Source organism: Gymnoscopelus microlampas, assembly GCF_963454915.1.
Source record: "Gymnoscopelus microlampas genome assembly, chromosome: 9".
Lineage (NCBI taxonomy): Eukaryota > Metazoa > Chordata > Actinopteri > Myctophiformes > Myctophidae > Gymnoscopelus > Gymnoscopelus microlampas.
The window spans coordinates 52,627,332-52,699,420 of NC_139946.1; the positions used below are offsets into that span (position 1 = coordinate 52,627,332).

General features: G+C 39.5%; 4 protein-coding genes across 4 annotated transcripts; 1 reads left to right on the plus strand and 3 right to left on the minus strand.

Moving 5' to 3' along the window:
- Positions 1-9,051: 9,051 nt before the first annotated feature.
- Positions 9,052-14,794, minus strand: LOC311051645 (uncharacterized protein; the record flags this gene model as incomplete). Its single annotated transcript, XM_084066229.1, has 9 exons — positions 9,052-9,259; positions 9,511-9,602; positions 11,245-11,502; positions 11,740-11,767; positions 11,959-12,040; positions 12,318-12,608; positions 13,898-14,122; positions 14,389-14,526; positions 14,785-14,794. The coding sequence occupies 9 exons, from the start codon at positions 14,792-14,794 to the stop codon at positions 9,178-9,180; spliced, it is 1,206 nt and encodes a 401-aa protein (XP_083922355.1). The 3' UTR covers positions 9,052-9,177.
- Positions 14,795-24,365: 9,571 nt separating this feature from the next.
- Positions 24,366-42,796, minus strand: LOC311051646 (B-cell receptor CD22-like; the record flags this gene model as incomplete). The annotated part of the gene is made up of 17 exons (XM_084066230.1): positions 24,366-25,227; positions 25,480-25,571; positions 26,933-27,253; positions 27,421-27,448; positions 27,755-27,836; positions 28,247-28,447; positions 28,565-28,828; positions 29,555-29,788; positions 30,022-30,201; positions 30,536-30,621; positions 40,027-40,108; positions 40,586-40,882; positions 41,000-41,260; positions 41,745-42,005; positions 42,381-42,614; positions 42,716-42,733; positions 42,775-42,796. 17 exons carry the CDS (start codon positions 42,794-42,796, stop codon positions 25,095-25,097), a joined length of 2,796 nt encoding a protein of 931 aa, XP_083922356.1. The 3' UTR covers positions 24,366-25,094.
- LOC311051318 (uncharacterized protein) lies at positions 37,195-39,724 on the minus strand. The gene is made up of 4 exons (XM_084065871.1): positions 39,636-39,724; positions 39,107-39,412; positions 37,744-37,835; positions 37,195-37,485 (listed from the first exon to the last, which is right to left on the minus strand). The coding sequence occupies exons 2-4, from the start codon at positions 39,395-39,397 to the stop codon at positions 37,374-37,376; spliced, it is 495 nt and encodes a 164-aa protein (XP_083921997.1). The 5' UTR covers positions 39,398-39,412; positions 39,636-39,724; the 3' UTR covers positions 37,195-37,373.
- Positions 42,797-52,291: 9,495 nt separating the features above from the next.
- On the plus strand, positions 52,292-63,465 carry LOC311051647 (uncharacterized protein; the record flags this gene model as incomplete). The annotated part of the gene is made up of 5 exons (XM_084066231.1): positions 52,292-52,504; positions 55,759-55,854; positions 59,857-60,036; positions 61,369-61,666; positions 63,438-63,465. Exons 1-5 carry the CDS (start codon positions 52,465-52,467, stop codon positions 63,463-63,465), a joined length of 642 nt encoding a protein of 213 aa, XP_083922357.1. The 5' UTR covers positions 52,292-52,464.
- Between the last annotated feature and the right edge of the window lie 8,624 nt (positions 63,466-72,089).

Consider the following 72,089-nt stretch of genomic DNA (forward strand, 5'->3'; position numbering starts at 1 on the left):
TCGTTGTCCATCTTTAAACCAGACAATGTTGGGTCTTGGTTTACAAGATGTTTTACAGGTGAGTGTCACCCATGTCTCCTCTGACACAGTGGAAGGAGTCACCTGTACAGACAGTTCTGATCAGAAGAATAAAAACAAGATGGACGTCAGTTGGTGAGATTGTCAGGAAAGATTTGACTTTGATTACATGAAAGGTTAAAAAACTACTCTTGTTTACCTGTTACAGACAAAGATACTGGTTGTTTACTGGTCCACTTATCACCTGTTGTCACAAACCTGAAGTAATAATCTCTCTCATCACTGTCTTGTATGTTATTGATCCTCAGGGTACATGCCTTTTGTTTATTACCAATGTATTGAATACGACCTTGATATTGCAGTTGTTCAGTGGCTTTAGTTTTAGGGTCCTGGGAGTACCAGAATGTATCAGTGACAGTGTCCCACACCGGGTAGTCATATGAACAACCTATATCTACTGATGAGCCTCTCGTGACACATGGAGATCGATTGGTGAAGGTCACTCCATACCACCAACTACAAACACCTGTAAGAGACAAAACATAAATAGCTGTCAACAAAAATGTTATGTTATATTTAGGTTTTCTGGCCACATTCTATCTATCAAGTAGATTGTGACTCAACATGATGAAACCATTATAAACTGTCCTTACCAGGTACCAAGATCAGAATGTCCAGGATCACACTGATTGTCTTTAGAAACCTCATGGTATCTTGAGGTGAAAACTGACCCCAGCATCAAGTAACTGCAATGAAAGACACACTTCACAACCAACACATGTACTGTACTCTCTGTTCTACAATAGGCTGTCAATAAATCTATGTCTTTACTGACTCTCAACAATGTTAATGTTACATTTTCATATTTATGCTGTGTTAGTGATATAATATCACATGGATTTATTAAATATTTTTTAGTTTTATTTGGACCACTTCTTAACTAACCTTTAAATAGTGTGAATGTATCAGTATAAGATACAATCACCTCAGTGAATATATAAAGTATCATTGTTACTAAGTTAAAATGAAGTAATTCAGACGTACTGTACTCACCCGTCTCCAAAGCGTGTCTGTCTAGTCAATAGATGTCAGCTCCTTAAACACGGCCACTTGGTCAAGTGACGTACGTGTGAGGGTCAGTGTGAATTCACCCTAGTGTCATATTTAGACATCCATGGCAGTTAGATACATTTAGAAATACCACATCACACATTTACATGAACGTCATCTAGACATACTGATAACCATCAACTCCTTAACCCATTAAGACCTGAGGCCCATTCTACAAATGCCTTCTAAACCAGTAGTTATTTTTTGTGCCAAGGTAGTACCCCCAAAATGATGTAATTGGCCGCGGACCCCCATCTGAAAATGTTTTGTGCCAGGGACCCCCATAAGAGAAGATTTGTGTAAAAAAAAAAGGCAAAATGATTAAACATTGTTCGAACACTTTCAAGATAAAGATCAAAAATAGCAGAAGTACAAGCTGGCAGCACGGCACAAAGTAACGCACTGTAAATACCACAGCATCACACATGACACATCTACATTAATAGTCATCTACGGTTTAGACATACTAGTAACCCCGTCAACAACTAACAGGTAAGTCAAGGTTAAAACCGTGAGAATGTTTTCTCTCCTCTCTTCCTACACAGAACGGTTGACTTATTTTTGTGTTTAATAATAGTGTGTTAGAAAAAGCATGCTGTAAAATACAAGGTTATGAATGGTCACAAACAACTGTATAGCTACAAACGGCCGCCTCTTGAGTAATGACTATATGTTTTAAAACAAACACCACATGCTTTGGCATTAGACGTGCACACTTAACTGGGATCGTCTTGAGTACGATGACCTTCAGATTGTTGAGTGTGTCATGATGACAGGAAGGCCACCTCCGCCCCGGACGAGGGAGGGAGGTGTTGAAATTAACAGTGGTGGAAAAAGTACTGCATTTTTTTACTTAAGTAAAAGTATCAATACTGCAATGTCTGTTACTAAGTAAAAGTCCGGAATTCAAAATTTACTTGAGTAAAAGCTACAAGAGTATTGGTATCAAAATGTACTTAAAGTGCCAAAAGTAGTACTCGTTAGAACCCGAGGTAGGGAGAGACTCAGGGTGGGGCCGCAGTCTGAGGAGCTGACGGACATCGTTGTGTAACCCCGTTGGGTATTATATACGTTTTGGTTTCATGTTTACTGGTTGAAAAAAGAAAAACAAAGAAATGTATACTCACCTTTTATTTATCTGTAAAGTTTTATCTTACCTACCTGTTACTGTAAAGGGTTTTATTTTACTTACCTGAAGGAAGGGAAGGGTGTGTGTGTGTGTGTGTGTGTGTGTGTGCGTGTGCGTGTGCGTGTGCGTGTGCGTGTGCGTGTGCATGTGCATGTGCATGTGCATGTGCATGTGCATGTGCATGTGCAGGCCGGATGAGAGAGCAATGAGGAAACCAGTGACATGTCAAAACAGTTTGATGTCAGGTGCCACTATATGGGAGGAGTTTAGGACAAAACTATTTAACAATGCTGATCAGGTCAGTGAAATGAAGACACAAACATGGCCCTCCACAAGCAGCTGTGTGGGATATCTCTCATGCTCGTCCTGCAGCTTAAAGGTAAGAAAAGACATATTCTCTGATGTTTCTACACACGGCTAAAACGGAGCAAATACAACTTTCTTTTGTTACTAGGATGGCCTGCTCAGTTGCACTCTTATTTGATTTTTTTTTAATATAGCCTTTAAGTGATACAGGATATAATTATTGCTGCCATCATTTTCCCAATTTTTTATTATATATATGTTGTTTATAATAATCTGAGGATAATTCTAAGTTTTGACTTTAACATGAAAAATTACAAAATGAACGTGCTTTGTTCTGCCATTGTGAGCCACTGTACGTTCTATCAGCATTTGATCCCCCCCCCCCCCCTTTGATGTAGAACTTACTATTTGAATTTGCTATTCAGACTTTGTTCCATTTTGTGGAATCGAGCCCAAAGAACTTGCATAAATATTTGACAGCAACATTACAAAGAAGATAAACGAGGCTATACATATGTGTATCTTTTGCTGCTGTTCATTCCTTGACCTACAGTACAATTCCCCAGTGATTTGATCTAATCAATGTCATTTATCAGTGAACTAAAGTCAAGTGTATTTGTATTGGCCTTAATCACTGTTACAGTCTCAAAGAGGTTTACAGGCCCACATTTAACAAAGACAAATTTAACCTCAGGAAGGACAAATGCAAAAGAACAAAAGTGTTAGATGTCAGTGCTGGTAAAGACACAGCACCTGCCACAAATTATACGATATTGTGCATAATTTGTATGATTAGGTCACTAGGGTTCTCCGTTAAAAAGATAGGTAGGCTCCACAGGTTTTGGGATTAGGTGTGGGACCTTAATTGGGATTGTCTTGAGTACAATGACCTTCAAATTGTTGAGTGCAAATGACAGACTTTATAGTTCACCCCCAAAATGACTTTCTTTCTATCAATTAGTCACCCCATGGTGACTGGAATTCATGGACCGGCAGCGGTTCCGGTAGGAGACACAAAGAGTCTCCCCTCTGTGTCTCCTACCGGAACCGCTGCCTACCGGTCCGCTGGTCATCAAATTATTGGCTTAGGAATACGAAAAAAACAATAGAATATCCATGAATTCAAGTCTCCATGGGGTGACTAATCAATGTTTTTTTGGGTGAACTATCCCTTTAACTATTGTGTATAAATTTGTGACAGGTGTGTCACAAATTATACAAGTATTATAGCCTAATTGCATAGCACTGTTAATAGTACTGATAGTATCATATAACCCCATAGGTAGGGCGAGACTCAGGGTGGGGCTGCAGTCTGAGGAGCTGACGGTCATCGTTGTGTAACCCCGTTGGGTATTATATACGTTTTGGTTTCATGTTTACTGGTTGAAAAAAGAAAAAAAAGAAATGTATACTCTCTCTCTACCCTGAGCCACCCCACCATAGCATAATGAGCAGGGGTTAGGTGAGGCCTAGGTGTGAAGTCTAGTGGGGGGGGGGGGGGGGGGTCACATTTCTGCAACAAACAATGACATTTGTAGTATTCGTGGCAGGCCCTACGGGTGAATGTGAAGTTGTTTTGGCTCAGCATTGTTTAGAGGCCCCTCAATGTCTGACAACAATATGACACTGCGTTCATGACTTTTGTCAATGGAAGCCAATCATAGCCAATCGTAATGTAATATGAAAACTCTGAAAACGAATGATACATGTGGATCACATTAATCCAGAGACATGTGTACCAATTTGTGTGAGGTCTGTGACAAAATATGTAGGAGTAGTAGCATAAAGTGTGTTTGTTTTGAAGAAAACTAAATGAGGAGTGGCCTATATGGCATCATAAAACATAAACATAATCTCTGCCTGCCTTTTGGCTTGGTGGAGATAATGAAGAATTCATTTATAGCACATAATTACTTCAAGGTTGAAAAAAGTTATTCCATTATATAATGGGCAGAACTTTCAATCAATTATCATAATTGTTTCGTTTTTTTCCCTAATCGGAGGACACAACATGATGGCTCTACAAAGACATAGTAAATGGATTACTGTTTTGATCACTAGAGGAACGATGGGAGAGACAGCTTTACTCATGCTTTTGTATATTATATTTTCAGAGTTTAATTTATGATTATCTCCGTCTGCTTCCTCTAGCCTTCCAAGGCACCAGTGACGATGACTTTGGAACAACAGAGAGGATTCCCACCACACCACCAATCATTGATGGTAGGCCTTGAACCTTCAATGATAATTAACTGTCAATTTTGGTCCCTTCAATAAAGGTCCAACAGCTTTCTTGTAGAAACTATAGCATTATTTCTAGATCATGATCTCATCTGTGTACAAAGACAACAATACAGGGGAGAGAACGCATCCGTGCGGGACTCCTGTACTTTGGATAAAAGCGTCTGCTAAATGACTGTAATGTAATGTAACGTAATGTAATGTAGGTTAATCAGACATAATATGTCTGATTACCAACCACGACAGATTTGACGTGGTCGGTTGGAGAGGGTCTATTATCCAAAGAACGAGGCCACTGTTAACCAGTGTTGATTTCATCGACTAAAACTATGACGAAAAATGTTCGTTGACTACCTTTTTTCACTGCTTAAAACTAAATAAAAACTAAATAAAAACTAAGCTATGATGGCTAAAACTAAGACTAAATATATTGACAATTTCGTCAACAAATAAAAACTAGACAAAAATGTTAGAGAGAGACTAGTGGAGAAGAGATCCAGTAGAACTAAAAGACAAGTCATTTTATGGTTGGTTGCGCTAGGGTGTGCATGCTGAAAATAGCAGATCTACAAGCTGTAACAGAGAGAGGTTCTCTGTTACTGATGTTTTGCACAGTTGTATTTTGCACAATGATTTTAAGTATTTATTGAATTATAATCATGAAGGGCAAGTGCAATGTGTAATGGGTATGAGTGTGATAAGAGACCAAGAGCAATATGTTTGAGTAGTGCAATATAGGGAATGATGGGTGATTCATGAAAGCTTAACATGTCCCTGTAAGTTGTTTATGTGGCCAGAGTAATTGGGCTGGACCAAGTCAGAAGGGCAGAGGGGGGGTTGTAATGTGTAGTTGGAATTGCTATGGATATTGTTGTGTAATGTAGTATGAGAATCATTGGTGTAGTTCATGGAGTTTTAGTGGATGTCATTTATGTATGTATTATTCAGTAATCTACCCCTTGACATGGTTGAGTCCAAACTAATTGCCTCCAGCTGAGTATAAAAGGCTGCCAGCCACAAACACACTCAGTTGGTTGTAGGTTGAGAGCTGGACACCACCATGTCACCTGTGTGGAGAGCTTCCTGTGTTCGTGTATTGTTTGTATTGTCGGTGAACAATCAAAATAAATACACCGTTTTGGTTGCACCCTATCAAGGCCTCTGTACGAACTCCAACCGCAAGTCGAGCATTCTAACACAAGCTCACAACGCGTCGCCCTGCGACGCGTTGTGAGCTTGTAGATCCGCTATTTTCAGCATGCAACCGAGTGTAAAATCATTAATCATCCATTAATCATCAACTGTAGATTTAGTCGACTATAATCTTATATTTTGTTGACTGAAACTAGACAAAAACTAAAACATTTCAGATGACTAAAATATGACTGAAACTAAATGGAATTTTATTCAAAAGACTATGACTAAAACTAAATTAAAATGTCCTGTCAAAATCAACACTGCTGTTAACCCCAAGTTCAAAAAGTTTTTTCAAAAGAATGTTTTCATTGAATTAAAGGCAGATCTCAAAATAAAAATAGAAACTAAGACGTACAGTATTCATTGAGTTGCACCATAAGTGAACGTAAATATCTGTTGTTTCTAAATGTGCGTATAGGATCAGTGAGACTAGTGGGTGGCCAGCATCCCTGTGAGGGCCGGGTGGAGATCCTCTCTGGGAACGAATGGGGAACGGTGTGCGATGACGCCTGGGACCTCCCAGATGCAGAGGTCGTATGTCGCAAAGTGGGCTGTGGAGAGGCTACAGACGCCTGGCAAGAGGCCAGCTTTGGCCCGGGCACAGGAACCATCCTCATGGACAATCTCAAGTGTAGCGGTGAAGAGGCCTCACTTGAGGAGTGTTCCCATGTATCCAGGGATGATCACAACTGTGACCATTCAGAAGACGCTGGTGTCACCTGCTCCGTGATTCAGCAGGAAGACACTCCCACCTCCACTACAAACTGAAAGTGGGGGTATACTCTACACAGTGATGTAAAGTAACTAAGTACATTTACTCAAGTACTGTACTTAAATACATTTTGAAGATTTTGTTTTTTACTGTAATGGAGTACTTCCCATTTTCTGTACTTTTACTTCTACTTTTACTCCACTACAATTATTTGAAAACTTTAGTTACTAGTTACTTTTCAGATATAAATTATGATATGAAACATACATTAACCACCAACAGAGTATTTCTATATTGCAGTATTGGTACTTTTACTTAAGTAAAGAATTTGGGTACTTTTTCTACCACTGGGTATACAGTATATGATGGTAATAATACAATGTACACTTTTTTATTAGAGTACAATGGAAACCCCACTGTCTCTCTGTCTCTCGTTTCTTTTTAAATTGCTAAAAATATTTACCATTCATGCCAGCCATGATGTGAAAGTGAGTTTTTTGATGATTAAATAAGGTATGCTGGAGGAAGCTTATCAATTATTCATTCTTTAGATAAAAGGACTAAAGAGTCATCACCACTAGCCTCTGTACACCATGCAGCACAAACTGCAATTCTATGACAACGTCAGTCCTCTTTGCAACTATAAGCAAATGGATGGTCAGTGTGAGTCATGTTCGAGTTTGCAAACTGAATCATTTTTTCTTTCTTGTTTTTATTTATTACTTAATAAAACTACGAGTGGTTCTAGTCACACAGACCTCCCCAGACGCCAGAACAATGGTTATGTTGAAAAAACATCATAAACTTCATCATTTTATCTTGCATATATTGTTCCATTCATGGAGCACCTGATACAAATTTCTATATGTTTAACCTTCTAATAATGTAAAACATTATCTTAATAATCAGTGGGATTCTTCTTCCACATTGCAGTTTCCAAAGTAGATTAAACAATCTAAATGTACAAGTTGTTTAAATGTCAAATATAGTTATTTTCAATCTGTCCTAATATCTCCAAAACCATTAATCCCATCAGTATACAATTGGGTTCTGAGTAAAAGGAGGATTTGCAGAACAGTTTAAAGTGTAGTATGTGTTGTGTATGTATTATAAACATTGTTGGAGTTCTGGAAATTTAATTAAGAGCTAAAATGTCTTCAAGTTACAGTGGTGATTCAATGTGTGTGTATGTGAAAGAGCAAGTTCAAAATGAATGACCATGATCCTAAAAGCAAAAGGATTAAAACGGTGAGTCCAGTTCAACAAAGCTCATTTAATGAAAACTCTATCTGTCTGTACATTCATTATATGACACTGTCTTCACCTTAAAATTCTCAGTGTCAATTTAAATTGGAGAGTGTTTCTACACTCTCAGTAAAGCGGCCCAAATGGGTTGGATCCACTAGTACACGCTCAGACAGAGTTTTTAACAGTTAGGATATTACTGCAGCTGAATGAAACCAAAGAACTGGGGTTATTACACAAGCACAACATAATGTTAAAGACATCTTCCTGAAGTCACAAGTTTAACCAATAATTACTAACTTAATTTCTTTCATAATTTGCTTTCATAACAGATATATATATCAAAGCAAAGCAATATATTTACACGCATCTTCTATAAATTGATTGATTGATTGACATTTAATAGGCAAAAGAATGTAAAACAACACAGTTACATTTATAATACTTTTGTCTAAAAGGACCGACCAAAAAAGTCCTTGCGGACTTGTTTCCGTTGGGGTCCTTGAATTAATTTCATAGACATTTATAGTAGCAACCAAACAGTTCAAAAATCAACATAAAAATACAGAGAAAAAATACCACAATGTACAGAAAAAAGCATGAAAAATAAAAAATATATACAAAAAAGGGGAGGGGGGGGTCGTCTGTCGACAGGGAAACTGATACTAGCTCCACTTTTGACCTCCAGAAAGATGAGTTTTTAGGGCTGTTTTGAATGGGCCCAGCGAACTGCATTTTTTGAGGGATGGGGTTAGACTATTCCATACCTTGGTGTGCTGTAAATCTATACTATAAATGCTGTCAAAGAATAAAACATTCTTTTAGTTAAAAAAATACAACATTTCAGAGGAGTTTGTCAATATGCTCCCATCCCTTAGAAGCAGGTTGTGATTTGCTGGTGGGATCTTCCCCTCTGGTCAATACATCAATGGTTTTGGTTATTTATTTTTATCCCTGGTCTCCCCCCTTCCCCACACATACATATTGAACATATTTACATAATAAATGATCAAGTAATGTTGACAAACCTTTAAAGAATCCTCTGTCCTGTTTCATAAGCAAGCAGAACGATACATTTACTGTAGATGATGAAGTTTTGCCCCTTAAACTTAAGATGGCAGCAGAATATAATCCAATAATTAGATTCAGCATCACATATTGTGAGTTGCAGACAGAATAAGAAAGACATTTACTTTGTTTTTTGCTTTGCCTTTTTAGTTTAATCCACATTGGAATAGATTGCAGAGACGTCTTCCTTCACAGTGGAATAGATCGTATCTTCAATTCCTGCTTCTCCAGACCTGAGAAGAACAATACACATCCATTCATACTAATGTAGAGAAGAACTACACATGTAACCCTAATTGGCTCTTCAGCAGCACAGGAAACATACTTCTGTAAAACACAACTTCTCTGTGTGGTCTTATTTAAAATATGTCTAATTAAAATATTGGAAATGCATCTGAATTTGTGCATTTGTTTTTCTGACTCTCAGTGCATAGTTGATCTGACGTAATTCAATTGTAATTACAATCAAATTGTTATAACTTACAGTATGTGTTGCAGGGCTGTGTTGTTGTGATCTGCTTGAGTCCTGGTCCCTGGGTTGAATGTCACTGAACAACAGTCAACATCCTCCTCTTGCTGAGCAATACAACATACAAATAATGACAAAAGTGTAATTAGTAATTAAATGGAATGGAATGATGAAACCCAGAATTCTTGAAATTATTATAATTATAATAATTATTATTTTATTGCATGTGAGGACAGTGCAGAAAGACACAGGTTTTGAGAGAGGAACTCTAAGGGTGTGTTCACACTGCCTGTCTGTTATGAAGAAGAAATGCTGCCTAGAGCACTTTTTATGCTGAAAATGAAAATATATATATATTTTTTAGGCAAAAGAGGGTTATGGTAGTCGGTTGTGGCTGCATAACCTCACGTAAACATGTCACTCATGGCTGACAACACTACGGTTAATATCATAACTTCGTCCAGGAGCGCCGTCTGGTTGAAGCTCGTTTTAAACCCTTTAACCCCATCATCCGTATTCTGGTCGACTATAAAGTCTCACAACACGTCGCTTTTGTGAGACTATAGAGCCCTGAGGGCTCAACAACGTATGGGGTTTAATTGCTAAAGTGGAGCTGACATGTAAAATGTCTCTAGGGCCATTCACACTGAGCACTATAACTATAACTATAACAAATATAGTTTTAAAAATCGTTCTAAGTCAAGTGGATGAGAGAGTTCACACCAACTATAAAAAAAATACAATGGAGAACGATGTAGTTATAGTTATCGTTATAGTTACTAGACATACCCGGTCGACGCATCCGTGGGGGGATATGCGCACATGATCTGGGAACGCGGGAGGCGACATTGTTTGACACATAAACGCTAATAAGAAGCTGAGCTTTGATGAAATTGAAAAACGGGCTTCAAAGTTAAGTTCAGATGGTAATGGTCAATGGATGTGTGCAAAATCAGAGCAATTGCTCCAGCCACTGAGGTGAACCGGGTAGTGACACCACTACAGAGTGACACCACTACAGACAGACAAACAGAGGTTACTAGAATTATAGTAGGATAGTGCTCAGTGTGAATGGCCCTTTAGACTAGAGGACATGTCCAGTTATATTTGGCACCTATTGATTAACAATATGTTCTAAAAAACATATGTTTGGGTGTTTTTATATCAAAATTAAATCTTAATTATTTGTGTAAAAGCAAACATAAGGCGTGCTTATATCAGCAGGTACCAATCAATTTAAAAATCAATTATATCATGCCAATCAATCAATCTTCCACACAGAGCTAAGCTTCATTATGCTAGAGTGCAGTGCTGTATGTTGTTACTAGGCAACTGTATCCAACATGTAGAAATGTTGGATCATACTTCATGCTAAACAAGGGCTAATTTGAAGATTTATTGCAGAGGGTTGTGCCAGCAATATATCAAGACAACAGACACAATTTATCATGATTGGCTAAAGTTGATAAAACCCGCCCTATACGTCACTCTGACAGGACGGGAGCTTCAACATTGAAAATAAAATAAAAGAGACGTATAGTTAGCTTGATATGAGTCAAGAGCGTGTGGTGTAATGTAAATAAATATTATGTTAATAAGAAAGGAGAATGGATCTCCTTTCTGTGTGAGAAAAGTGAAGAACCACACATTTTTGGAGAAAGGAATTGTAATTAAAATGTGTTCTGGTGGGTCTCTTGGGTAAAGGATTCAAGTGTAAATCAAAGACCATGTGACCTTTAGACACAGTACCTGTCCAGGGGGGTGTGAAGCAGACTGAGGGGACGGGAGCTTCAACATGGAGTAAAGAGGGATCTCCTCAGTAGGAGGATGAGGAGAGGACAGAGAGTGGTGCTGGACTGTGGAGTAGTAGTCTGAGCTCCTCCCACTGACCACTGGGACAGATGCCAAGCTCCTCCCACTGACCACAGGGACAGACGCCAAGCCCCTCCCACTGACCATAGGGACAGACGCCAAGCCCCTCCCACTGACCATAGGGACAGCTGCAGGCTGGTGTGGGACAAAACAGAAAATAAAAAAGATGGTTTCAGTGAAATTTTATGTCTGTATTCTATATAGTGTTAACATTTAAGATACAGAAAACATTTTTTGCTATAAGATTGTTGCCAAGTTTCCAATGATCAATTTCATTTGTAGGTTTAAAAATAATAGAGGAGATATATAAATGATATCTAAATATTATGAAACATCTCAAATTAAAACAACAAAATCGAAACAAATAAATACCTCTTGGTCTGAATTTGTCCTTTTCTTCCTGTCAAATCAAAAGACTTAACTTATTATTTGAATAATTTAGTGATGAATGACATTGCAATAATCTTAGTCTAAATTGAAAAGTTCACGTTTGTTATAAAAGTGGGTGTAACATTTAACTTCACAGTACTGCTTCATCAAAATTAGTACATGCACACACACGCACGCACGCATGCACGCACGCATACTCACCTGACCCAGAAAACAATGGCGAAAACCAGAATCAGCACAAACAGCGAAACTGCAACTCCAGATAATACAGCAACTTTGTTGGCTTTGGAGAAACAATAGATATGAGGAGAAAAGTTAGAATATGCATTTCTGATGGTTGTTTTCTAAAGTTATTTGTGATTAACACTGTGTGTGGTGTCTAATAATACACTTTGGCTTAATCATTTCAAACTCCTTCGGACAACACTGGACAAAAGGTACTCCATTTCATGTGTTCTTCCTAATTTTAAGACTTTAGAATGAATTAATCTAAGACTAATTTTATACTCTTTAGTAGTTATTCCAATCATTCCTTCCAACATCTTCCTCTGTCTACTCACTGTCTATTGTGTCCATGTGCAGCAGCACCTCAGTAGAGTTGTTTTCTCCCAGTGAGTTCCTGGTGTGACAGAAGTACAGTCCAGTGTGGGAGGGCTGCAGAGAGGCCAGAACCAGCACCTGTCCTGACCCTACCTGGACCAGGGAGCTGGAACCAGGAGGCCCAGTCCTCTTGTACCAGGTGTAGTTGTGTACTGGTGGGTTAGCATCACTGCTGCAGGTCAAGTTCACACTGCTGCCCTCTGCTGGACTGTCTGGTGGACTGACCTCCACCGATACATTCACTGGTGCATCTTGATATGAACATAAAAAGACAAATTACTTTTGATATATACTATATCATATACTAGATATTCTTACATAAATTCATATTTACATTGGACTATGACGTTATTTATTTATTCACTTACAGAGAACGTTAATGGAATGAGGTGGTGACATTTGGGATCCATGTTTGTTGGTCACCTGACAAGTGTACTGTCCAGAGTCTGCAGGAGACACATTGTCCTTTACCAGCTGACGACTACACCTGGTACAGAGACAGAGGAAGCTGCTTCCTCTGTCTCTGTACCAGGTGTAGTTGTCTACTGGTGGGTTGGCATCACTGCTGCAGGTCAGAGTCACTTTACTGCCCTCAACTACTTCTCCTGGTGGATTTACTGATATTTTGGTCATTACTGGAGGGTCTGTGGAGGAATAATGGATATTGATACAATAAAATAATTGACATTATTTGCTGTGTTTGCAAATGATAGTTACAATATTTTTTCCCCCCTTAGTATGAACAATGGCAATAATTACTGCTTTCGAATATTGTGCCAGTGTTGGTCAAAATCATACAGCAAGAGCCATATCATTTTATTTAAATTAAATTAAAAACTCACACTGAACATGAAGAGTGACAGCTGAAGTGACTGTAGCAACGTAGTTCTTTGCCTGACAGGAGTATCTTCCACTGTGACTGGGTTGGATGTTAGAGATGGTCATTATCTTTTCCTGTGTCACTTCAGTGTTGTCTTTGAGAAGGAAGAGGCTCTCGATTGGTGGATTTGAACCACTGCTGCTGCAGGTCAAAGTGACTGAGCTTCCTTTGACAACATCTCCTGGTGGACTTACTGACAAAACAACATTCTTGGGACCATCTGTTGGAGAAAGAAATTATTTAAAAGTACTTTATAGATGGAGTGCCATGGTCTTATTTCCCAGTAAATCTTGTAGATCAGCTTTTTTCGATGCGCGACACCGTCGTAGGACAGGGCATAAGCTTGTAGACTTGATTTGAATTTGATATACATTTTCACCTGTATAAAATATTCAAGCAGAATTTACAGTGAAATGTTTCTAGCTCAGCCCATGGTGGTGATATGTTTGTCCTGAAGTGACTCATCTCCCCTCCCCTCTTGCTAAATATAACTTTCTGGGAATATTGTTCACTAGTGGATGCTATATCAATGCAGTATGATTCTTATCTGAATGTAAGTAGTAAGCTTGTATTAATGGAATGCATGAGAGAATGAAACACAGAGAAAAAACGTTCAGACAAAGAGAGAGAAAGACGTCAGATGAACTCATATAAACTCACACTTCACATCCAACATCACAGCTTTAGACTTCCATGTCTCTTGTCCTTCAACAGCACACTGGTAACTCCCAGCATCCTCTATTTTAGCCTGGAATTTGGGCACGGGTACTCGTTGTCCATCTTTAAACCAGACAATGTTGGGTCTTGGTTTACAAGATAACTGACAATAGAGTGTCACCCATGTCCCCTCTGACACAGTGGGAGGAGTCACCTGTGCAGTCAGTTCTGATCAGAAGAATAAAAACAAGATAGACGTCAGTTGGTGAGACTGACAGGAAAGATTTGACTTTGATTACATGAAAGGTTAAAAAAGTACTATTGTTTACCTGTTACAGACAAAGATACTGGATGACTGCTAAATGCATCTCTTGTTGTGATAAACCTGAAGCAATAATCTTTCTTATCTTTTATGTTATTGATCCTCAGGGTACAATCATGGAGTTTATTACCAATGTATTTAAAACGATCCCCTAGTCGTGAATTGACATTACGGTTCTTGTACCAGAATGTATGAGTGACAGTTTGACCCACTGGGTAGTCATATGAACAGCCAATATCTACTGATGAGCCTCTCATGACACATGGAGATGGATTGGTGAAGGTCACTCCCCACTCTCCACTACAAACACCTGTAAAATACACACATAAACAGCTGTCAACAAAAATTGTCAATCTTCAGATTGTTTTTTTTTTTATCATGTGAGATAATAATTCAGATATTCTGGCCACATTCTATCTATCTAGTAGATTGTGACTCAACATGATGTCACATAGTTGAGAGTAGGTATTTTCCTCAATATGAGAGTAGAATAGAATATTTACCTCAATATTTACATTAATGTATCTGTACATTGCCCACAACATTTAACTATGTGTTGGACACATACATGGGCACATACCTGGGCAATTTGGAAGTAATTTAGTAAATCTATAACAGGTGAACACACTGTGAATATGAAACCATTATAAACGGTCCTTACCAGGTACCAAGATCAGAATGTCCAGGATCACACTGATTGTCTTTAGAAACCTCATGGTATCTTGAGGTGAAAACTGACCCCAGCATCAAGTAACTGCAATGAAAGACACACTTCACAACCAACACATGTACTGTACTCTCTGTTATACAATAAGCTGTCAATACATCTATGGCTATGCTGAGTCTCACCAATGTTAATGTTACATTTTCATATTTATGCTGTATTAGTGATATAATATCACATGGATTTATTAAAGGTTTGTTAGTTTTATTTGGACCACTTCTTCACTAACATTTCTGAATAATGTGAATGCCAATCACCTCAGTGAATATATAAAGTATCATTGTTACTAAGTTACAATGAGGTAATTCAGACATACTGTACTCACCCGTCTCCAAAGCGTGTCTGTCTAGTCAATAGATTCTCATGTCAGCTCCTTAAACACGACCACTTGGTCAAGTGACAGTTTGTGAATTCACCTTCGTGTCATATTTCCATGGTAGTTAAATACACTTAGAAATACCGCAGCATCACACATTTACATGAACGTCATCTAGACATACTGATTAACATCAACTCCTTAAACACGATCACTTGGTCAAGTGACGTGTGTGAGTGGGTCAGTGTGAATTCCCCTTAGTGTCATATTTAGACATCCATATAGTTAAATACACTCATAGAGAAATACCACAGCATCACACATTTACATTAACGTCATCTAGACATACTGATAACCATCAACTCCTTAACCCATTAAGACCTGAGGCCCATTCTACAAATGCCTTCTAAACCAATAGTTATTTTTTGTGCCAAGGTAGTACCCCCAAAATGATGTAATTGGCCGCGGACCCCCACCTGAAAATGTTTTGTGCCAGGGACCCCCATAAGAGAAGATTTGTGTAAAAAAAAAGTTGAAATGATTAAACATTGTTCAAACACTTTCAAGATCAAGATCAAAAATAGCAGAAGTACAAGCTGGCAGCGCGGCACAAAGTGACGCACTGTAAATACCACAGCATTACACATCTACATTAATACATACTGGTAACCACGTCAACAACCTACAACGAGCAAACTAACAGGGAAGTCAAGGTTAAAACCGTGAGAATGTTTTCTCTCCTCTCTTCCTACACAGAACGGTTGACTTTTATTTTTCTGTTTTATAATAGAGTGTTAAAGAAAGCATGTTGTAAAGTTAAAGGTTATGAATGGTCACAAACAACTGTATACTGTAGCTACAAACAGCCTCCTCTTGAGTTATGATGACTATATGTTTTAAAACAAACACCACATGCTTTGGCATTAGACGTGCTGCATGCACACTTCATTGGGATCGTCTTGAGTACGATTCAGATTGTTGAGTGTGTCATGATGACAGGAAGGCCACCTCCGCCCCGGACGAGGGAGGGAGGTGTTGTAATTAACAGGGGTGGAAAAAGTACTCACATTTTTTACTTAAGTAAAAGTATCAATACTGCAATGTCTGTTACTAAGTAAAAGTCCGGAATTCAAAATTTACTTGAGTAAAAGTACAAGAGTACTGGTATCAAAATGTACTTAAAGTGCCAAAAGTAGTACTCGTTAGAACCCCAGGTAGGGAGAGACTCAGGGTGGGGCCGCAGTCTGAGGAGCTGACGGCCATCGTTGTATAACCCCGTTGGGTATTATATACGTTTTGGTTTCATGTTTACTGGTTGAAAAAAGACAACAAAAAGAAATGTATACTCACCTTTTATTTATCTGTAAAGCTTTATCTTACCTACCTGTTACTGTAAAGGGTTTTATTTTACTTACCTGAAGGGTGCGTGTGCGTGTGCGTGTGCGTGTGCGTGTGCGTGTGCGTGTGCGTGTGCATGTGCATGTGCATGTGCATGTGCATGTGCATGTGCATGTGCATGTGCATGTGCATGTGCAGGCCGGATGAGGGAGCAATGAGGAAACCAGTGACATGTCAAAACAGTTTGATGTCAGGTGCCACTATCTCACTATATGGGAGGAGTTTAGGACAAAACTATTTAACAATGCTGATCAGGTCAGTGAAATGGAGACACAAACATGGCCCTCCACAAGCAGCTGTGTGGGATATCTCTCATTCTCGTCCTGCAGCTTAAAGGTAAGAAAAGACATATTCTCTTATGTTTCTACCCAAAGCTAAAACCCCACTGGTTGTGATGTAGAACTTACATTTACTATTCAGATTTTCTTCGATGTTGTGGAATCGAGCCCAAAGAACTGTTCATTCCTTGACCTACAGTACAATTCCCCAGTGATTTGATCTAATCAATGTAATGTATCAGTGAACTAAAGTCAAGTGTATTTGTATTGGCCTTAATCACTGTTACAGTCTCAAAGAGGTTTACAGGCCCACATCTAACAAAGACAAATTTAACCTCAGGAAGGATCACAAAAGGATGGACAGGCATGCGGGCAATAATCAAATGCAAAAGAACAAAACTGTTAGATGTCAGTGCTGGTAAGACTCAGCACCTGATTACCACTAGGGTTCTCCGTTAAAATATACTTTAAGATATTTACTAACAAACCAGTTATGAATGACTATATACTGTATTATGATATAAAACTAACTCCACAGGCTTTGGGATTAGGTGTGGGACCTTAATTGGAATTGTCTTGAGTACATCGATATTCAAATTGTTGTGTGTGTCATAATGACAGACTCAAAAGGGATAGTTCACCCCCAAAATGACTTTTTTTCTATCGATTAGTCACCCCATGGAGATCCATGAATTCAAGTCTCCATGGGGTGACTAATCGATAGAAAAAAATGATTTATTGTGGGTGAACTATCCCTTTAACTATTGTATATAAATTTGTAACACGTGTGTCACAATTTATCCAAGTATTATAGCCTAATAGCATAGCACTGTTAATAGTAGTACTGATAATATCATATAACTCTGAGCTCAAGCTTCCTGGAATCTTAGATTTGGTCTTGTAGAAATGTAGCTTTAGTTTTGTCTCTTGTCTACTTTTATTTGAGGAAAACTATAGAAGTGTCAGTGGAAATTGTAGTCCAGATATGTATCTTTTATTTTTCTGTCAAATACAATATTTTTTAAATATATTTTGGCACACAATGAAGAAATAGGGGACAAAGTTCACACATGGACACAACTGTTGTTGACTGAACCTAATCTCTTCCTTTATTTTTAATTCTAGGCTCTTATTCTCAACTGTCTGGTAAGCATCCATGTGAAACTGTTTTTATTTGTTTGTATGTTTGACAGTATGTTTGTTTCATTAAATGTCCTATTTCTGCTGCCACATTAAGGATGTATTTAAAATATCAACAGCCTGCGATACCCTGAAAAGGGGTAAAAGTGTAAAATTGATGTTGAATCAAAGTTGCTTCATAAGTAATAGCCTCCTTAATGGAGTGAAGAGGAAAAAAGGGGGGGAAAAGTCTATTTGTGGAGGTAAAATCCATCATTTTAGTTGGCTTCACAGGCTATATTTGGTGGTCAATAAATGTGATGAATGTCTGTATTATTGTACCTTTTTTATACTTACCTTGTTGTATGTATTCTCTCTCTCTCTCTCTCCATCTCTCTCTCGTCTCTCTCTCTCTCTGTCTCTCTCTCTCTCTCTCTTACTTGGCAGTTCCCTAACTTCTCTTTCTTACATTAATCGGTAGAATATACGTACATAGAATATGCAGGGTTCTTCTATTGGTACTGTACCAGCTCAGTGGCCTTAATGGTTAGAGTGTCCTCTCAGAGATTGGGAGGGTCGGGGTTCGGTACCGCATGCCTCCCTGCTTGGCACTCAGCGTCAAGGGTTGGATTGGGGTAAGTCCCTGTGAAATACTAACGTCATGTCCAGGGGGTGTACTTGTTCATCAAGCTGCCTCACGCTACAGAAACAGGAGATAGGCTCCTGCCCCATAGGCCTCATGGTTTAGCAAGGCTTACTTATTGTTAATACTGTAAAATACTAAGGTTAAGGTGTCTATCTATCTATAATAAAAACTGCTATTGATCCGGATGGAGAAATAGGTTGTTTGTGCACCTTGTTTTATAAATGAGCTATATAGAACAAGGAGATAAATGCAGGAGAGAATGCAGTTTCATTAGTAAGAGACCACACCTATACTCAAGTTTAAGGATTTATTGAAACGTATTGAGATGAATGTGGAACGGAGGAACCCCAGGTAGGGAGAGACTCAGGGTGGGGCGGCAGTCTGAGGAGCTGACGGCCATCGTTGTGTAACCCCGTTGGGTATTATATACGTTTTGGTTTCATGCTTACTGGTTGAAAAAAAGACAAAAAATAAATGTATACTCTGTCTATCTCTACCTTGAGCCATCCCACCATAGCATAATGAGCAGGGGTTAGGTGAGGCCTAGGTGTGAGGTCTAGTGGGGGTGGGGGGAGTTCACGTTTCTGCAACAAACAATGACATTTGTAGTATTTGTGGCAGGCCCTACGGGTGGATGTGAAGTTGCTTTTAGCTCAGCATTGTTTAGAGGCCCCTCAATGTCTGACAACAATATGACACTGCGTTCATGACTTTTGTCAATGGAAGCCAATCATAGCCAATCGTAATGTAATATGAAAACTCTGAAAACGAATGATACATGTGGATCAGGAGTGGCCTATATGGCGTCATAAAACATAAACATAATCATTGCCTGCTGGCCTTTTGGCTTGGTGGAGATAATGAAGAATTAATTTATAGCACACAATTACTTCAAGGTTGAAAGGAAAATATAACTGTATTCCAAAAAAAATATTCCATTATATAATGGGCAGAACTTTCAATCAATTATCACCATTCTTTTTTCTTCGGAGAGGGAGTACGCAAATGGGGACAATTGAAATTGCACAGACGAGCAAAACCGTTGGAAATGTTGCATATTACAAGTTTGGCTCTACAAAATGATGGCTCTTCAATTATGAATTTTGGTCCCTTCAATAAAGGTCCAACTAAGCCCATGTCATCAGCATACTTGTACAAACTATAGCATTATTTCTAGATCATGATCTCATCTGTGTACAAAGAAAACAATACAGGGGAGAGAACGCATCCGTGCGGGACTCCTGCACTAATAGTAAGTTAATCAGACATAATTCCACTGACAGATTTGACGTGGTCGGTTGGAGAGGGTCTATTATCCAAACAATGAGGCCACTGTTAACCAGTGTTGATTTCGTCGACTAAAACTATGACGAAAAATGTTGGTCGACTGCCGAAAACTAAATAAAAACGTAGCTATGATGACTAAAACTAAGACTAAATATATTGACAATTTCGTCAACAAATAAAAACTAGACAAAAATGTTAGAGAGAGAGACGAGTGGAGAAGAGATCCAGTAGAACTAAAAGACAAGTCATTTATGGTTGGTTGCGCTATAGGGTGTGCATGCTGAAAATAGCAGATCTACAAGCTGTAACAGAGAGAGGTTCTCTGTTACTGATGTTTTGCACAGTTGTATTTTGCACAATGATTTTAAGTATTTATTGAATTATAATCATAATGGGCAAGTGCAATGTGTAATGGGTATGAGTGTGATAAGAGACCAAGAGCAATATGTTTGAGTAGTGCAATATAGGGAATGCTGGGTGATTAATGAAAGCTTAACATGTCCCTGTAAGTTCTGCATGTGGCCATGTAATTGGGCTGGACCAAGTCAGAAGGGCAGAGGGGGGGTTGTAATGTGTAGTTGGAATTGCTATGGATATTGTTGTGTAATGTAGTATGAGAATCATTGGTGTAGTTCATGGAGTTTTAATGGATGTCATGAGAGTTAATGTTATCTGTATTTATGTATGTATTATTCGGTAATCTACCCCTTGACATGGTTGAGTCCAAACTAATTGACTCCAGCTGAGTATAAAAGGCTGCCAGCCACAAACACACTCAGTTGGATGTAGGATGAGAGCTGGACACCACCATGTCACCTGTGTGGAGAGCTTCCTGTGTTCATGTATTGTTTGTATTGTCGGTGAACAATCAAAAATAAATACACCTTTTTGGTTGCACCCTATCAAGGCCTCTGTACTAACTCCAACCGCAAGTCGGGCATTCTAACACAAGCTCACAACGCGTCGCCCTGCGACGCGTTGTGAGCTTGTAGATCGTCTATTTTCAGCATGCAACCGAGTGTAAAATCAGCCATTACAACGCCATCAAGGCACCGGCAAAATACATTTTAGTCGACGAAATCAACTGTAGATTTAGTCGACTATAATCTTATGATATTTTGTTGACTGAAACTAGAGAAAAACTAAAACATTTTAGATGACTAAAATATGACTGAAATTAAATGGAATTTTATTCAAAAGACTATGACTAAAACTAAATAAAAATGTGCTGTCAAAATCAACACTGCTGTTAACCCCAAGTTCAAAAAGTATTTTCAAAAGAATGTTTTCATTGAATTAAAGACAGAACTAAAAATAAAAATAGAAACTAAGATGTACAGTATTCATTGAGTTGCACCACAGGTGAACGTAAATATCTGTTGTTTCTAAATTTGCATATAGGATCGATGAGACTAGTGGGTGGCCAGCATCCCTGTGAGGGCCGGGTGGAGATCTTCTCTGGGAACGAATGGGGAACGGTGTGCGATGACGCCTGGGACCTCCCAGATGCAGAGGTCGTGTGTCGCAAAGTCGGCTGTGGAGAGGCTACAGACGCCTGGCAAGAGGCCAGCTTTGGCCCGGGCACAGGAACCATCCTCATGGACAATCTCAAGTGTAGCGGTGAAGAGGCCTCACTTGAGGAGTGTTCCCATGTATCCAGGGATGATCACAACTGTGACCATTCAGAAGACGCCGGTGTTTCCTGCTCCGTGATTCAGCAGGAAGACACTCCCACCTCCACTACAAACTGAATGTGGGGTATACTTTACACAGTGGTGTAAAGTAACTAAGTACATTTACTCAAGTACTGTACTTAAGTACACTTTTGAAGATATTTTTTTTACTGTACTGGAGTATTACCCATTTTCTGTACTTTTTATTCTACTCCACTACATCTCAGAGGCAAATATTGTACTTTTACTCCACTACAATTATTTGAAAACTTTCTAATATTTTGAAAAATTCTGGACTTTTACTTGTAACAGAGTATTTCTATATTGCAGTATTGGTACTTTTACTTAAGTAAAGAATTTGGATACTTTTTCCACCACTGGGTATACAGTATATGATGGTAATAATACAATGTACACTTTTTTATTTGATAAACAATGGAAACCCCACTGTCTCTCTGTCTCTCGTTTTTTTTTAAATTGCTAAAAATATTTACCGTTCATGCCAGCCATGATGTGAAAGTGAGTTCTTTGATGATTAAGTAAGGTATTGATTGATTGATTGAAATTTTTATTAGGCAAAAGAATGTAAAACAACACAGTTACATTTATAATGCTTTTGTCTAAAAGGTCCGGCCAAAAAAGTCCTTGCGGGCTTGTTTCCATTGGGGTCCTTGAATTAATTTCATAGACATATATAGTAGCAACCAAACAGTTCAAAAATCAACATAAGAATACAGAGGGAAAAAATATATACCATTATGTACAAAAAAGGTCATGGGAAAATAATGAAATATATACAAAACAAAACATGATCAAAATAAAAATAAAAAGTGTGTACAAAAAAGGGGGAGGGGGGGGGGCCGTCTGTCTACAGGGAAACTGGTACTAGCTCCTCTTTAGGCCTCCAGAAAGATGAGTTTTTAGGGCTGTTTTGAATGAGCCCAGCGAACTGCATTTTTTGAGGGATGGGGTTAGACTATTCCATTCCTTGGTGGCAGTGCTATAGAAGGAGAATTTGCCCATGTTTGTTTTATGGGTGGGTGTTACCAGATTGTTGTTTACGCTCCCTCTAGTTTTGTGACTGTGGGTGTCACTAACTTTTTCGAGGTACTTATACAGATATGCAGGTATACAGTAGGGGGCATTTCGGGCAAATCTGCATTTACAATTTTGAAGACCAGTCCCATTTTTAATTGTATAACCCTGTCTTCCACCCTGAGCCAGCCTAGGCTGGCAAAGTGAGTGGGAGAGACGTGGGTCATGGGCCCCAGTCCGAGAAGTAGTCGAATCAGTTTGTTTTGGGAGGTTTGAAGCTTAGTCTTCAGTGACACTGAGGTGTTGGAGTACCAAGAGGAGCTAGCATAGTCAAAAAGGGGCTGAATCAGGGCCCCAGAGAGGGTCCTGAGTGCCTGAGGGTTGACAAAAGAGGAAACTCTGCCCATAAATCTGGTTCTCTGGTTTACTCCTTTGAACACCTTTGTTGCCATGCTTTCACCTGTCAGGTGTTTGTCAAGAATACATCCCAAATAGGTAATCTCTTCTTTGCTAGTGATGATTGTGTCATCGACTTTGACCTTGAAGTCATTTATGCTGGAGGAAGCTTATCAATTATTCATTCTTTAGATTAAAGGACTAAAGAGTCATCCCCACTAGCCTCTGTACACCATGCAGCACAAACTGCAATGCTATGACAACGTCAGTCCTCTTTGCAACTATAAGCAAATGGATGGTCAGTGTGAGTCATGTTCGAGTTTGCAAACTGAATTAATTTTTCTTTCTTGTTTTTATGTATTACTTAATAAAACTACGTGTGGTTCTAGTCACACAGACCTCCCCAGACGCCACAAAAATGGTTATGTTGAAAGACATAATAAACATCATACATCAACAAACATCAACATCATAAACTTCATAATTTTATCTTGCATATATTGTTCCATTCATGGAGCACCTGATACAAATTTCTATAGGTTTAACCTTTTAATAATGTAAAACATTATCTTAATAATCAGTGGGTTTCTTCTTCCCCATTGCAACTTACAAAAGTAGCTTAAACACTCTAAATTTAACAATCTTTACGCTTAAAAGTTTTTTTTACAGCGTAACTATAAAATCCGTACTTGCTATGTGGGCCTCATATTTCTAGGATGTGTACTGTACCTCTAGGTAGGTTTCATTTGATCTTTGCATGAGAAAAATATTGTGTTTAAATACATATTTTAGTTCTTGGATTATTACATTAACATTTCAAGCTATAGCAGATTAGTGATAATAATAGGTGTTTAATATTCAATAGAATGTGTGAGGAACTACTATGTAATTCGGTAACAATGTAATTCGGGGGTGCCGTGGAAGGTTATTTACAGGGGTTCCGTGAGCCAAAAACATTTGAGAACCATTGTGAGTGAGCTGAAGGGATTCCAAAAAGTGCTGTGAAAACACCACAGACTACTGATGGCAATTTAATTAAGAGATAAAATGTCTTCAAGTTACAGTGGTGATTCAATGTGTGTGTATGTGAAAGAGCAAGTTAATATGAATGACCATGATCCTAAAAGCAAAAGGATTAAAACGGTGAGTCCAGTTCAACAAAGCTCATTTAATGAAAACTCTATCTGTCTGTACATTCATTATATGACACTGTCTTCACAGTAAAATTCTCAGTGTCAATTTAAGTTTGAGTGTTTCTACATTCTCAGTAAAGCGGCTCAAATGGGTTGGATCCACTGGTACACGCTCAGACAGAGTTTTTAACAGTTAGGATATTACTGCAGCTGAATGAAACCAAAGAACTGGGATTATTACACAAGCACAACATAATTAAATAATAATAGTAATAATATAATATTAGTTAAAGACATCTTACTGAAGTCACAAGTTTAACAAATTATTACATCATTATTAACTTCATTTCCTGAGCTTTCATAACAGATGTATAGCATAGCAAAGCAAAGCAATATATTTACATACATCTTCTATAAATCTATACTATAAATGCTGTCGATGAATAAAACATTCCTTTAGTTAAAGAAATACAACATTTCAGTGGAGCTTGTCAATATGCTCCCATCCCTTAGAAGCAGGTTGTGATTTGCTGGTGGGATTTTCCCCTCTCTGGTCAATAAATCAATGGTTTTGGTTATTTATTTTTTATCCCTGGTTCCCCGCCTCCCTTGCCCCACACATACATATTGAACATAATTACATAATAAATGATCTAGTAATGTTAATTGTAAAGTTAATACAGTCATTGTCTCACAAACCTTTAAACAATCCTCCGTCCTGTTTCATATGCAAGCAGAATAATTCGCAATACATTAGATGATGAAGTTCTGCCTCTTAAACTCTAGATGGCAGCAGAATATAATCCAATAATTAGGTTCAGCATCACATATTGTGAGTTGCAGACAGAATAAGAAAGACTATTACTTTGTTTTTTACTTTGCCTTTTTGGTTTTATCCACATTGGAATAGATTGCAGAGACGTCTTCCTTCACAGTGGAATAGATTGCAGAGACGTCTTCCTTCACTGTGGAATAGATCACATCTTCATTTCCTGCTTCACCAGACCTGAGAAGAACAATACACATCCATTTATACTAATGTAGAGAAGAACTACACATGTAACCCTAATGGCTCTTCAGCAGCACAGGAAACATACTTCTGTAAAACACAACTTATCTATGTGGTCTAAAATAATTATGTCTAATTAAAATATTGGAAATGCATCTGGATTTGTGCATTTCTTTTTCTGACTCTTAGTTTATAGTTGATCTGATGTAATTCAATTGAATTACAATCAAATCATTTTTTATAACTTACAGTGTGTGTTGCAGGGCTGTGTTGTGGTGATCTGCTTGGGTGCTGGTCCCTGGTTTGAATGTCACTGAAGAATAGTCAACATCCTCCTCTTCCTGAGCAAAAAGATAAAAAATAATGACAAAAGTGTAATTAGTAATGAAATGGAATGGAATGATGAAACCCAGAATTCTTGAAATTATTATAATTGTTTATTACATTGTTTCCAACTGCTATACAGTGCAGTTGTTTGACAATCACCCTATCAACTTATCATCATTTGTATAACTAACAGATTATAGTAGATAGGATATAACCCTAACCCTAACCCTAGGATATACAAAGAAACTGTCTATTTGCTTGTAGAGAAGAGAAGAAAAGAGAAGAGGGGGGGTGGAGGGGGGAGAGAGACACAGTTTGCATGACGGTTAGAAGAGTGTAGGAGTTTCCTTCTCCTTTCTCATGCTGTGAGGACAGTGCAGAAAGACGGTTTTGAGAGAGGAAATACAAGGGTGTGTTCACACTGTCTGTTTGTTATGAAGAAAAAATGCTGCCTAGAGCGCTTTTTATGCTGAAAATGGGGGGGAAAAAAGTTTGTTTGTTTGTTTTTAGGCAAAAGAGGAGGAGGGTGTCGGGTGTGGGTGTATAACCTCAGGAACATGTCACCCATGGCTGACAACACTACTGTTAATATCAAAACTTCGTCTAGCAGCTATGTCTTGTTGAAGCTAGTTTTAAACCCTTTAACCCCATTATCCATATTCTGGGAAAACTTTTGCAGTATGGGGTTTATTTGTTAAAGTGGAGATGATGTAAAATGTCTCTTAGACTGGAGGACATGCTCAGTTATATTTGGCACCTATTTATTAACAATATGTTATATAAATATATATGTTTAGGTATTTTTATATTAAAATCCAATCTTGATTACTTTGAATAATAGAAAACATAAGGCGTGCTTATATCAGCAGCTACAAACCAATTGCAAAATCAATTAACATGACATCCACTAATCAATCAATCTTCCACACAGAGCTAAGATTCATCATGCTAGAGGGACAGTGCTGTATGTAGTTACCACTGTATCCAACATGGAGTAACATGTTGGAACATACTCTATGCTAAACAAGGGGTCATTTGATGACTTATTGCAGAGGGTTGTGCCAGCAATATCAAGCAGACACAATTTATCATGATTAGCCAGTTAATAAAACCCTCCCACGTCACTCTGAGTGGAGGGGAGCTTCAACATGGAAAAGAAAAGAGACGTACAGTAGTTTGCGTGACTGTTATGAGTCAAGAGCGTATGTTGTAAAGTAGTTAAATATTATGTAAATAAGAAAGGAGAAGGGATCTCCTTTCTGTGTGAGAAAAGTGCAGAATCACACATTTTTGGAGAAAGAAATAATGTAATTAATCTGTGTTCTGGTGGGTTTCAAGTGTAAATCAAAGACCATGTGACCTTTAGACACAGTACCTGTCCAGGGGGGTGTGAAGCAGACTGACGGGACGGGAGCTTCAACATGGAGTAAAGAAGGATCTCCTCAGTAGGAGGATGAGGAGAGGACAGAGAGTGGTGCTGGACTGTGGAGTAGACACTGTTGATCTGAGAGGAGGGACAATGAGAGGAAGAGTCTTGATGCACCTGCAGGACTGAAGGGTCTGAGCTCCTCCCACTGACCACTGGGACAGACGCCAAGCTCCTCCCACTGACCACTGGGACGGATGCCAAGCTCCTCCCACTGACCACTGGGACAGATGCCAAGCTCCTCCCACTGATCATAGGGACAGCTGCAGGCTGTTGTGGGACAAAACAGAAAATAAAACAGATAGTTTCAGTGAAATTTTATGTCTGTATTATATATAGTGTTAACATTGAAGATACAGAAATATTGTTTTGCAAAAAATGTTTAAATATTATGAAACATCTCAAATTAAAACAGCAAAATCCAAACAAATAAATACCTCTCGGTCTGAATTTGTCCTTTTCTTCCTGTCAAATCAAAAGACTTCAGACTTAGTATTTGAATAATTTAGTGATCAATGAAATTGCAAAAATCTTAGTCTAAGTCTTATAAAATCTGCTGTCAAAAGCTCACAATCGAAATGTTCACGTTTGTTATAAAAGTGGGTGTAACATTTAACATCACAGTACTGCTTCATCAAAATGAGTACACACACACACACACACACACACACACACACACACACACACACACACACACACACACACACACACACACACACACACACACACACACACACACACACACACACACACATGCACATGCACACTCACCTGACCCAGAAAACAATGCCGAACACCAAAATCAGCACAAACAGTGAAACTGCAACTCCGGATATTAGAGCAACATTGTTGGCTTTGGAAAAACATAATAAAAATGAGGAGAAAAGTTCAAATGTGCATTTCTGTTGTTGTTATTCTTAAGGTATTATTGATTACTGTGTGTGGTGTCTAATATTACACCAACATTGGACAACACTGGACAAAGAAGTATTAAAAATCAGTGTTCTTTGCAATTCTAAGTTTAGAGAAAGTTGACCTACTCACATAAGTTATCAATAGAGAAGGAAATCAATCAACAATATATTCAGTATGTTTTTTCTGGTGCTTTATATAGTTTTAAATAATTACATCTAAAACTCCATTATACACTTTAGTACATTTAGTTGTCAGGTTACAGATAATGTAATATAATTTGATTCTTACAGATGACATGAAGAGTGACTTCAGGTGAAGTGACTGTGGTAATGCTATTCTTTGCCTGACAGGAGTATCTTCCACTGTGACTGGGTTGGATGTTAGAGATGGTCATTGTCTTCTTCTGTGTCACTTCAGTGTTGTCTTTGAGAAGGATGTAGCTCTGGATTGGTGGATTTGAAGCACTGCTGCTGCAGGTCAAAGTGACTGAGCTTCCTTTGACAACATCTCCTGGTGGACTTACTGACAACACAACATTCTTGGCACCATCTGCCGGGGAAAAAATAATAGCTGTTCTTTACCAAACTCCTCCTAAGAGGATAATCAGATCCACTTCAAACTCTTGGGATGCAACGCGTTGTGAGCTTTTATTTATTTTTTACTTACACAGAACATCTAAAGAGTAGGATGATGACGTTTTGGATCCATGTTTGTTTGTCCCTTGACAGGTATACTGTCCAGAGTCTGCAGGAGACACATTGTCCTTTACCAGCTGAGGACCAGTGGAGATAAAGCTGCGTCCTCTGTCTCTGTACCAGGTGTAGTTGTCTACTGGTGGGTTGGCATCACTGCTGCAGGTCAGAGTCACTTTACTGCCCTCAACTACTTCTCCTGGTGGATTCACTGACACTAAGGGCACTTTTGGAGGGTCTATGGAGGCAAGGCACGGTCATTTTATTTGTATAGCACATTTCAACAACAAGGCAATTCAATGTGCTTTACACAGAACATCAAGCAAAGGAAACACAATAATAAAACAAAAGAAGTAAAAAATGTATAAATAAAGTTACAGTGCAGAGGAGAAAAGAAAGGAGAAATAAAAGGAGGAATAAACATATGCCCCCGGTTGTAGATTTGATTTGAATTTGATATAAATTAGCACCTGTATGAAATATTCAAACCAAATTTCCAGTGAAATGTTATCTAGTCTTTGGCAGGTAGGTTAGGTGATATTGTTTTTGTTAAAATAAATAATAAATACCTCTATATTCTGAAAGTACTCATTGATGATTACTATCAGAATATAATGCTGTAACCTTTTAACAAAAATATTTTTGTTTTAACCAAAAAATATCACTTACCCTTCCTTTAATTGATGGTTTATGAGGCATTCTACAATAGCTAACCACACGGTGGCGATATGTTTGTCATGATGTGACTTATCTCCCCTCTTGATAAACATAACTTTATATAGGCCTACACAGTATTTATGAGAATATTGTTAACTAGTGGATGCAATATCAATTAGTATGATTCTTCTTTGAATGTAAGTTGTATTAAGCTGTTGTATTAATGGAAAGCATGAGAAAATGAAACAGAGAGACACAATTCAGACAAAGAGACAGAAAGAGCTCACATGAACTCATATAAACTCACACTGCACATCCAACATCACAGCTTCAGACTTCCATCTCTCTTGTCCTTTAACAGCACACTGGTACCTCCCAGGATCCTTTATTTTGGCCTGAAATCGTGGTTTGGATACCCAGGATGTTGATTGTCCATTTTTAAACCAGACAATGTTGGGACTTGGTTGACAAGATGTTTGACAGGTGAGTGTCACCCATGTCCCCTCTGACACAGTGGGAGGAGTCACCTGTACAGACAGTTCTGATCAGAAGAATAAAAACAAGATGGACGTCAGTTGGTTAGATTGACAGGAAAGATTTGACTTTGATTACATGAAAGGTTAAAAAAGTACTCTTGTTTACCTGTTACAGACAAAGATACTGGTTTACTGGACATCGGTTTACCTGTTGTCAAAAACCTGAAGGAATAATGCCCTTTCGTATCACTGGATTTAATGTTGTTGATCCTCAGGGTACAATTATTGCGTTTATTACCAATGTATTTAAAACGATCCTCTGGTCGTGACTCGTAATTACGATCCTTGTACCAGAATGCCTTATTGACAGTGACACCTTTTGGGTATTCATATGAACAGCCAATATCTACTGATGAGCCTCTCATGACACATGGAGATGGATTGGTGACGGTCACTCCATACTCAGCACTACAAACACCTGTAAAAGACAAAGAACTGTCAACAGAAATTGTCAATCTTCAGATTAATCTTTTTTTGCTCATGAAGGATAATTTTGGTCTCCATGGCCAGCTGATTGTGATAACAAATTGTTGAAAGTAGGCATTGTCCTCAAATATTATCATAATAAAATAGAACAGAATACTGAGAGTTTTGTTCTTTTTTCATATTTACCTCAATAATTGTACATGTATCTGTACATTGGCCACAACATATAACTAGGTGTTTGACACAGCATTTTACTTGTACTATCCATGAGGGGGGATTAACACACTGTGAATATGAAACCATTATAAACTGTCCTTACCAGGTACCAAGATCAGAATGTCCAGGATCACACTGATTGTCTTTAGAAACCTCATGGTATCTTGAGGTGAAAACTGACCCCAGCATCAAGTAACTGCAATGAAAGACACACTTCACAACCAACACATGTACTGTACTCTCTGTTATGTAATAAACTGTCAATAAATATATGGCTATACTGAGCTGCACCAATACTGATGAAATGGTACGGTAAATGTCAAATAACCAAATAATATAATAATAATAATAATAATAAGGGTAATAATAATAATAATAATAATAATAATAATAATAAACGTTATTTGTATAGTACATTTCATGACATCAAATGCAGCCCAAAGTGCTTTACATAAAAAAGATCAATGGAAAAGTAACACAATTTAAAAAAAGGTGTGTACTAAAAATTGAAAAAAATAGAAATAAGGTAGTAGCTCAGTCTCTTGAGCAAGACAAATTAATCACTTAGCAGCAGATTATCAATGTATTACATTTGTGGGAATAAAGTATATAACATATACATAAAGTCATAGAGCCAGTGTGACGGCTTGTGTTGCCACTGCTCACCAGGACTGACATAAAGGCTCAGCGCCTGTTCAGCAGCCTGACGGCCTGGCTGTAGAAACTATCTTAGTCTTTTAATTTAGTTGCATGTATCATAAGATGCATGTATATAAGATACAATCCTGTCAATGAATATATAAAGTATCATTGTTACTAAGTTACAGTGAGATAATTCAGACATACTCACTTGTATCCAGAGCTTGCCTGTCCAGTACGTCTACACTAACAGTCAGCTAGACATAATGATACAGATCAACACACAACCAAAACTAAAAACTAAAAAGGAAGTCAAGGTTAAAACCACTAGAATGAGTTGTTTACTCTTCCTTCCTTCCTCCCTCTCTTCACACATTACGTGTACACATTTAGATCACTGAATATTTGTGTTATTGTTGCCTAGTAACTAGTAACTACTGATGACTTTTAGATCACTGTTCTCTGTATTAATAATGTGTTAAAGAAATAATGCTTTACTTTATAAAGTACAAGGTGTTGCTGATGCGATGGCAGAAGGATTGGATCTCTACCCCACTCTAACCCAGAGACAACTACCAAAAGGAGAGTAAGGAGAACTGATGTGGATCTCTCAGGATCCACGTAGAAACAGTGTAGGATCAACAGGACTTCATGTGACCAGCCTGTTACATCAGTCATCTATGACGTCAGTCATTTATGACATATCTATGATATCTATATCCAAATGTGGGCAAGGTTTCAGCCTAAGAGCCACACTGACTTAAATTATGAAATGAATAATGTTAAACTTTTTGTAGTAAAACCTACAAAAGACATGAACACGCACGCACGCACACACGCACGCACGCACGCACACACTCACGCACGCACGCACTCACACAAACACACACGCCATAAAAAGGACAAAATTAAAAAAATAGATCAGATAAGGCAATGGCAACAAATACCAATTTCAAAACCATGCTTATCTGTTTATTAGATGCACATTTGCTTTGACTGCATATTGTGCAAAAATCAACTGACCACATGTGTGCATGTCTGAACAGCGTGCATTTGCAGAGCTAAGCTCTTTGCACATGTGGTTAACCACACTGAAGCAGCCGTTGGGTTAGATTAGACATGAGTCAGAGGAGTTTGAAATAGAGTGTATTTACCGGACTCTGCCTGTATTTGACTCTTGTCTACTGTCTATCCACACTGAGAGAGAAGGGTGATATAGATATAGAGGTATAATAAATAAATGCTGCAGAAACAACACAGAGGAGAGAGAGAAATATTAGAACTGCTGTTTAGAGAACGGAAATAGCTGAACCTGCTTAGCATAGTTTTGTAAGTATCATTTTGGTGAGACAGAAATGAGTTAGCTGTAGCTTATTGTATAGTAAACAGGTTGATTTGGAGAATGGAAATAATCGAGGGAATAGCCTATATTGTATGCCTCTGTCCACGCTGGTTGAGTTGACATTGACGGATTATAAATAATGTTTAATTAAATGTTTATAATGATGGCAAAACACAAAGTGGTACAACCCACAATTACATTTAAAACAACAAAAACAAGGGCTGAGATCAGAGCAAGTCTGGTCATTTGATGGGTTTTAAAGGTTTGTGGTAAGTGTTGATCAGTGGTGCACATGGGCTTGGAGGAATTGGAGCTCATTCCTCCATACAGAACTCAGTGGGATGTTGGTGGCTTTCCTCACAGGAACTGCTCACTTCAGGTGCTTCCACACAGCATGTATATTGGATTCAGGTCAGGACTTTGACTCGGCCATTATTGTCTCCGCCAGGCCGAAAGGCGTGGCGAGAGAGTATGTTTTCCACCCCGTCCGTCCGTCCGTGTGTCCTTGTGTCCGTGTGTCCGTGTGTCCGTCCGTTCGTCTGTGACCAGCTAATCTTTGGCGCCGTTGTCTTGATCGCAGCGAAACTGTGCACACACACTCCCTGGATGCCAATTCAGAACCTTTGCCCCAAATTCTTCTCATGGGCCTTTTATAGCGCCACCAGGAGGCCGATTTGTGCAAAATATTTTTTTTGACAGTACTCCTACAGATTTTGTCCAAAAGTCACGCAAATCGGTACACAGTATCTCTATAGTCATTAAACAAAACGGGTCTTTCAGATTTCTCATATTCCATCTTGATTGGCTAAAAATGTCTTCCAAAGTTTGCAGGAGTGCCCCGTTTTGAACAAAATGCCTCAAATCATGAACACAGCATGCAATTTCCGTGAAATTTTGCACGCACAGTCCCATTAGGCCGAGGAAGAACTACCATTTGAATTTTGTCAAATCAGCCTCATGGTGGCGCTATAACAGGCCGATTTGTGTTTTTACCTATAACTGCACCGATCTGTGTAAAACTTTGTATGCACACTCCCTATCAGTGTTGGGCAGTAACGAATTAAAAATAATATATTACTGTAATATTATTACTTTTCCCAGTAACGAGTAAAGTAAGGTATTATTCTGCCAAAACAGTAATATAATACCATATTACTCGGTCAAAAAAGGCCTCGTTACTCGTTACTGATGACGAGCGTCATTTTTTGGCTCATTCACTCATTTAATAATGTAGGCTACTCTAGTCTCTCTCCGTCTCTCGTAGAGGCAAGTTATCGCATCATGTGAAAATAGAGCAGATCTACAAGCTAACAACCTATTCTTAGCTTGCAGATTAGTTCTTTTTAACACGCAGCCAGCGCACAGTTGGAGAAGTGTTCTCCCTCGGTAAAACACCTCGTAATGAGAAGTCTCTCTCGTCTCTGTTTGTAACGTGTTGTAGCCTATCTGCAGGCTCTCCAGCCCTCCCCCTCTCCACACACGCGCACACGCACACACACGGTGGCCCCGTGGCGTTCATAGAGGGAGACGCACGCAAGAGGAGTAGTGCTGGTCGTCAACGTTGTAAAACATCTTGGATAGACCACTGGAATAATAACTGACTGATCATCATTCATCTCAAATATAAGTCTACTACTAACCTTTGTAGCCAAACTAAAATCCACCATTTTAGAGAGTTGCTCCAACTTCCTTGGATTAGATTAGAGTGATCAGATGCGATGCGTTTTCAACACAAATGCGCATATTATTGCCAGTCAGCTGTGTAACACTAGCTGGTTAACGATGGCTCGTTGAGCCTGTATGCGCATTTGACCACATAGCAATCAACATCACTAATTAATGGCAGCTGTGTGTGTGTGTGTGTGTGTGTGTGTGTGTGTGTGTGTGTGTGTGTGTGTGTGTGTGGGTTAGGGTCCATTTGGTTCCATTTGTACACTCTCAGACCCGTTAGGGTCCATTTGGTTCCATTTGTGCTCTCGCAGAGTTAAATTGACATAGATTTTATAATATAAATTGCGGTCCAAGTGATAGAAATGCCATTAAATGGGGGGTCTGTAGCCCTAATGCATGTCAAACTGGGGGTCCTTGAAATTATAATGGTTGAGAATCACTGCTAGAGCCGTAAAAAATCTTCTCTTATGGGGGTCCCTGGCATATCTTTTGAAATGGGGGTCCGCGGGCTAATAAGTGTCAATTTGGGGGTCCTTGACATTAAAAAAGTTTGAGAACCACTGCTCTATATCTCCTCTCCTCTCTCCTTGCCCCCTTGCACTTTGGCTAATTAATATTGACTGGTGTAAGATATGTTGAAAAGGTTAAGAAATGTTCAAAAAGTTTACTTTATTGTTTCAGTTTTTGAGAGGCTGCAGCCAGTGTGTGCAGTTCAGATTGATGTTGTTTCTGTAAGGATAATTATTGTTCCAATTCCAAATATGGAATTTGTTGCAGCAAAATACTTAAAAAGATAAAGACTGTTGACTGTTTTCTATTGTTCCATTAAATTGGATTCCGTTCTAAAAGGCTAAAAACTAGACGTCTTTTCTTTTGCGAGGGGCGCGGGGAAAGTAATATAAAGTAATATGTAATATATTACTCTTGATTCCAAGTAATAAGTAATATAATATTATTACTTTTCAAAGGAGTAATAAGTAATAAGTAACATATTACTCTTCTAAGTAATATAACCCAACACTGCTCCCTATATGTCAAGGAAAAACCTTTGCCCTGCATTTTTCACATCTGCCTTTTATAGCGCCACCAGGAGGCCGACTTATGTAAAACACATTATTTTATACTACTCCTTCCAATTGTATCCAAATTTCACGCAAATCGGTACACATGATCTCTATAGTCATGTGATCACGGCGGATGTGTTTGTTTTTTCATATTCCATACTGATTGGCTAAGATTGAAATCTAAAGTTTGCATTATTGCCTTGTTTTCAACAAAATTCCGCAAATCATGAACGCACCGTCCGATTGCGATCAAACTTTGCACGCACATTCACACTATGTTGAGGAACAAATGCCACCCTTTTAACATTGGCCTGTTATAGCGCCACCAGCAGGTCTAATTTAGCAAAACAAATGTTTTTAACAAAATGCCTCAAATCATGAATGCAGTCAGTGTCCGGTTGTCGTGCAAGGGCTAACAAGAAATGGCACCCTATTATAGCGCCACCAGGAGGCCACAATAGCCTACCTGACCTGGCGGAGACCTGTGCTCCGAGGAGCACTTTTTCTAGTTACATATGTATTCTTCTTTGTTCAATCAGTAATGATGTGGTGATGGAATCATTCTCCCAGAGTGAAGGTGAACACAGTATGTGCAGTGTTAGAGAACAGCCTCAGGTCTGACACCTCCCCCAACCTATAACCTAATCCAGGGGTTCACAACCTGTGGGTCGGGGGTCCCCACATGATTTTTTTTTAGGGGGGTCCACCGGTCCAGATGACAGTAAAGTGACAATTTAAGGGCTTTTAAGACCTTTTCAACCTCAAAAATAAAGAAAAGAAAAAGACAAGTATTGCATCATAAGTAATCAACAAATCATATAATAAAAACTGGTCAATCATTGGCCAAATTGTCAAATAATATAAGAAAGAGGCAAACATTTTGAAAAAAGCCGAACTACAAGCTCACAACACCTCGCAAAGTGAGGTATTGTGAGCTTGTAGATCGAAAAGATGATTATTTTGGGGGGTCACGGCTTGAAAAGGTTGAGAGTCACGCTATCAAAATAAATCTCAAAGATTATTTATTTTGAAAGCAAGGTAAATTCTGTGAAATACAATTAATTCAGAGCCTATATCCAGCTGTGCGGCATACACTACCCACTGTGCTATATGTAGCCATGGACATTGAACACCAGTCCACAGATATACAGTAGCTACTAGGGTTAAGATGTCTTGATGAAGTCTGATGCAACGTAAATGGTGTTGAAGTGGGAACCTTCTGACCTTAATTTCTCCAAAACCATTAATCAGTATAAAATGTGGTTCTGAGTGAAAGGAGGATTAGCAGAACAGGTTAAAGTGTAGAATGTGTTGTGTATGTATTGTAAACATTGTTGGAGTTCTGGCAATTTAATTAAGAGATAAAATATCTTTAAGTTACAGTGGTGATTCAACGTGTGTGTATGTGAAAGAGCAAGTTTTTAATTGAATGACCATGATCCTAAAAGCAAAAGGATTAAAACAGTGAGTCCAGTTCAACAAAGATCATTTAATGAAAACTCTATCTGTCTGTACATTCATTATGACACTGTCTTCACAGTAAAATTCTCAGTGTCAATTTAAATTTGAGAGAGTTTCTACATTCTCAGTAAAGGGGCCCAAATGGGTTGGATCCACTAGGACACGCTCAGACAGAGTTTTTAACAGTTAGGATATTACTGCAGCTGAATGAAACCAAAGAACTGGGATTATTACACAAGCACAACATAATGTTAAAGACATCTTCCTGAAGTCACAAGTTTAACAAATTATTACTTAGTTATTAACTTCCTATGACTCCTTTCCTGAACTTTCGTAACAGATGTATATCATAGCAAAGCAATATATTTACATACATCTTCTATAAATATACATTATAAATGCTGTCAATGAATAAAACATTCCTTTAGTTAAAAAAAATACAACATTTCAGAGGAGCTTGTCAATATGCTCCTATCCTTTAGAAGCAGGTTGTGATTTGCTGGTGGGATTTGCCCCTCTTACCTCACACATACATACATGTTGAACATATTTACATAATAAATGATCTAGTAATGTTAATAGTAAAGTTAATACAGTCATTGTCTCACAAACATTTAATCCTCTGTCCTGTTTCATAAGCAAGCAGAATAATTCATGATATACTTAGATGATGAAGTTTTGCCTCTTTAACTCTAGATGGCAGCAGAATATAATCCAATAATTAGATTCAGCATCACATATTGTGAGTTGGAGACAGAATAAGAAAGACTTTTACTTTGTTTTTTTCTTTGCCTTTTTGGTTTTATCCACAGTGGAATAGATTGCAGAGACGTCTTCCTTCACAGTGGAATAGATCACATCTTCATTTCCTGCTTCACCAGACCTGGGAAGAACAATACACATCCATTCATACTAATGTAGAGAAGAACTACACATGTACAGTAACCCTAATGGCTCTTCAGCAGCACAGGAAATATACTTCTGTAAAACACAACTTCTCTGTGTGGTCTTATTTAAAATATGTCTAATTAAAATATTGGAAATGCATCTGGATTTGTGCATTTGTTTTTCTGACTCTCAGCGCATAGTTGATCTGATGTAATTCAATTGTAATTACAATCAAATCATTTTTATAACTTACAGTGTGTGTTGCAGGGCTGTGTTGTTGTGATCTGCATGGGTCCTGGTCCCTGGTTTGAATGTCATTGAACAATAGTCAACATCCTCCTCTCGCTGAGCAATACAACATTAAAAAAATGACAAAAGTGTAATTAGTAATGAAATGGAATGATGAAACCCAGAATTATTGAAATTATTATATTTTTTTATTACATTGTCTCCAACGGCTATATACAGTGCAGTTGTTAGACAATCACCTTATCATAATTTGTATAACTAACAGATGATAGTAGATAGGCTATAATAAGAAACTGTCTATTTGTTTGTAGAGAAAAGAAGAGAAGAGAAGAGAAGAGGAGGGGGGGAGGAGAGGAGAGGAGAGGAGAGAAAAGAGGCATCGTTTGCATGACTGTTGGAAGAGTGCAGTTTAAGATTTCCTTCTCCTTTCTCATGCTGTGAGGATGACAAGACAAGTTTTGAAAAAGGAACTCTAAGGGTGTGTTCACACTGTCTGTCTGTTATGAAGAAAAAATGCTGCCTAGAGCGCTTTTTATGCTGAAAATGAAGGAAAAAGAGGAGGAGGGTGATGGTAGTCGGGTGTGGGTGCTTAACCTCACATGTAACATGTCACTCATGGCTGACAAGTGACAACACTACTGTTAATATCACAGTGAGGGCTCAACAGCATATGGGGTTTAATTGTTAAAGTGGAGATGACATGTAAAATGTCTCTTAGACTAGAGGACATGCTCAGTTATATTTGGCAACTATTTATTAACAATATATTTAAAAATATATATGTTTAGGTATTTTTATATCAAAATCCAATCTTGATTACTTTGAGTAAAAGAAAACATAAGGCGTGCTTCTATCAGCAGGTACAGGTTCAAAATAACATGACATCCACCCATCAATCAATCTTCCACACAGAGCTAAGCTTCATTATGCTAGAGGACAGTGCTCTATGTAGTTACTACTGTATCCAACATGTAGTAACATGTTGGACTTTATGCTAAACAAGGGCAAATTTGATGACTTATTGCAGAGGTTGTGCCAGCAAGACAAGACAGCAGACATATTTTATCATGATTGTCCAGTAAATAAAACCCTCCAACGTCATTCTGACGGGAGTTTCAACATGTAAAAGAACAGAAAAGAGACGTATACAGTAGTTTGCGTGACTGTTGTGAGTCAGAAGCATGTGTTGTAATGTAAATAAATATTATGCTAATTAGAAAGGAGAAGGGATCTCCTTTCTGTGTGAGAAAAGTGCAGAACCACACATTTTTGGAGAAATAAATTGTAATGAATCTGTGTTCTGGTGGGTTTCTTGGGTAACAGGTTCAAGTGTAAATCAAAGACCATGTGACCTTTTGACACAGTACCTGTCCAGGGGGGTGTGAAGCAGACTGAGGGGACGGGAGCTTCAACATGGAGTAAAGAGGGATCTCCTCAGTAGGAGGATGAGGAGAGGACAGAGAGTGGTGCTGGACTGTGGAGTAGACACTGTTGATCTGAGAGGAAGAGTCTTGATGCACCTGCAGGACTGAAGGGTCTGAGCTCCTCCCACTGACCACTGGGACAGATGCCAAGCTCCTCCCACTGACCACTGGGACAGATGCCAAGCTCCTCCCACCGACCATAGGGACAGATGCCAAGCTCCTCCCACTGACCATAGGGGCAGCTGCAGGCTGGTGTGGGACAAAACAGATGGTTTCAGTGAAATGTTATGTCTGTATTATATAGTGTTAACATTGAAGATACAGACTTTTTTTTTTTGCTAAAAAAAATGTTGCCAAGTTTCCAATGATCAATTTCATTTCTATATCTAAATAAAAGAGGAGATATATAAGTGATATCTAAATATTATGAAACATCTCAAATTAAAACAGCAGAGTCCAAACAAATAAATACCTCTTGGTCTGAATTTGTCCTTTTCTTCCTGTCAAATCAAAAGACTTAACTTATTATTTGAATAATTTAGTGATGAACGAAATTGCAATAATCTTAGTCTAAGTCTGAAATGGAATCTGCTGTCAAAATTCACAATTGAAAAGTTCACGTTTGTTATAAAAGTGGGTGTAACATTTAATATCACAGTATACTGCTTAATCAAAATTAGTGCACGCACGCACGCACGCACGCACACACGAACGAATGCACACGCACGCGCGCGCGCACACACACACACACACACACACACACACACACACACACACACACACACACACACACACACACACACACACACACACACACACACACACACACACACAGACACACACACACACGCATGCACACTCACCTGACCCAGAAAACAATGGCGAAAACCAAAATCAGCACAAACAGTGAAACTGCAACTCCAGATATTAGAGCAACATTGTTGGCTTTGGAGAAACACAATACAAATGAGGAGAGAAGTTAAAATGTGCATTTCTGATGGTTGTTTTTCTTAAGTTATTAATGATCACTGCGTGTGGTGTCTATAGGTGTGGTGTCAAATATTGTACTTTTACTCCACTACAATCAGTTGAGAACTTTATTAGTTACTTTATGGATTTTGATTGTTATTACAAAACATACATTAACCACTTAAGCCATATTTAAACTTTGGCTATTTGAAAATAGCCGATCTACAAGCTCACAACACGTCACAATGCGATGTGTTGTGAGCTTGTAGATCTGCTATTTTCAAAATATTTTTTATAAATGTTATACATAGTAACTTGTTCATTCTGTATAATTAGTACTTTTACTTTTGGTGCTTTAAGTATATTTTGATTACCAGACTTTTACTTGTAACACAGTGTTTCTACAATGCAGTATCGATACTTTTATTTAAGTAAAAATCTAAGTAGGCCTACTTTTTCCACCACTGCTGTCCATGTGCAGCAGCACCTCAGTAGAGTTGTTTTCTCCCAGTGAGTTCCTGGTGTGACAGAAGTACAGTCCAGTGTGGGAGGGCTGCAGAGAGGCCAGAACCAGCACCTGTCCTGACCCTACCTGGACCAGGGAGCTGGAACCAGGAGGCCCAGTCCTCTTGTACCAGGTGTAGTTGTGTACTGGTGGGTTAGCATCACTGCTGCAGGTCAAGCTCACACTGCTGCCCTCTGCTGGACTGTCTGGTGGACTGACCTCCACTGATACATTCACTGGTGCATCTGATAGAAACATCAAAAATACAAATTACTTTTGATATATACTATATCATATACTAGATATTGTTATAGAAATGAATATTTGCATTGGACTATGACGTTATTTATTTATTTACTTACAGAGAACGTTAATGGAATGAGGTGATGACGTTTGGGATCCATGTGTGTTTGTCCCCTGACAGGTGTACTGTCCAGAGTCTGCAGGAGACACATTGTCCTTTACCAGCTGAGGACCAGTGGAGATAAAGCTGCTTCCTCTGTCTCTGTACCAGGTGTAGTTGTCTACTGGTGGGTTGGCATCACTGCTGCAGGTCAGAGTCACTTTACTGCCCTCAATAACTTCTGCTGGATTCACTGATATCGAGGGTATTTCTGGAGGGTCTGTAGTGGAATAAACATTGATACTCTTAAATATATTGTTATATTTGCAGGTTAGAGTCACTTTACTGCCCTCAACAACTTCTCCTGGTGAATTCACTGATATTGACAGCTTCGCTTTAAGGTCAAGAAAGGTTATGAGTTATTCATAATATTTTTATTTATCTTTTCTTTTTATGCAATTATATTATTTGGTTATTGTATTCTATTTGCTGTTATTTGTATTAAGACTTTCTCTTGTAATAGATAATTGAACATTCATTCATAATGAGGCTAAAGTTGCATGTAGATTCAAAAAGTAAACTGTTAACAATTCTATATTTAAAGTACAGCAGTAACAACTAACTAATCATTAATGCTTTGAATATGTGGTGTCAAACATTACACCAACTTTGGTCTAAATAATTCAAAAACTGCACAGAAAAGTCATGAATTTAATGCATTATTTTCTGCAAGTTTCGAGAACAACAAACGTGACCATACTCACATTGAACTTCAAGTGGTACTGGATCAGACATGATTGTGTTGATGTCATTGTGAGCCTGACAGCTGTACTGTCCTCTGTGCTGTTTCTGGATGTTAGAGATGGTGTGACTCTGTCCTGATGTCACAAACCTCTGGCCTCTGTACAGTTTGTATTGTTCTGCTTTTACTTCGGGGTTGGCTTCACTATGGCAGGTGAAAGTGACTGAATCTCCTTCAAGAACATATGATGGGCTGATGATCAAAGTAACTTTCTTTGGACCATCTGCAGGAGGAAAATGGAGTTGTGACATTAGGAAAAATCTCAGTGTAATATTCAAGAGTATTGTTCAGTTATCAAACACAGAAGCACAATGTTATGAGTTGACCCTGCACACATTGATGAGAATAGACTTAGGTTGTCGTATTGATCCAAGACAACCCCTAAACATCCGACCACCCTACTGTTATGTTCAGCTTAAAAACACTCTAGAAAGGTATAATAAATGACCTATTTCAGACATTATTGTTACTGTAGATATAAATATTCTGGATTTCAAAGCATAATATCATTATTTTTTGAATGTGCTGTTGAATTAATGGAATGGAAACAAGAGAGAATGAAACAGAGAGAAAAAGACATGAACTCATATAAACTCACATTTCACATCCAACACCACAGCTTCAGACTTCCATGTCTCTTGTCCTTCAACAGCACACTGGTAACTCTCATCATCCTCTATTGTGGCCTGGAATTCTGGGCTGGCCGCCCAGGGTGCTGGTTGTCCATCTTTAAACCAGACAATGTTGGGTCTTGGTTTACAAGATGTTTGACAGGTGAGTGTCACCCTTGACCCCTCTGACACAGTGGGAGGAGTCACCTGTACAGACAGTTCTGATCAGAAGAATAAAAACAAGATGGACGTCAGTTGGTGAGATTGATAGGAAAGATTTAACTTTGATTACATGAAAGGTTAAAAAAATACTCTTGTTTACCTGTTACAGACAAAGATACTGATGTACTGGTCCACGCATTATGTGGTGTTGTCTCAAACCTGAAGTGATAATTATCCTCATCACTGTCGTCAACGTTATTGATCCTCAGGGCACAATTATTCAGTTTATTACCAATGTATTGAACATGACCTGGATAAGGTTGAGACTGAGAGCCACGGAGAACGATTTGATTGTTCTTGTACCAGATTGTATCATTGACAGTGTGACCCACTGGGTAATCATATGAACAACCAATATCTACTGATGAGCCTCTCATGACACATGGCAAGTAATTGGTGAAGGTCACTCTCCAATCACCACTACAAACACCTGTAAAAGACATAAATAAACAGCTGTCAACAGATATGTCAATCTTCAGATTATTCTTTTCTATAAGAGATAATAATTATGACCTTCTAGCCTCATTCTGTTGATCCACTAGATCGTGATAACGTGACATGATGTCAAATAGTTGAACGTAGATACAATACAATACAATACAATACAATACAATATTTACATATTTGTACATGTATGTGTTCATTACCCACATTTAACAATGTGTTGTACACAGTATTTGATTTGTACTTTTAAATGGTTTTATATGCACAGTGTGTTCGCCCCTCATAGATCTACAAAATGACTTCCTTACCAGGTACCAAGATCAGAATGTCCAGGATCACACTGATTGTCTTAAGAAACCTCATGGTATCTTGAGGTGAAAACTGACCCCAGCATCAAGTAACTGCAATGAAAGACTCACTTCACAACCAACTAATGACTCTGTGTTCTGCAAAAAGCTGTCAATAAATCTATCAATCTATTAATAACACTACTATATGATATAACATCTTGTTTCATTGAAAGTTGGTATTCTATTTTATTTTTTGATCAATTCTTCACTCATATCTCTGAATGGTTTGAAGTGAAAGTGATCTCATGCTACCTCATAAGACATGTATAAGATACAATCCTGTCGGTGAATATATAAAGTATAATTGTTACTAAGTTACAGTGAGGTAATTCAGACATACTCACTTGTCTCCAGAGCTTGTCTGTCCAGTACGTCGTCTACATTAACAGTCATCTACATCTAGACATACTGATAACCAGATCAACAACACGCACCCAAAATTAAAAAGAGAAGTCAAGGTCAAAACCACTAGAATGTGTTGTTTACTCCCTTCCTTAAAGAGGTGTTGCCATGGTTTTGCACCTTTTCTGTTTTTCATGTGTCTATGAGGTTGACAGAACTTCATTAAGCCCCCTGGTGGTGTTTTTATGGTGTTTTTTATGGTTATTTTGGGAGGTCCCCAGATGATGCCTATAAGATAATGCCTATAAAGTGCTCGTCAGGGTGGGGGGGTTGCAGCCTGTAAAATATGGGAACCCTTGACTTACCCTACCTTTAGCTACTGCTGACTTTTAGTTTATTATTCTCTTTAGTAATAGTGTGTTAAAGAAATCATGAAGTACTGCATGAAGTACAAGCTAAGTACAAGGGTGTATTTATCAGACTCTGTCCATATTTGACATGTGTCGAGCTCTAGCCACACTGAGCGAGAAGGGGGCAGAGATGCGGTATAAATAAAGGTTGCAGTCCACAGAAACAAGACGGGGAGAGAGAGAGAAATCCTAGAACTGCTGATTGGAGAACACACATTGCTGAACCTGCTTAGCATAGTTTTGGACATTTGGTGAGACAGAAATGAGTGTACATACATTGAGCTGTAGCTTGCTGAAAAGTAAATATATTGAATTGGTGGACATGAATAGTCAACAGAACAGTCTACAGTCTGCAATTGTGTGCCCCTGTCCCCGCTGATTGATGAATTATTAATATTGATCTGCCCCTGTTCTGGCTGCCGTGGCATTGCCCTGTTGTGACTCTGCTCCTGCTCACCCCCTCCCCTCTCTGTGTGGCCCTGATTGAGAGACTGGTTCCACCTGGGCAACCCAGCTGTAGACTGTTGTGTAATTGGACTTGGAAGTGTATTTAAGGAGTGTTCTGTCATGAGTACATTTGCTGTATTATCGTCTCCTGTTCGTTTGCTGCCCTGTGTTTTGTTCCTGCCCGGGTTTCTGTTTTCGAGAGTATTTCTATGTTTTGAGTGGCGTTTGCCCTGTGAGGTGTACCTGAGTTTCTAAAGTAAAGACTCATAGTAGATCGGGTGTTCATTCCGTGTTTCCTGTGGCTGTTTTCTGCATGCCGGGTCTTACATTCCATCCTCTGGTGTAAGCGTAACAGAATAATACAGCCAAAGATGGACCCTGCTGAAAACTTTAGACTAGAGACTCAAGAGACTGTGCCTTTTTGCGGCTTCATGTGTTTCCAGAGTGTCCGCTGCCAGAGGTTGCCGATGTTGAGCGGCAATGAGTTTTCTTTTTTCTCTATGGGTCCAGTCTCTCACGTGGTGTTCCTGTTCCCCGTCTGGTGGTCCTGTGTGCCAGGGTCGTCTGTAATTACGTTCCTGGTCTGTTTGAGTCTGTGTCAGAGTTGGGCCCTGGGTCCAGCGACGACTAGACGTCAGCAGTCAACCTGGTTGTTTTTCCCTGGGGTGACTGCATCGTGGTTCGTTGCTGTAGGCGGTGTTCCTGTTGGAGTGTCCTTCCCGGGTCTGACTGTGTGAGTGATGTTGTGGACTCATCACTGCCCTGCGTCTTGTGACTTCCCTGGAGGTCCTCACTCCTACCCTGCTGATTGTGCCCTGGTCCTCCCGTGTCCTGTGACGCGAGTTCCCACTACTGTCCATGTGTTCCTGAGGTCTCCACTGCCCAGCGCCGCCTCGATGAGTGGTAACGTTTCGCATGTCCTTCCCTCGCCCTCGCCAGTGCTGACGCCAGGGTTCCCTGCATGGTGGGCCGTTTCTCGGGTGCGGTCAGTGTCGGCCCTATGGGGGGGGCATTGGGGGGCAATGCCCACCCAGATTAGACTTTGTGCCCCCCCAGTTCAGATTGGCCAGAATATATATATATATTTTTTTTAATTAAAAAATCTTTTACAGACATATTTATTTCGGGTGTTAACTGGGCGCGGTCTGCCCGGGTGGTGACGCAGTGCCCCGTGGTCCAGTGACACCGAGGCTCCTTTCCTGCTCCAGTGTGTGCCAGTCCTCCTCCTTGCTTTCTCCTCCCTGCCTACTCCCGTGTGACATTTTGGTCTTGGCGCCCGTCTGAGTGACCCGAGTGGCCAACCTGCGGGTCTTTCGCCAGAGGGGATTTTCGCTCAGCGTCACTCCGTAGATTCATATGCCACGGCTGTCAACTTGGGGTTGGTGTCCTGTCAGCGCTGCCAAAGTCTTCGGGCCGGCCAGCGTGCCGCGCCTATGTCTTCCAGGGGTGTTGGCGAGTGGTATTGGCGGTCCGGTCTGCACCTCCCCCTGCTGCATGTGCCCTCTGCTCTACCCTGTGCCATAGTCCTTGCAGTCCTTGCTTGTTTAGGCTATTCCTTCCGTTTTCAGGACTTTTGGGACTCTGTTTGACATAGACATGAATGACTAAGCCCTTTGAAAAGAAATCCAAAGTTATTAAAAGCAACAATTCACACAAAGGCTCTGGCTACAGGCCCCCTAGAGCTCTTTGGCCCCTGGGTCTTGGCTCTGTAGGCTGTGAGGTAATCCACCCCATATCATAGGGAGGGAATGGAACGCTTTTCATTTCAACCCTGGACCATTAGGCCTACACATTCTATCTATTTTCATTTCCACATGTGCAATCGTGAAAGTCGTGCATAACGGTCACACCGACTTGTGTAATGCTGCCAGTTATGACTGAATGTGTAAAACCAGGCGAACATGCAGATTTTAGCTGGCGAAAATAATGCTGCTTATTCCTGTCCTTGTGTGTTTCATGCAAGCATTTTTTTTCACGCCTCATTCGCAAAGATAGTTGCATGGTTAAACATAGCCACTTCTCTTTTTTGCATGCAGCCTAAAGGAAATGAATCAGCATGTGTAGCAGGATGAGGGTTGTCTCTCACTCTGCCCATGGCCCAGAGTGAGATTACTTGCAGTATTTACCCAGTACACTCTCTGCCCTCGTTTGGTGTCTCCTCTCATATGTGTGTGTGTCCTCAGACTGTTTCTTCAAACAAAGCTGGCCTGTTGGGCTTCAGCTTGCCACGCTTGTCCACGGCGTGTGCGGGTCCTCCCTGACAGTGTGTTCTCAAACAAAACTGGCCTGTTGGGCTTCAGTTGTGTTTGTTCACTATGCATCAGCACAGCTCCTGCCTGGGTATAGTTTAATGTTTCATGCTTGCATGAAACACACAAGGACAGAAATAAGCAGGTGGTTACTACATCCGTATATATAGTATATTAATACTCTGTGTAGGCTACTGCTGAGTCCTAAATCGATGGGATTATTGTGTTGAATTACAGTGCCTAGTCCCTCCACGTGCCAGAGCCTCCCCGAGTCCCGGCAGAGTACTTCCGGAGAAGCGGACTGAGTGGCCCTGTCTTTCCCTATAGGACTGACCGTGGGTGCTACTGGGACGTCACGTAAGTCGGGGCTTGATCAACCCTGGCTGGGTCACCTGGGCGAGGGTGTATGTTGTATGTTGCGAGACCCGAAACACCCTATGACCCCAGGCTACAACACTGATGATGCGTCCCAGTTGCATCCATGTGATGCATTTCTTTATTATTATTGAAAGTGGAACTACAGCCAATGAATAATAACCTTCTTAACTGTCTTTCTTCTTCCTGTCATCTACGCGGACATAGTGTGGAGAATACGTGCAATGGCGTCATCAGTAGATGTGTTGGGACGATAGGCCAACTGCTTGTCAAATAAGGAAATGTGGTCTTTAGTGATAGTCATTTAGGCTGACTGGCAGTGATGCCAGATTTTGTGAGAGAAATAAGCAACCAGGTCTATGAAAACAAGCCCAAAAGAAGCAACTAGGCCACATTGAGCACTTTAAACCTATACCATATACATTGGCTATTTGAAAATAGCCGATCTTGTAGATCTGCTATTTTCAAAAGAATCTTGGATATTTTGACAACACAAATCTGGTACACGGGTCCCTGGCACTAAATATTTTCAGTGCGCAGACAAATACATAACATTTTGGGGGTCCTTGACATGAAAATGTTAAAGAACCACTGGGTTAAACAACATTAGGAAGCACACCCAAATAAGCAACTACACTTTAGAAACAAGCCCAAAAAACGGAACTCGCAACTACAAATATTTGCAAGCGACTACACAGAAAAACAAGCCCAAAGTCGCTTATAATAAGCAGACATGGCAACAGTGGGAGCTTTGTAATGAACTCCTTGAAGCAAGTGGGAATGACAGACAGGGTCAGAGATTGGTTGAATATTGCTGTGAATACTGGTGCAAGTTGGTCAGCACAGGGTTTAAGTCCCTGCATAATACCATCTGGTCCTGCAGCCTTCCTGGTGGTGTTCACCTGTTGCTTATTAACAGTAGCTTCAAAACGTGCATAGAAGGAGCCATGTGCCAAAGACTCATCAGCATTTTTCAAGGAATAATCTGTTATCTCCCTCAGCCCTGGCCACAAACTCAGTCCTATAGAAGCTCCCTTCTCCAATTCCACTTTCTCTAATACTCCATTTTTGCTGCTTTATATTCCATGTTGCATGTCCTCAGTCAGCCCTGTCTTATATGGCAGTTCACCTATTCAGAGTCTCACATATATTTATTTATTTATCATGAGTTTCTAATTTGGGAATATCCTATAATGATGTTTTTAGGAATTATAGTTTGTGTTTGAAGTCTGTGGACAGGGGCTGCTGTGAAGACTTGAGTGGTACAGGTCAGGGCGGCTGGAGCGCTGGGCAATGAATCCAGTCTGCTGAGAAGTACAGAACATGTCTCAGTACTTTATCTACTGTGACAAAATGCAGTCAAAAGGTAAAGAAAGGTCAGTCTTTAGCAATCTAGCTTTAGCTTTTCAATTTAAACTTTAAGGTTTAAAGTTTGTGAAAGTACAGATTGACAACCTCAAAATGTGTCTCATCATGGTGCTTTGTGAGCTTGTAGGTCAGGCACAGGATATTTTAACATTAGCAACAATACTCAAGTACAGCTACTCAAACAAATGTAGGTATTTAGGAGGGTGATTAAAATACCACACATGCCCTCATGTGGACAAGAGTACATACCACAGCTTGTGGATTTGTTCTTCTTCACAAGTCAAGGAAACTGGTGTAGGTGTAGGCCTACTGTACTGTCTGACTCTGAGCAGAACAAGAATTCAAACTAGTTGACCTATTGTAAGAGGAGAAGGTACGTGATGATTGGTCAGAGGGTAGGCCTACAGTAGGCGTCTGGCTGCTGGCATTCGTTAAAATTATAATCAGGACTTACTTTGTCGACATAGTCAACTGATTATTTCCTACCTCACATTCTCACTACTCACTCTCACTCACTCACTCACTCACTCACTCACTCACTCACTCACTCACTCACTCACTCACTCTCTCTGATGAAAATACATGGGAGAACTGCTAGAAAAAATATATTATTTACAATAATCCTTCTCTAGGAGTGTTTCATTGTTGATGTATTTTACACTATTACTCAAATGCAAGGTTAATCATCTGTACATAAATTGCAATATCCATATAATAGGCCTATTCAGTAGCCCGGATGACACTGTACATATAGCAGATTCATATTCACTGTTGATAGCTGACTCTGTACATTATCCAAATATATCCATTGGCAATGCATATATTCACTGGTGATAGACCGTAGGCCTACATAATGCTTGTATTTATCAGTCAGACCATGTGCAGATGACTAAAGTGTCAGACTCTAGTGTCAGAGTCTAATGTTATTGATACTAATTAGTCAGTCAGTCAGTCAGTCAGTCAGTCAGTATCTAATTCAGTGAATTATTGGAACTACTAGAATTAAATTTGACCAAAAACGACTTTTCATTTGATGGGAAAACCTTCCTTCAGATCAGTGGAACAGCTATGGGAAAGAAATTTGCGCCATCGTACGCAAATATATATTTGGCTTTATGGGAAGAAACCGCCCTTAAAAAATGCAGATTCAAACCCACACATTATTTTAGGTTTCTAGATGATATTTTTGGAGTATTTGAGCACTCCACAGAGGAATTTGAGCAATTCATACGAGTCTTAAACACACATCATGCCTCAATAACAGTGAAATATGTCACAAACAAAGAACACATTGACTTCTTGGATGTTACAGTCTTCAAAGGGAAAGATTTTAACACCACCGGCAAACTGGACTCAAAGGTGTTTTTTAAGGAGACTGATACACATGCACTGCTCCACAAGACATCCTTCCATCCAACCCATTGTTTCGCAGGAATAGTCAAGTCTCAACTCCTACGTTTCAAAAGAATCTGCACACAAACAGCAGATTTTGAAAATGCCTGCAAAACTCTATTCACAGCATTAAGGAAACGTGGATATACAAGAACATTCCTCAGGAAATCATACAACACATTCCAGGAAGTGAAAGTAAGGAATGAGAAACCCACACTAGCCTTAGTAACCACATTTTCCAGCCAAAGTTTATTGGCAAACAGAGCCATCAAAAACAATTTTGAAAACAGGGGGGGAAACCTCCTACAGAACTTTAAGATAATTTCGGCCTATAGGAAAAACAAAAATCTGAAAGACTACTTGATCCACAGCAAATTGAAGCCATGGAACCAAGTAGCACGGGCAAGGCCTAACTACTTTAGCCCGAAACAAACGGTTAAAAACAGGACAAACAAAAACATTATTAGCCTAAGACAGAACATCACATACAACACCAGAAATTGTGTTTATCTGATTACTTGCCAAGTGTGTGGATTACAGTATGTAGGAGAGACAGGCAACTCCATAGCAATTAGAATAAGCCAACACAGGTACACCATTAATAATGAAAAAGATACCCATTTATTAATTGTTCAACACTTTATGACACATGGGATTGATGCCATAAAAGTATGCGGCTTGGAATTCAATGACTGCTGGACAATGGGACAGAGAAGATTCCATGAAAAAGAATGGATTACAAGACTTAGCACAAAATATCCAGGAGGCCTAAACTTCTAAACTGCCCAAAAAAACTGAAACTATCCACATATTCTTACTAAACTAAACAATAGAGTTGATCACCTACATCAACCACAAAGTTGTGGGGGAGATCTCATTGTTGAGCTAATGAGAATATCAATGAAGGCACATTGATACCAAGAGCCATCAACATTTGGACCATCAACAGGGAGCTAATTGTCTTCCAAATTGGAGGTGTGAACATCAGAACTGTGGATATGCTAACTTGTTTCCAAAACTGTATCCCTTCAGTATCTACCCCATAGTCCTAAAAAATATAGTGTAAACACATCCTTAAATGGAATTAGGAAATAGCTTTAACCCGAGGGTATGCGGTCACCCTGACTCAGAGATTAGACGCCTCTGCCCTGCACAGTCTAATAGAAAGCACAAAGCTTTAAAAAATAAGGCTGCCTCATCCAGGCAGTGGGCCAGGAGCCACTTTGAGTGGTAGTTGGGATAAACGCAGTCAGTGGAACAAACGCAGTCCGCACCAATAATATTTACGATTCTGTCCCTATCGGTACATAACTCGGACGGCGCTGAGTCGACTAGCAGCCCAGCGGCTGGTCGACGCGGCCACTCGCGCCTGGAGGCGCGAGGGGGCGTCTCCTCAGCCTTAAGGTCTGCTGAGTCGGCGCGCCTCCGTCATGGCCCATAACTTATAATTATAAATCATAGGGAAAACACATCCTTAAATGGAATTAAGAAATGGTTTTACCTTTAGTCTAGGTAAACTTAATTATTTGCAAAACATGACATCCCTCATTCAAAACAGATGGCGAATGCATTCTTCTCTTTATAGGGCCTACACAGGTAATAAAATTGCCTGTGAGACCTTCATGAATTGAACCTCACAGTCAGCAGTCAGTCAGTATCTAATTCAGTGACAGTTACACGTCTCCTCCACCAGGGGGCCAAACCAACAGTGCCTGCCCCATGGCCTGTCCGAAAACGTTGCCGGCCCCCAGACCACGCCCCACTCGCGACGACGCATCTCAATTATTGCGCATGTGCGAAACACGTTGACCCGGAAGTAACTGCGTGTTGTTTATGTTTTTGTTGAAATCATGTGGTGAGCAGTGTTGCCATGTCTGCTTATTATAAGCGATTTTGGGCTTGTTTTTCGGTAAAGCTTGTAAATATTGGTGGTTGTGGTTTTTTGGGCTTTAATTCTAAAATGCAGTTGCTTATTTTGGGCTTGTTTCCTAATGTCATTTAAACCAGTGGTTCTTAAACATTTTCATGGCAAGGACCCCCAAATGAATATGTATGTGTCTGCGGAACCCCATCTGAAAATGTTTTATGCCCCCATACAAGATTTGTGTCATTAAAATGTTTCAAAAATATGTTCACATTTTCTTTTGAAAATAGCAGATCTACAAGCTCGATGCAACGCGTTGTGAGCTCGTGGATCGGCTATCTTTGGTTTAAAGTGCTCATGTGGCCGCTTCTTCTGGGCTTGTTTTCACAGACCGGGTTGCTTGTTTCTCTCCTTAAACCTGGCAACGCTAACGGTGAGCCTGAGCAAAGATGCTGGCAAAGGCTTTTGTTAAACTTCATAGTTCCGAACTTGAACTTCCGAAACTATTGCAGAGGAAGGGAAAAGAGGAACTACGTGAGCAGAGGATGAAGACCGACTACAGTTGAGAAAGAAAGTGATTTAAGTGAAAGGGAAAGACAGTAACAGACATGAGGCGCTCTCTAAGGAAAACGAAGATGACAGCACCAGGTAAGGATCAGATCTGCTATCAAAATCAGGGGTCTTCAACGTTTTCAGGCCAAGGACCCCCTAGCTGAGAGAGAGATGAAGCAGGGACCCCCTCAATATCGTATAAAATTGTGTTTCAGATAAACTTTTGCTGCTCTTTTTTCCCTCTACACCTGACCTAGGCCTATAACTCTTTGCCAAAAATAGCCGATCTACAAGCTCACAACGCCTCGCGCTGCAAGGCGTTGTGAACTTGTAGATCTGCTATTTTTGGCTAAAGTTCTCCTCAGAAAAGGGATGTTAGGGTTCAAGTGGTTAATGTTAGGTAAAAAAAATAAAGAAAAAAATAAAATTAAAATTTGAAAAAAATTGAAAACATTTTGAAAAAAAAATGGAAAAAGATTTGAATTTTATTAAAAAAAAAAAAAATCTTATCACACAAAGATTCGTCGGACCCCCTGTAGTAACTCTGAGGACCCCCTAGGGGTCCCGGACCCCCTGTTGAAGACCCCTGATAAAATGATTAATCATCTTTGTGAATCACCAATTAAATTGTATTATTAATTGTATAATATAGTTTGGAGGGGAGGGACAAATGTTGCCAGAAAGTTGGAAGGAGGCTATTCCAATATGTAAACCAGGGAAAGCTAGGCTTAGCCGCAAGCAACTCTTAGATCCTATTTTTAATATCTGGAATCTAAGCTGTAGAATACAACTCTCGTAGACGTATTTATGATTGTGACGTTTTCAATCTACGAGAGTTGTAGGGTTCACCCCCCATGGACACAGGGACTTTCAGCACTATACCCCGTAGACACTCCAAACATGTACAAATTGAAAAAAAGGTGCTTACCCCCACGCCCCAATTGTTAACTCTCGCTACGGGGTAGTAGTTTAGTGTAATAATCCTTATCTTTCAATAAAGAAGTGTTTTAATGCCGTCTGTGGCCGAACGCCATTATTTCACCCTTGTTTACTTCCTGTTTACATTGAGTGTAATTCCGAGTTTCACCGGATGCGCCCCGTCACTACCGCCCATTAGGAAGTTCCGACAGAATTGGCCACAGACGGCATTAAAACACTTCTTTATTGAAAGATATGGATTATTACATTAAACTACTACCCCGTAGCAAGAGGTAACATTGGGGGCGTGGGGGTAAGCACCTTTATTTTCAATTTGTACATGTTTGGAGTGTCTACGGGGTATATAGCCCCTACGGAACCTCTCCCTCCGCTGTACGCTGTATAGCTCCGAGATGAGGTCCCTCGTTAGTTACTGCCGTCTGTTTTCGAAATGGTCGCACGTCGTCCACTTTACATGTTTCTTACCCCTTTCTGCACATCGTATCCAAAAAGTAAAGCATTTCCGCCACTCTCTCAGATGTTTGAAGTTTTAACGCGCCATAAAAGCTATCCAACGGGTTGAAGAAAGTATTTAATTTGCCTCGGTTTTCATCCGGTTCCATAATATTTTGCATTAGAAGATGCAATTCAACATTTGACCAGTAGGGTAAACAGTAATGTTATCTCTACGGGCGCAACCCTTGCGCAATGTCTTAAAAACCATGTAACCGGATGAAAACCGAGGCAAATTAAATACTTTCTTCAACCCGTTGGATAGCTTTTATGGCGCGTTAAAACTTCAAACATCTGAGAGAGTAGCGGAAATGCTTTACTTTTTGGATACGATGTGCAGAAAGGGGTAAGAAACATGTAAAGTGGACGACGTGCGACCATTTCGAAAACAGACGGCAGTAACTAACGAGGAACCTCATCTCGGAGCTATACAGCGGAGGGAGAGGTTCCGTCGGAGCTACGGGGTATAGTGCTGAAAGACTCTGTGTCCATGGGGGGTGAACCCTACAACTCTCGTAGATTGAAAACGTCAGAATCATAAATACGTCTACGAGAGTTGTATACTACAGCTATCTGGAATGTAGAGTTGCAAGTAACACCAACCCTTGAAAGCAGATTCATCCAAACAGAAAGTCCCATCCGATTGTATTCAACAACGTTAAACTCACCAACATTGCAGCTGTACTGGTTGGTTGGTTGGTTCACATGACGCTCGTCTGGTTGGTATGACATGTCATGTTTCAGGACTACAGCTGTACGGAAAGCTTGGATTATCATCTTTCTATATGCAAAGTTTTTGTTTCATTAAAATCCACCGGACATGTTATGAGCTACTACTTACTTTCCAACACAAAAGTTGAGAAAATAAAAATAAAGAACTAAAACATTACCAGCACTCTTTCTGTGATGTAGCTTGCTAGTATGCTTGTTTATCATAGACAGTCTTTAAAATGGCTATTTTCCATTCAGTATAGCCTACTGGCCTAGTAACAGCTGGGTATGGGAGAAGAATCACCTTTTTTCCAATTACCGCATATTTCGCAACTTCCCGCAATTTCACCGCATAAAATAACATAAAACCCTGCATATTTAATCGTGAAATCAAGGATTTTAGCCTGCATAATCAAGGATTTTAGCCTGCATAATCAAGGATTTTTGCCCAGGTTTTTCTGGAGGGTATTATCTGCTGATAACTACTGGTAAAGAGGGACATGGTAAAATAAATGTATTGTTTTGTTATGTAAACACAGGGCAAAGTTACATATTATGCCTTTAAGCAAATCTACAAGCTCACAACATTTTTGTCACTCTGCTTTCGTGTATCCCATGCGTTGTCAGATGCTTCATTACATTTGATGTTTTTTTTTTTTTTAATTAAGCTTTTGCAGATACAGGCTTTATGAAAAAAACATTCAAAGAACCTATCACTGATCTGCAGCTACTCAGTCAGGGGTATGTATAAACTGAATGTTTGATGATTTAATGTCCTTGAGCTTCATGGGATTACAGTCACATACCGAGGAGGTGTTTGTTCAGCCTCTTCTTAAAGGCATGAATACTACTTGATGTAATGTCTCCAACAACCTTAGGGGGAAGGCTGTTCCATGTTGTTATAGCAGAGTGGAGAAAGCTCATATCAAGGCATTTGGTGTTTGACTTGAGGATGGTCAGGGCGTGGCTTGGTAGTACCCTCCGGGTGATACGACCTGGGATGTGAGCTTGGGGTAGCAGTGCTTTGAGATCCACTGGACAACTGGGAGTGTGCATCTTATAAAGAACAGTTGTTGCTGTGTCAAATGCCATTTAGCTTTAGGCATTGTGTTTTAAGTGAACAAGCTGATGGTAGCCTCTGTTTTGTATTCAACCTTCATCCACAACCCATGTCAAATTAAAGTCCTTTTGCTCTTCCTTAATTCCAGACCAGTCTGTGGAGTCCAGCCTGCATGTGAAGATTAGTTCTCCAGCACCAGCCAGCACTGTTACTGTTAAACAGAAACCTGAAGACCACCTGGACAGTACGTTTAATACTCTCTCTTGCTTTCTTTTTATTCTTTTTCTGTTCTTCTGTTCTGTTGTAGGGTTATCACCTTATCAATGTTTCAGTATATTATTATCATGGCAAGAACATCACCATAAGGATAATTATCTATAGTCGTTAGGGCTGGGCAATATATATATTTGTATACGTTTATAACTCGGCCCTCATAATTCTCAAGATCTGTATGGTAAATATTACGGGCTCACTATTTTTGTATGTCACCGTTGTACAACAAAATGTAATACAGGGCTTAACTGGTTAATCAATACAGTTAATTGATTATTAAAAAAAAACTATTTAAAAATGTTGTTGATTCATTGACAGAAATACATTTATATAATTTGAAAAAAACATGAGCAAGATGAAGTCACTCTCTTAGTCAAACTTCTTTTCGATTTTTTTGGGGGCTTTTTTAATTCCTTTATTTAGAGAGGGATAGGGAAAGTAAATTAGTCACTCTCTAGTCTAAAGTGCGTCTTTATGTACTCTCTGACCCCTAACATGGCTGCAGCTATACTACGCTACGGGCCACACCCCCGTTGCTGATGACAAGTTGCCACGCACTATTAACACACCCTGCATCTCAACAGGATTTGGGGTTCCAATGCTGTTTTGCATTTTCTTTTTGCATGTCCCTCTAAAGTCCTATAGATAAACTGGCAGGACAAACATGCACCTAAAAGGTATAAATCTTTCATGTAACAGCTACAAAGTGAATGTTTAGGCTATTCCTTCCGTTTTCAAGACTTTTGTTTCTGTTCTGTTATTGACATGAATGACTAATCCCTTTGAAAAGAAATCCAAATTATTAATAGCAATAATTATTAATAGCAATAATTCACACAAAGGCTCTGGCTACGGGCCCCCTAGAGCTCTTGGGCCCCTGGGTCTTGGCTCGGTAGGCCCTTGAGGTAATCCACCCCATATCTTATGGAGGGAATGGAATGCTTTTCATTTCAACCTTGGACCATTAGGCCTACACGTTACAATATGACAGGAAGCCTACAACAACGGTTGGAAAGTTACATAATCATTTCCACAAGTGGAAATTGTGAAAGTTGTGCATAACGGTCACAACGACTTGTGTAAGGCTCCAGTTATGACTGAATGTGTAAAACTAGGCGAACATGCAGATTTTAGCTGGCGAAAATAATGTGCCTGCTTATTTCTGTCCATGTGTGGTTCTTGCAAGCATTTCTGGGCATTTCAAGCGAGCATTTATATTTTCACGCCTCATTCGCAAAGTTGGTTGCATGGTTAAATACTTCTCTCTTTCGCATGCAGCCTAAAGAAAATTAATCATCATATTCATGTGTAGCAGGATGGCCGTTGTCTCTCCCACTCAGCCCATGGCCCATCCTCCTCCCACTCGTCAGTGGGCTGATTACCTGCAGTATTTAAGCAGTACACTCTGCTCTCGTTAGGAGTCTCCTCTCATTTATGTGTGTGTCCTCAGACCGTTTCTTCAAACAAAGCTGGCCTTTTGGGCTTCCGTTGTTCTTTTTCACTATGCATCAGCGCAGTCCCTGTCCATCTCTCCACGGAGAGCACTTCCCCTTAGGTTTGTGTGTGTGTGTGTGTGTGTGTGTGTGTGTGTGTGTGTGTGTGTGTGTGTGTGTGTGTGTGTGTGTGTGTGTGTGTGTGTGTGTGTGTGTGTGTGTGTGTGTGTGTGTGTGTGTGTGTGTGTGCGTGCGTGCGTGCGTGCGTGCGCGTGTGCGTGTGTGTGTGACAACGGGCATTGCGAAACGTGTGTTTTGCCCTTGAATGCGTGGGCTTGGTGAAGAGGGAACACAACGCTGCTGCTTTTTCCTGGGTATAGTTTCAGACTGACCGACAGCCCTCGTTTTGAGCTTATTTTAATGATTCTATTATGTGCCATTAAACCCCCGATCAGACACTGTCTAAATGTGAACTGTGTTTTAATCTAAATGTGTTGTATGAGTCCTCATTAATTTTACTGTTCTCATCTTAGGACTGGTGTGGGCTTGTTAACTCCTAGACCTAGAGTCTCCCTTCTCTAATTCCACTTTCTCTGCATACTCCATTTTGGCTTTCCTCACTGCTTTTTGCAAATCATAATTTGCTGCTTTATATCCCATGTTGCCTGTCCTCAGTCAGCACTGTCTTTAAAGTCTCACAGATATTTTTTATTTATCAAGAGTTTCTGATTTGGGAATATCCTATAATGGTGTTTTTAGGAATTATAGTCTGTGTTTGAAGTCTGTGGCGACTTGAGTAGTGGTCAGGGGCTGCTGTGAAGACTTGAGTAAGTGGTCAGCTGTCTTCTCTTTGGTGCAGGTCAAGGCGCTGGGCAATGAATCCAGTCTGCTGAGAAGTACAGAACATTTCTCAGTACTTTATCTACTGTGAGCAAATGCAGTCAAGAGGTAGAGAAAAGTAAAGAAAAGTTAGTCTTTAGCAATCTAGCTTAAGCTGTTCAATTTAAACATTAAGGTTAGTAAAACTATGACTGAAAAATAAGTTTGTGAAAGGAGGTCAGCTACAGTATTTTCACTATTTTAACATAAGCAACACATACTCAAGTACAGCTACTCAAACAAATGTAGGTATTTAGGAGGGTGATTAAAAGACCACACATGCCCTCATGTGGACAAGAGTACATACCACAGCTTTTGCAGGAATGCAGAGATGTGACTAGCAATTTATTTGTAGCTTCAGTATGGTTTCCTACAGGAGATAGGAAAGAAAAGAAAGTCAGTCTTTTGCAAGAGATCTTTACTTTTTCAGTTTAAACATTAAGGCTAGCAAACTATGACCAATCATTTTGAGGAGAGTGCCGGCCTTAATCAGCTTAATCCATTGAATTAATATCATTTTACAATTATATGTTCTTTTCTATTCCTTTCAGTCCTAGTCTAAAGCAAGTTAACATTTACAGTACTACTTGACTAGCCTAAGTAAACACAATAAAGAATGCAGCTACTAACAATTTAGAAATATATGGCATCTTTCATTAACCTTTGTAATTGAATGTTGCGGATTCGTTCTTCACAAGTGAAGACAAGAAAACTGGTGTACTAACTGTACTGGCTGAGTTAACAATTCAAACTAGTTGACACAAGTCTTTGCCTAAAATAGACGATCTGCAAGCTCACAACGCATTGCGACGATCGCAACACATTGTGAGCTTGTAGATTTGCTTCTTACAGCGAGCAACACCGCCGCACAACAAAGAATAAATCACGCTTAAGTTCAAAACACTTAAACAGTGGCAGAACCATTCTTCCCCTGCTGTATCCTCGCCAATGGCTGTCCATATGTCACCCATCACTGTACAATGTATGAAAATCTCAACCTGCCATCTCCCACATCAAGAAGACAGCAGCACTGGCTGCAGTTCATTTTTAAATGTATTTATTTTGATTATCCTCAGTATTTGAAACAGCTTATGGAACCTTTCACTTCTAGACATCAACTAAGACATTGTTCACAAATTTACTTTCAAGTGCCAACTGCATCCACGTCAGTTGCCAAAAAATCATTTATGTTTAAAGCTCCTTCGGACTGGAACAACTTACCTGTTCATATTCGCTCAATAACATCTTTTCAACTGTTCAAAACTGCCCTGTCCTCTCACCTTGAGATTACCTGTTCATGTTTTGACTAATCATCATTATAACCAACCTATGACGCAATGTTTCATTTACGTGCTATGTGTACTGTTGCAATTGTGTTGTGCTATCGTTGTATGTTTTTGTTTGTTTGTTGTGTCTCTTGTTTGGTTTGTTTTGTCTGGTTGTTGCTGTCAGATTTGTTTGTAAAAAATATTTTGTCTTGTATGAAGTGTATTTGTAACTTGAGGACCCCCTCGAAAACGAGATGATTCATCTCAAGGGGTTACTCCTAATAAAGAAATTTCAGACATTTGCAGCCGCCATCTTTCTCAGCTCAGCTCAAAATGCCACCTGGTGGCACATGCTGTGCACTACAATAACAACACATTGTATCTGTTTGATAGGAAAAGGGGTGCCGGTATTGACAGTATTGAAGATCATTCCATCTGGATTCATAAGTACCATGGTTTACCGTACTACCACAGACCAGTCTGTGGAGTCCAGCCTGCAGGGGAAGATGAGTTCTCCAGTGTCAGCCAGCACCGTTTCTATTCAACAGGAACCTGGAGACAACCTGGACACCAGTACGTTTCTTTCTTTGATTCTGTTCTATTGTCGTGTTATCACCTTATCAAGGATTCAATATAGGATTATCACTAGGGCTGTCACGATTATGAATTTCTGGTGATGATTAATTGTCATACACAGGGGTGCACATAACTTGCGATTGACGAATATATTGTCCATTTTTTCCCCTCTTCATTATATGCCGCTATGATAGTATAAACTTTAATAATAAAGACTTACTGTACTGTACACCTTAATGAAGTAGAAGAAAATAGAAAATAGAAAAAAAATAGAAAATTGTCAAGAAATAGACAAAAACATAACTTCTCTGTTCCTTTTAGGCTTTGTAAACAAACTACAACAGGGCAAGCAAACTAGAATGATTTTTGCCGGTTCTCTGGAGTATATCTTGTCTCCAAACACCTGGACTGCAGAGTCCAGTCAGCTGTAAGGTAGTGGACTATTAGGCTCATGTATGGGGTGCTATGAACACCACCATTTTTGGTTGGGTTTAAATACCCCAGTGGTTGGCAGGGGAGGAGTTGTCAGCTTGATTGGAGTTAGGTGAGTGGTTGGCACAGGGTGGCGCGGGGTGGAGTTGCCAGTGGCTGGTTAGAGTTGTGTTTGGTTTTCTTCTCCTTGGTCCAACCTCCCGAACCTCAGTTGTACCAACTCCATAAGCAGTCCTCACCCAGTTGCCAGAACAGACGATGGCTAAATAAACACTCATTTGCGTCCGCTTTATCATCATTTCCCTCTCTTTCATCCCCAACCAAGCATAAGACACAAACGTCATTTGTTCCTGCGAGATTTGATTACATTTCCCAGGTGTCTATTGCGTTGGAGCGGGGTCCATTTGTTTTAATTTTGAGTTGAGTTCGGGAAAGCAGCCTACTACTGTTTGAATTACATTTTCTAGTTAGCTTTGTATCTATTTTATAGATCATTCTGACTTAATTTTGTAATAAAAAAAGAAATTGGTTATTTCAGGTTTATTCTGTCTGCTTTTTCTATGGATTCCAGGGGGGGATTATTATGGTCTAAATACATTTCTAACTATGTATTGTAACAGCTTGTTGAACAAAAGCTTACACAGAACATTGCAGTACAAAACTGAGACCGTTTTCAAGTTCCACCACAGTCAACAATTTTATTGTAAATAAAATGGTTGTGTCTGACAACACATCTCTGATGAACCAGGATAGGCATATGTTATGGCATCTCACACTAGAATCAGAGCATTGACCAAAACAAGGAGAGATGTGGAACCAAGAAAACAATATATATTGCATGGAAAAATGTAAAGTTCACGCATTGAACATGTTATTGTTATTTTGTCTTTTGCCTAGACTCCCTGCACTTCCCTGTTTGTAAAGAGGAGGTTTCCCCTAAACAGCAGGAGATGAGCCCAAGTCTGGTCCTGGAGGAATCTGAGACATTACTAGCAGTGAAAGGTGAGCCTCTAGCCAGCACCTCAGCTAAACATAAGGAAACAAAAACAGAAGCTGATGAAGAGGACTGTGTAGCATCACTACATACTAGTGATGACCGTCTCCTCTCATCACACTGTTCTGAATCAGACATCACTGAAGACAGTGCTGACTGGGCTTCCCACGTTTCTGAATCTGACACTGAAGACAGTGATGAGTGGGCGGAGACCACAGAAGATCAGTTGACTTTAAACACACTTAAATCACACAACACACATGAAAAAGGGCAAAGATTGTCTTTGAGAAACAAGCTGTCCCAGCAACTGAAATTATCAGAACAAACTACATCTGCGAGGAGTCACACAGTGAAGAAAATCTTTAGTTGTACAGTTTGTGGTCAAGGCTTTACTTGTAAGGGAAATCTGAAGAAACATGCAAGGATTCATACAGGGCAAGTAAACTTAAAGCCATTCACTTGTAAGGTTTGTGCCCAAGGATTTGGTCGCATGTGTCATTTGATCCGGCACATGAGGAGCCATACAGGGGAAAAACCCTTTACTTGTACGGTTTGTGGAAATAGCTTCACTCGACGTGGTAATTTTGATGTACATATGAGGAGTCATAGAGGGGAAAAGCCCTTTACTTGTACTGTTTGTAAAAAAAGCTTCAATCAAAATGATAATCTACAGGCACACATGAAGACTCATACAGGGGAAAAACCCTTTTGTTGTACAGTTTGTGGCAAAGCCGTTGCTCAAATGCGTGATCTGAAAGTACACATGAGGATTCATACAGGGGAAAAACCCTTTACTTGTACAGAGTGTGGAACAAGCTTTAATCGACATGTTACTCTGAAGAGGCACATGAGGATTCATACAGGGGAAACCCCTTTTACTTGTACAGTTTGTGAAAAAAGTTTCAGTCGAAGATTTACTCTGACGACACACATGCAGACTCACACACCGGAAAATCACTTCACTTGTACAGTTTGTAAAAGAACATTCAATCAAATCTCTTACTTCAGGAGGCACATGAGTACTCATACAGGTGAAAAACAACTTTAGATGTAAAGTTTTATTATACCAGTAGACCAGTGTTTCCCAAGCCTTTTAGCTCAAGACCCAAAAGAGAAATTAGACTTTTGCCCGGGCCCCAAACTGGGGCTTCGCGCCACATTGTGAGATTGTAGATCTGCTAGTTTCACTACTTCTTAAACTTTTTTAAAAGTGTATTTTTGGAAATAATAATTGTCTCCGCCAGGCCGAAGGCATGGTGGAGAGTATGTTTTCGTTCCCGTCACGCTGTGTGTCCCCCCCCCTAGCCAAGCTAACATTGGTCAAGCTTCACGTGACATGTGACAATATGTTGTCACCAATGCTTTTGATTGGCTAGCGAGACGCATGACGAAATAAAATCCTATAAATAGGTGTGTCACTTCCAAAAAACATTTATGTTTTTGGAAATGAGGTAACATTGGTCAAGCTAACGGGATCAAGCTAACATTGGTCAAGTGACACGTGACAATATGTAATATAAATAGGTAAGACAAAATTAATCAGGAACAGTACTGGCGGAGACCTGTGCTCAGAGGAGCACATTTTCTAGTTTTATTTATGAAATACTTTTGAAAAATGTTGGATTTCTTTTAATAGATGAAAAGTTGTGATTTTTAAAAATCTTTTGAAATAATGGATATATCTTTTTTAAATGTAGGAAATGGAAAAAAGGAGACATTTACTCGCGACCCATAAAAAATGGTCCACAACCCATAAAAATTGGTCCAAGACCCAAAGATGAGTAGTTTCCATCTTCTGTGTGTGTGTGTGTGTGTGTGTGTGTGTGTGTGTGTGTGTGTGTGTGTGTGTGTGTATATATATATATATATATATATATATATATATATATATATATATATATATATATATATAGCAACTGCTTCACTTTGAGACCACAGGGCAAGTCCAATAGAAATGTTCCTTCTACGTCAGTTGGGGGTTGGACGAGCAGCAGTACTAGGAGGTTTACAGCTGAACAGCAGAAACCTCAGGAACACATTGCTTTTTCACCACAGTAATAACAAATCCATACTAGCCCTGTCACACGATCTGATTTTGTTGATTTTATTTGGTCATTGGAATTGTCAATTTCTCTGTTTATTTTGTTTTTTGTATGGATGCAATTTCAATTATTATTATGTCATTTTATACATTCAATGTATTTGTAACCTTGAATGGCAGGCTTGGTTTCTCAGAAAGAAAGCCTGGGGAATGTGGAAGTGAAAAGTGGATTGAAAGGGCCGGAGGATAGTATGGTGGAAAGTATGGGAAGGAGGAGCCGTTCCATAGCAGGGAAGAGGCAGGTGCAAGTAGTGTCATTTTGATCATGCCTTCACATCGTGGTGCAATGTTATCCCTGTGATCCTAAATAAATAATTGCGGAGCTCTCAGAATAACCTAGTTAGGTTGATCCACACTCCTTTTAGTAGCCTTGGTTGGCTTAGAGTGGAGGAGAGAGTGTAGTATATTTCTCAACATAAGATACACATTTAAGTCATATGTTAGAATTATTACAGGTCTACTTTGTCCTGTACAGATAGCAGACAGAGAGGAGCCTGGTGTGGGTGACAATTAACATTGGCTATTGTTCTAGTTGATAGACATAGCGGCTATGCATTTGAGATCAAGGCTGACACCTTCCCTTTCCTGGCTCCATATAGTTGCAAATGTGTGGGGCCAGGGGAAGTGGGGGTTCACCTTTGAGGGCTGTCACACCCAACACGTACCTCCTCTTATTCTTTAGATCTCACTACTATAAGTATTGACCCAAATGTAAGCTAGTGTGGGTGTGCTAGTCAGGGCCGAAGGGCCGCCTGGCTGTGGGGACCACAGGGTCTCCATAGAAAACTGCTTGTACTCTGTTTGTTCCATGAAATAAATCCGAAGCAACGAACCTCACTACGGAGTGATGTCTCATCCATTCTTCAAACATCTATTCACATCTCTGGAACATCAAACTAACTTTACAATATGGCGTTGTTGGCAATTAGTATAGTGCATTGAAACCTGTAAGTCTGTGGCTTTTAAGATACCACAAGAGTTTTGTTTGTGAAAATGTGTATGGTCCACAGAATTGTAAACAATGAGGCACCCAAATATTTATGCAATTACTTTTCTAGGGTTTGGGATTTTCATAGCTTCTCCACTAGAGGTAGCTCCATTAACTTTGTTCCATGCAGAATTAATCGCGGTATTGGAAAGGACTCTTTTTTTTTTGTATTCTGCAGCTATCACATGGAATGAGTTGCCTGCATGCGGTCACTAAGCCAATTGGGACTATTACTACCTTTAAGTCCTCCTTGTCACAACAACAAATAGGACCACAATGTATAAGCCTTCAGGCTTTTCTGTGTTATCCTTTTGACCAAAATATGCAATCAATTGTTTTGTGCATATTGTGCATATTGGTATGACTGCTGGAAGCGACAATGGAGGGCTCGTCTGAGGAGACCTAGAGAGCATATTTGTTGTCAATAAAAAAAAAAATCAATCAATTAAAAACATCTATAGTGAATATAAATATTTGGGGATCTGGCTAGATAACACTGTCCTGTCCTTTTAATTTCATATTGACAAATTACAGTCCAAGGTTAAATCTAAATTTGGTTTCCTTTATAGAATGTGCTCCACTTTCACCTCGTCTAAATGGACACTTGTACAAATTACCATCCTTCCCATGTTTAATTATGGTGGTGTAATGTTTGTTTTTATTGTGTGCATTTTAACCTTTTGTAAACGATTACATTGTGTTGTTTTTATTGTTTTAATCCGATAGTTGATTTATTTTAGCCCCCTTTTTTCCTCTCCCTCAAGAGGCTGCCCTTTTCTCAGGCTGCAGTTGTAAATAAGAGCTTGTTCTTAACTTGTTTTGTTTGGGTGAACAAAGGTAAAAGAAAAAATCATTTGTGACCGCATTTAAGACCATATTTGTGATATCAAAATCAGGGATCATCACCAAGATTGGTTATGTCTGTACACGGACAAATGTATCCGTGACTAAACATTATAATGTCTGTGGCAAATCTTTGAATACAAATATAAATATATGGACAGAACAGAACTGCTGTAGGGATGTGGCTAATATTAAAGTTTTAAAATAGCTGTTGTAGATAAGCGTTGCCTCATTTGAGAGGATGCTAATTATTTTGTAGAATCGTCATAATTGTTTCCATGTTGAAAAACGTTCATACATTTTCAAGTAGCAGATCAACAAGCTCACAACACATTGCATTAAAATTGCCTTTTGAAAGTATAACGTTATCAAATGTCAGTCAAGTTTTTGTATATTTAAGTTATTTATCATATTTGTACAGTAGGAGAATGTAGAGCCCAATAAATGTTAACACAGTCTATATGGGACTGGATTATTATTATTTGTTTCAGTTCACCCTAGACTCTATAGGGTGTTTCTCAAACATTTGCATGTCAAGGACCCACAAATTAATCAGGCCGCCAACCGCCGTTTGAAAAGATTTTGTGCTAAGGACCTACATGTTTTTTATTTAAAACCAAATTCCACAACTGTTTATGTTGTAGGTGGAGAGAAACTTATGATCTGAATCGTCATTCCTATGCATTCTCTCATTGGGCTCAACTTCTAGCTGTTGAAATAATCATAAAATGAATCTCTTATATTGATAATATATATTGATCTAAAATGTAATCCTAAAAATGCATATTTATATAGAAATACATTGAGATTAAAGCTGAACTATGTAACTTTCCTCTTCTACCCTAGAATTGAACCCAGTTTCCTGTGTAAGTGCTGAAATTGCATTATTGCACATTATTTCTTTTTTTCCCTTCTTCTTGCCATTGAGCCAATAGAGCCTGCCTTCTTGCTCAGGGGATCCATTGAATCTTGACCATCAGGTCAAAATTCATGTCAGATACTGTGTCTAGGTGAGACATGACCTTTGACACGATCTAAATGTCTCAATAGAAGAGCAGGGAGACAAAATAATGTAACATACTCAATTACAACATACAAAATTACATTTTATTCATTAAAACAAAGTTACACCGTGCTGCTTTAACTAAATGATGTTGACAAGAATAAAACCAAACCCAGATGGATTTGTTCAAAGTAACACAAAACACAAAACACAAGTTGTAACAGAAATAAACAAATAAGAACCAGGGAGGGACAAGGAACAAATCTTAGTGATAATGTACAATGAATAAATGACATGAATAAACATATACAAATAAATAAGTGTTCTTACAATGGTCATGTATAGTATGATGTAGAAATTGCATGAATAAAGATTGGTGTTCTTACAAAGATATAAAATGTATCAGAATATTTCCACTTTACAGACAGTCAGATGTGATGTTAGAGGCGTATGCTTTCTGACAAGATTTGTATTTTAAGTTTTGGTTGAATTATTCATTTTGCTGTGTTTTCTCATTTATTTTATTTTCTCTAGGGACAGAGTAGGACCAACCCACTTGAATAATTACTACTTAGATTGTGTACATTTTGTTCTACTTTTAATGTTCATACTACAGTGTTTTGCCACTGTGTGAGTATATTGATTGAACATTATGATGCTTGATAATTAAGGTCAGTTTAGAGTGTGTCCATTGTTTCCACAAGAGAACCTGAATGAAGGTCTTTCACTGAAACCTACATGTTCATGATAAAGGTGAATAAGTCAGTTTGTGGGGAGTTTTATGATTCTTTGTTTTCATTGTAAACATATATATTTTTGGTCATCATTTGTCTTATAATTTTCCACCAGGTGTCTCTTATGAGTTGACAGCTGGGTGATCCTATGCATCTGCACAAGGTGCAGCAATTTCCCTTCATGAAAGAAATTGAAAAGTTGCAAAGTATGGCATTGAAAGGTAAAAACCTTTCAATTAAATAATTAAAATGTGTGTGATTGTTGTCAATCTAAAGTTTAATCTATGAAACATCTTCATCTCTCACACTCATCCCATCAACCTGGCTGGGAACTTCACTTTCATATCCTGAAGAGAATTCTATTGGTCCAGGATGTCTCTTCAACAGCCAATCAGAAACCTTGGCAGGTGACCAGCTGTATACACTTCCTGTTTCAGATGGTGTTCCACCACTCACTGGAACAGAACAGACAGCAAGACATTTACAACGATGACAATAATACTGATATTATTAAAACTTTGGTTCACATGCACTATTACTCAAAGAGGGATCTTTAATAAAGTCTATGTCATATTCAAGTGTTACATTTTATCCACATTTGTGCATCTGATGAAGAAATGTTCCATTTAGACAAGTCACAGTAAACATGATCACACAGAAGTCTGTTAGCACAGTGGTTCTGTAAGTGGGGTCCGTGGACCCCCAGGGGTCCTTGAGGGGGTTCCAGGGGGTCTCCAACAAAATTAGTTAATCAGTTTAACCAATCAATGCTTTTTATACGTCTGCTATTCAAAAAATAGCCGATCTACAAGCTCACAAAGCGCCACGATGCGTTGTGAGCTTGTAGATCTGCTATTTTCATAAATGTTGGACAAATTTGGAAGCACCTTGAAAAATATATATTTTTATGGAGGGTCCCTGGTACACACACTCCTTTCATATGGGGGTCTGCAGCTAAATACTTAAATGTGGGGAACCTTGAAATGAAAAGGTTTGAGAACCACTGTTAGCAGATTACTTATATTGATACTCACTACTTGGAGGATCGTGCAACATGCTGTTCCTTCTCCTGGCAGCTGGCAGGGTTGGTCCTTCTGGCACCATCACTACAAGCTTCAGCATCCTCTCTATCATCTCCTCCTCTCTCCCCCTCCACTCCTGTTCTCGTCTGTTCCAGTCGTCAGCTGTTAATCTTTGCCTTCCTTTCAGTCTATGAAACACCTTCTTCATGGATGAAACTTTAGCATCAGCGTCTGCTCGGCTGGGCGCTTCACTCATGGTGTCATATCCTGAAGAGGGCGCTATTGGTCCAGTATGTCTCTTCGACAGCCGATCAGATACGGTTCCTGTTTCAGATGGTGTTCCACCGCTCACTGGAACACAAAACAACAGACAGAAAGATATTTACATCTTTACAATGATCTTTACAATCATTTACAATGATAATGTTTGCAATATCCTCATGGCACAACAGTGGGCCCCAGCCCACATGTTGAGAACCACTGTGTTAGCAAATCAATTACATTGATACTCACTACTTGGAGGAGGGCCCATGCTCCATGCATCCTGTAGGTCCATGCTGTTGCTACTCCTGGCAGCTGGAAGGCTTGGTTCTTCTGGCTCCGTCACCACAAACTTCAACATCCTCTCTATCATCTCCTCCTCTCTCTTCTTCCAATCGTCTTCTCGTCTGTTCCATTCTTCATCTGTTAATGTTTGTTTTCCTTTCAGTTTTTCAAACAGTGTCTTCTGTCTTGTCTCTTCTCCTACCCTGAAGTGTCCTGTGTCTCTGACAGACCAGTCCTCTCTTGAGTCTAAAAGTCCAAACTGTCCTCTGTTCCTCGTCACCATGTCTTCTATTTTCTCCATCAGCTTTCTTACTTCGTCAATGTCCACCTTGGAGAAGTTTAGAACATGGTACCTGTTGCCACATTTCTCTAGGAGCCACCTCAGAGGTTCTCCTTCAGACTCTATGTACTCCTCAACACGTCTCTCTCCCAGCCACCATCCCCGGGTGAACAGAACCAGACTGTGTCTCCAGACTCTGTCCCCCAGCAGCTCCATGTGTTCCTCCACTGAGCTCCTCTCAGCTTCAGAGAAACCGGACCTGACAGAAACATTCAACAGGACTGCATGGGGTCCAGCAGAACACAGGGTCACACCCCGTAGAAGGACTTCTTTGGTCTTCTGTGATGGAAGTGTAGTGGACCAGTCTGGACAGTTCACCATACTCACATTTCTTTCAGCAACTCGTCTCTGTTGTCTGACACATTCTGTCAGTTTAGTCTGGGTTTTAAACTCCTGGAATATGAGGTTTACTGTATGTTAGTCATAATAATCGAAACCTTTGTCATGTCCCCATTAAAGAGTTTGTTACATAAATGTACAATAAAGTATTTTTGTCTTTTCTAATGACTCTACGTTCATTTGAGAGAGAGCATCTGTGTGATCACCGACAGTTTACTGGTAACATGATTGCTCAAACATTCAGATACGCTCACTTATCATCAGGAAAAAAAACATTTATATTTGATCTATTTACTCTTCACTTTGAGGTCATTCCTTATAACATCAAATTCTTATAATATTACTCACCTTGAATGGAGTTACTCTAAACACATTGTCCTGCAGTATGCGATTTCCAGCCCAGCTCCTCTCAAACTCCTCTCCACCAACCAACATCACTCTCACATCTGGTAGACTGTGATGATCTCCTGACAGACACAAACCAGCCTTAATTAATTTGGCACTGATTTAGCACTGCCTATTAAGGACCTGGATTCAGAGATTGAGCTATACAAATTATTACAAACAATTCTGCCTGAACTGACCACAGAAAAGTAAAACCATGTATCACTCATTTAGTGTTATACTGTACTCTTGTGAACAATAATGTACTGTAAATGTGTTGAAAATGATATTAACTCCTGAACCTGACATGGATGGACAGACAGACAGACAGACAGACAGACAGACAGGCAGACAGACAGACAGACAGACAGACAGACAGACAGACAGACAGACAGACAGGTACGGACGGACGGACGGATGGACGGACGGACGGACGGACGGACCAACGGACGGTAGATAGATAGATACATAGATTTTATAATCATCACCTTCAAACAGAGCTTTCAGAGCAGATCTTTGTCTGTGTGTCCTGGTCATGAAAGTCTGGACATGTTCCTCTACGTTCCTCTTCCTCTCTGACAACTTCTCTGAAACATCTCCATCAACTTCATAGTGTTCACCTCTGTTTCCATCCACCATCTCCTCTATCTTCTCGAGCAGCTCTGTGACCTGAGTGTCATCGATCTTCTCATTGTTGAAGACATGATACCTGTTCTCACATTTGTCAACAAGCCAGCGGAGGTGTTCCCCTTCGGTCTCAATGTACTGCTCAATGCTTGTGTCTCCCAGACAGTCTCCATAGGTGAACAGTACTATAGTGTGACTCCACACTCTCTGTGTCAGAAGTGTCATGTGTTCCTCTATTGCTACTTTATGTGCTTTGGTGAATGCTTCATCAAGAGGAACCATCAAAAGAACAGCATGTGGTCCAGCTGAACAGAGACACACACTGTACTGGATCTCCAGTTTGTCCAGCTCTGAGGTGTCTCGTAGTGGACTATTGTACTGCCAGCCTGGTGAGTCAACCACTGTTACATGTCTCCCTGTTACTTCACCACGTCTTATCTCACAGTGCACTAACCTCTGACCAGCTTTAAAAACATTCCCTCCCAGAATGGTGTTTCCTGCTGAACTCTTCCCAGACCAACTCCTACCGAACAACAGAATCCTGAGGTCAGTCAGTCCTGTCAAAGAAAACATAGTTTACTTTCACTTTGACCACTTAAAAAAAAAAAACATTTTCAAGTTTTTTCATTCCAAAAATAGCGACAATAGCTGTTCTACAAGCTTGCATTGCTTCGCAACGTGATAAATGGTGAGCTTGTAGATCTGCTATTTCGCTATTTGTCATACAACAAAGTTTAGGTTTAAACATTGTTGCTTTGTACCTTAACCACTTAAACCTAAACTTAGTTGCCAGAGTCCCCCAGAGGACTATACTAGGCCTCCTCCTGTTTACACTTTACACTAAATACTGTATCATAGCTTAAAATAGCTAAGCAAGCTCACAACAGGTGGCACATTGTGAGCTTGTAGATCCGCTATTTTCGCAGGTTTTCTCCAGACACTAGGCTTCATGTGGTTGAGCGTTATATACTACATCTTATGACAAAAACTCCATCATATGAGAAATATCTAAAATAGACGATCTACAAGCACACAATATGTCACAATGCGATTCGCTGTGTGCTTGTAGATCAGTTATTTTTGCTCGTCTTAAACATTTTTGGAAGAGCAAATTAAATAAAAAACCCAAAGTAACTGGTATTTTTTGAACAATTCAATTTAGGTTCAAAATTTGCTAAGTGTAACTTTGACAAAATAAAACGAAACATACCAATGTCTTTTGGAAGTTCAGTTGTTTTTTTCTGAACATCTGCCCTCCTTTGTTCTGCTCTTCTGCTGATACTTCTCTCCATCTCCTTCAGTTCCTCTGAGACGTATTTTTCTGTCTCATAGTGAGAACCATTCCTGGTCACCATCTGTTCTATCTTCTCCAGCAGTCCTTTGGCCTGACTTCCATCTCCTCTGTCAGTAATGTTAAGAACATGGAAGCGCCCTTCACTTTTCTCAGTAAGATATCTTATGTTAGGGTCAGATCTAATGAGATCAGGTCTCACGTTGTTTTTATCAGCTACAGTGAACACCACGATAGTGTGTCTCCACACTTTGTCACTGAGGAGAAAACTCACATGCTCCTCTACTGACATCCCTGTTCCTACATATGTGATGTCCATTGGCATCACTAGGACAAAGACATGGGGTCCTGGAGGACACAGATACACACTCTGTTGGATTTCTAACTGAGTCAGTTTTGGGGTCAG

Bases quoted from the DNA above. Each gene is read 5' to 3' on its own strand.
- LOC311051318 (XM_084065871.1), bottom strand. From the start codon at position 39,397: ATGGTCAGTGGGAGGAGCTTGGCATCTGTCCCTATGGTCGGTGGGAGG. The intron at 37,836-39,106 runs GTACTGTGTCAA...TGTATTGCTCAG, and splicing joins CTTCACACCCCCCTGGACAG to CGAGAGGAGGATGTTGACTA. The intron at 37,486-37,743 runs GTAAGTTATAAA...TGTTCTTCCCAG, and splicing joins ACAGCCCTGCAACACACACT to GTCTGGTGAAGCAGGAAATG.